The sequence below is a fragment of the Bacillus rossius genome, chromosome 1, assembly GCF_032445375.1.
Source record: "Bacillus rossius redtenbacheri isolate Brsri chromosome 1, Brsri_v3, whole genome shotgun sequence".
In the NCBI taxonomy this organism is placed as follows: Eukaryota; Metazoa; Arthropoda; class Insecta; order Phasmatodea; family Bacillidae; genus Bacillus; species Bacillus rossius.
In genome coordinates, this window is record NC_086330.1 from 261619223 (window position 1) to 261691311 (window position 72089).

Genomic DNA, 72089 nt, shown 5'->3' on the forward strand with positions numbered 1-72089 from the left:
GCGTTTGTATCAGTACCGTACAATATAAACCAGCAGTGCATGTCCAAAAACGTTATAAATTCAAACTCTCAAGTTGTGCATTTGCGGCGCCTTTCTTAACACCTTTCATTCATAACATTGTCTATAGTTAAGATGGTGATTGTGGATTAGTGTGCTGGCCTGTCTTTAACATTGCCGTAATAAAACTGAGATAATATATTTCAATAATCAGCAAAGTTTAATTCTGAATGGATCATTAATTATTTGCTTGGCGCTAGTTTTTGTTCTTCTGCTATCAGCTCACTGAGTCGCGCAGTTTGCCTCACAATGGGGTGTTAATGTCTTGTGAAATGATGAGGGGAAAACAGCGCAAACGCAGTTACGATACAAAGTTCTGCCCCACTGAAGGCAAGATAAATGATTTTATTGCAGTTGGCAATGACATATACGTGGCCTGCTTGTTTGTGTAACAGTCGGTGAGGCAGGCACTTTGAAGAATACACGCTGGTTCTGTCTTCGATTGTTGGACTTACACCTCCAGTACTTAGGTACGTTGTTGAGCGAACCATAGTAAAAAAATATGGAAGAAATTAGTGTATTTATTTTCTTAATAAGTAGTTGATATTTTCAAGGAAAATTTAAAAGCGTATGTATACAATTGTAAATTGTGATGATATTTTTGAAGAATGTTTTTGTTACTATTTTATAGTTACATTTAAAGATACTTAATTTTAGTTAGGAACTGTGTAACTTATAAATTCCTATTAAAATATTGTATTTAAATGCTGCATTAAAAGAATTTACTAACTTCTCAAAGAATATTCTTACCAGAAAAACAAAACAAAAAAATCATTTAATTTTAATAAATAACACGTAATTTTGCTGGGCATTAATTTAATTTGTTGCCTCCTTACAATGTTTAAATAATCAGAGTAGCGAAAGTGACTAAAAATACCATGTTTAGAGCGTGTTTGTGGAGTTCTCGCAAGTCAGTGACAAATATATTCAATGGCAAAAACAGTTTTCATCTTCAGCTTTCATCTTGTAGAATGATATTTTAGTCAAGCTATTCTTTGCGAGTAATCACACGAGGCATGAGTGAATGTGTGGAATCGTATTGGCCCGCCGCCGGGAAAGGTCGGAGGGGGAGGGGTGAACCGACGACACATACTAGTGAAAGGGTGGAGCAGACAGGTAGGACATCACTAGAAGGGCAGGGGAATGCGTCACAGAGGTAGGTGTTTGGAAACTAGGCTATGATGAAGAGGGAGGATGGGAAGGATATTTTAGAAGTAGAGCTTTTGTTAATTTCTTTACAGTTGTGGTTTGTGACGTATGCATCCAAATGTGGAGATACTGAAGTTTGGTTTAGAGGGACCGACGTTTGGTTTTTAATTGGAGTACATTTTACACTACGCACGCAAATAAATGTACCAACAAACTAGAGAGATGTTGCTATAAATAAACATTTGACTCTCATTCGAGAATACCTGGGTTCACAACCTCCTCCAGGTATCCAGTTTTCTGGTTTCCATAGTTTTCCTAAATACCTTCACGCTAATGCTGGGATGATATATTTTTAGGCGGTAGCACTTTCGAGCTTCAACTTACCTGTGTTGTGTTCCCAACTGACAACCTCGTTGCTACTGACTCGTTCAGCTAATAAATAAATACATATCTTTAATTAGTTATATTCTTGCGCACATGTAACACAGCACCCACAAGTTAATATCATGTCTGAAGTAAGTAAACACTTATGACACTTAAAAACCGATCTGTAGTAAATTTGTATAGAATAATTTCCCTATACAAGAATTTTTCTATAGCTAATAGTTTAGCCAATTTAAGAAGATTTCAAAGAAGACTACTCGTTACTATGGTGTGACTTCCGGAAAATGTTTATACAGTTTTTCATTTCATTGTTCATAGACCCCAAAAATATCGTGAGTAGTGTGTAATAGTATGTCCTGAAACTGGCATCTGGCGGTGGAGCCGGGAACCGAGCCACATCTTGGATTGTGACGTCACGGCAGCCATCTTGGATGAGCGTAACAGGACACAGTGTAACGGGACAAGTAGATCACGGCGGCCATATTGAAGGACCGTGACCTTGACCTTTGACCTTGACCCCGGCGGCCATTTTGGATCCGCCATTTTGGATGACGTCATTTTGTTTTCTCGTACATTCCGGAATTTTGTTTTCCGCCATTTTGAATTATGATGTCGCCGTTGCAATTTCGTTACGCCTGCCATCTTTAACTTTTTTTATATATTATCCGATTTTAATGAAAAAATATTAAAAAATTAAAAAATTCAATTAATAAAATTTTATAAAAAAATTAAAAAAAAACCAAATATTTATGTCACGTAGCTCGGAACCTTGGTTCGAACCCGGTGAATAAAAAAAATTAAAAAATACAACAGATCCTTCCTCCACAGAAGCCACCTACAGACTGACCCCCGCCACTTGTTTCATAGCATTTATATCATCACCTAGTATGACGTCATGTCCACCGTCTTGAAATTTAGTGGCCATCTTGGAAATCTTTATTTATTATCCGATTTTAATGAAAAAAATTACAAAATTCAACAAAAAATTAACTTATTAGAATTATGATTGATTAGATCGATTTCCATCCTTGGTTCGAAACCGCTAAGAGCAAAAAAAAAAAAAAACCCATCATATCCTTCCTCCACAGAAGCCACCTACAGACTGACCTACCACCAATACCAAAGTATATATCGTCAGATGGTATGACATCATGTCCGCCATCTTGTCTTCGTACGCTGGAGACCGTCATCTTGTTTTCGTCTGCTAGAGTGTGCTGGCGACATGTTAGTATAATTTTCTGTTCACCATACCATTAACCTCGTCTGTTGGCATTGAACTTTGTCATTGACCTTGAACTTGAAATTGGGCCTTGACCTTGAAAATTGACCTTGACCTTGACTTTGAAATTTGACATTTGAATTTGGCCTTAAAATTTGACCTTGACCTTGTAGTTTTCCTTGAACTTGAAATTTGACCTTGAACTTGATCTTTGACTTTGACCTTGACGACCATCATGGATCCGACATTTTATGTTCAGTACATGCTACCAGGAGCTACAGCCTGATAGTGGTCATTGCCAATATCTTGTTTTCGTCTGCTGGAGGGCACCATAATGTATGTACTCGTCTTACCATCATGCTAGTTTTATTCTAACCTCCTACAGTGCAGTAATCATTTATTATTACTGAGGTGCCCGACATAATGAATGATTGGGCATCATCTGGTTATCATGCAATTATTTAGCTAGAAATGCGGGAAAAATTACAAAAGTCTCCGAAAAAATTCAGTTATTAACATACAAATTGAATCAATGGATTCCTGTCCACGGTTCGATTCTTGACCAGTGACAGTTGTAACTCAATTTTAAACATTTTTAATATTTTGTTTTCCATTACCTTTTTAGGAATTTATTAATCATTCACTCTACGAAAAACAACTCAAGTCAATATACCTGACCATCTAAATAAATACAGTGCCGCTATGCATTACATGAAAGTCTAGTTATTTGATACTTAGATTAACCTTTAAAATGTTCATGTACAAAATCATCCATACACCAAGCGTCTTTGGACCGCAAGACCGGGTCATGAAAAATGTCAGACATATAGACCATGAACATAATACACGGAATTTACACACAGGAAAACGGAATGTACACACAGGAAAACGGAATGTACACACAGGAAAAAACGGAATGTAAACACAGGAAATGGAACGTACACACAGAAAATGGAATGATCACGCATACAGTAGCGGAAACACGTGCTTAGTTGGAAATCAGAATACAAGAAATAAAGTATACTTTTTTTTAAATATAAATAATTCATTTATTATTCAATAGTACACACATGAAAGTTAAACAAATGATTATTGTATGTAGCCAGCTTTCCGCAGTTCTTTAAGTATGGACGATACTTCCACGATATGCGAGTAGTTTCCTCTACGAACAGATGCCACCGACAGTCTTAGCCGGTCAACCAATATGTTTGGATCTTTCCATGATGTGTAATAAATCTCTTCTGCCACCATCTTCCTTGCACGTTTATAATAAATATTATGATCTCTAGTGTCTTCCGTTTTAACACCAACCTCAGGGTAACTTTCATCATCGAGCCAGTGATCATCACAAGCTTGATCAGATTTATTTATTATAACACGTCTTTTCCATCGTTTCGGTCTCAGTACACCATCACAGTCTTCGATCTTGCCTGCTTTAGGTGCTTCAGCACAGTCTTCGATCACGTCACCAGCTTCAGAGTCACTGTAGCAATCACCGTAGAAGGCATCGTCTTCACCCAGATTACCGTAAGAACTCGATATCGTTGATGTCGAAGTGTCTTCATCGACTTCATGCTTACTTTTTAGGAGTCCATCATTTTTACAAAGTATGGAGGATCTACTGAATATAGGCTTGAATGTATTCTCACTTTTTATGGTGTTGATACTTCCATTAGTTTCAGTCTTCCCGAAGCCATCAGCATCCTTCAATTTATATTCTTCGTCACGATCGGGTGAGCTAATACCATCACGCTCAGGACAAGGAAAATTATTGTCGTAATGCAGATCACTCTTATTTAGTCTAGTAGTTCCATCGATGTCTTCTTTGCCGTAAGTGGGCTTGGCTTTACATGTTCTACCATTTTTTTTAAGCTGTCAATTCGTGTTAACAACCTGCTACACCGATTACAGCTGAACATTTTGCGTAGTGGGTTTTTAGCACAATCATTCTTCTCATGATGTCTAGCATTCCTTCTCATGACAAAATCCTAGCCACAAAATTTACAACGGCTTCCTTCCGATTCAGCTGCAGATAACAATCCATGATCCATGGTAGCTTTTGTGACTAATGTTAGATACAAACTGACAGTTTTCCAATTGGATCCATTACTTAAATAGATTTTTTTTTATAAATATTTCATCAGCAAAGAGTTAAGTTATCTAATGCAAAACAAATTGATGCAAGTAGTTCTGCTTGTCAACAACAGATGTCGACACATTTTGCTTGCAGGTAAATATTATTTATTTTATGTGGGATGCGGGTTGCTCACTAACGATCGCAAAAGAAGGAAGGCTTCGCTAGACATCAAGGAGAAGGAAGTTAGTCCTTCATGATAGTGTTTCTCATCCGTCTTATCAGATATTTTTGGACTGAGTAATTTTTTTAAATCCACCTTATAAAAATATTGTCAGTTCTGATTTAGTACCAGAAATTAACAATTTAATTGCATCACAGGATAAAATGACATACCTCATTAGGTAAAAAGTCCTTCATGCGGAGATCAATTTCTCATCTGTAACCAGAAGCACTCAGAGAAAACCATACATAAATTTAAAATAAATAAAATTTGAATAGTAAAAAAATTTAAATTTAAAAAATTACAAAATATTTCTGACAACTTCTGCTAGAATGCTGTTATTGCTTCTCGAAAGAGAAGTTCACCAGATGCATAATAATTTTTTTATCCCCAATTAATTTTATTATTTATAATTCTTCATAATTTTTAAATTTAAATTTATATGTTATAATTTTTTCAGAACTCTTGTGGATTTTTCAGAGTGCTACTCGTTATTCCTTGAAATTTGTACACTATAGTTTTCTGTTGATTGTATCCCATCATGTCTTTACAATCATATCCTATCGTATCCAGCCAAGCATATCCTATCGTATCCATCCAATCATATTATATCGTATCCAGCTGATCGAATCATGCCAGTGGTATATTATCGTATGCTGCCCATCGTATTCTATCGAATCCTGCTGATCATATCCTATCATATCGTGCCATTTATGTTCTATCGTATCCTACCTATCCTGACAAATGTATTCTATCATATCCCGCCACACGTATCCTTATGCCCGTACTGAAGACACAGTTGGTCGAAGACTCTTGTCAGATATGCTTGCAACAGGTCTTTCGTAAGTGTAAAGTATGTTAAGTATCTCATCACAGTGGGGCCTTCGGCTTCTGAGACACGCGATTTAATGGCCAGTAACTGAAATTATTTTACTTGGGCATATTTATAAAAAAAATACCTAGTTGTTCGGATACACATTGTATAAATGTACTGAATATGTTTCTAAAATACCTCTAAGAATTTATATGCCAGTAAACTTGAAGTGTCATTTTAGTACACGTAATGCATACGTATCATTTCTGTATAGTATGTGTGAAATATTTCCAGTATTGCACTGGCTGGTAAGTACCAAAATTAATTAATACCATCCAATCGTTTTATAGTCTCTTACATAGTATAAAAAGTATGTTCTGGAAAGGCATGACAAGGCATGCAAGAAGGGTTTTACATTTGTGGGAGATAAAAGAAATCAAGAAGTGGTAAATGAAATTAATAATTTACTTGCGTGTGTGTACTTGCAGTATAGAGGTGTTTTTTTAGGATAAATATAGTTTGTAATACTATTAGTGTTATATTTATTTTAATATTGCTTCGAATTTATCATAGAGTATTGAGTTATTATGGTATGATAACATTATTATAAAGTGAGATGATAATTATTTAAAACCCCACAGAATAATATTTGAATATAGAACCCGATGATACTACAACAAGCTATGAATAGCGAAAAGTGTATCATTTTTCCATTAAAGCAATTGCTATGACACCTTGACTTTAATTAAATTATTGTGATAATTTGTTGTTTTGATAAATTTTAAATTGTAAAATAAATCCAAGGCAGAAATTTGATTTCTATTATTTACAATTTAAAGGTATACGGTTGGTTATGTCTTGCGACCAGCATGATTAATAAAAAATACGATTTTCTTGCTTTGATTACATGTTGTTTTTTGCATTATTGCGTTCTTGTATAGTTTATAATCCTGTCCTAAAGTGTTTTGCCACACCCACAGTGAACCATGTATGACTGTGTTTCAGGAACAGCGATTTTCACGATGCCTATTTTAACAGCGTTGACTCTTGGTGCAGTTCTTTTCTTTAATGGGTGGGCAGTAACTAATTTTTTTCATGATGAAGGAAAAATGAAAGTGAAAACGTGTTCAGGTAATTATTCTTATGCTGCCTGTCCCTCTTAACACCAACCATGCTCGTATAAACGTATACGTACTTTGTTTAAAAGTTTAAGATTGAATGTGTAACACATTTCAAAGAAGGGACATAAAAAGTATCGAAGATTCGATAGGTTACATGGGAAATTTATTAAAAGTAATATTTAATGATTTTATAACCCTCAAAGTTATTTTTAATTTTTATATTATTAACATAAATATGGATCTTTTTGGAAGTTACATTTGTAATCAGTCACTTATGTGATTGATTAAATCCACTATTGCGACAGTTAAATTGGCAGATCATAAAGCCAATGGTGATCCTATGTGCAGAATATATGTATATATATATGTATATATATGTATATATATATGTATATATATATGTATATATATGTATATATATATGTATGTATATATATGTATATATATATGTATATATATATATGTATGTATATATATATATGTGCAGCCTGTGTCAGTCGGGAGATCATGTTCGCTCTAAGTTAGCAAATGATACGGAAATTAGGTTAATAAATCACTATCACCTCCCCCTCCTCCCCTTCACCCATACACAACATTTTTTCTATTGTTTCATTTCTCCCCTCCCCATTTCGCCAGATGACACGCCACTCCCTCCCTTTTGCAGCTAGGAGTCATCCCTCTTTATCATTATTATTTTATTTTTTGTTATGTTTCATTATGTTAAGACTGATTGGTGTATCTCTAATGTTGACTCCACCCATTCCCCTCTCACCCCTTTCTAACCAAACTCCTTTTCCTCCTCTACCCCTTTCTCAAAAATAACTTTTTTTTTTTTAATTTCTTCATCCATTTCAAACATAGATCACAAATTGAGAGTTAGTTGTTAGTACTGTGTTGCCAGCCATCCGGTATGCCACCATATTATATAACATCACAGATGGATGAGACGTTGGGAGGTAGGTGAACATTTTCGGCCATCTTGAATGACATCAAAGGTAGTTCATAGTATCGCTACGAGGTAGCACCAGTATCTGAGCACGGTGACTACCATGATCACAGGAGTGACCTCGATGCTAGGAAGCGAGTACATTGTCCATTCGGCCACGAGCTCAATTGAAGAGCAGGGAAGTAAATAAGTTATTAAAAAAAGTACTGGAGGGGGAGGAATGAAGATGATCAAATTATAATGACTGAAATTAATAATTAATTAATTGGGAGTGTAACGCCCCTCGTGCCCTTGATTTTTTTGGTATTATCACACCTCTTAAAAGTCCTAGGAAACAGCTGAGCAACAAGCTACAAAATTGACATAAAATTCGAACATCACCAGAGGTCGCACGAGGCGGGGAACAAAACAATTTAGAAACTCCCTACACACAATCCATTTGGAAGTTAGTGGAGCGGTAGATATATAGGTACTCAATTAAATAAAAAAACAACAAAATAAGTTATTTGATCTAAAGGCTTCCTGGTTTATTTATATTAATATTCTTTTATATAGTGCATAACCTTTCTTTAAATAGATTTTAACAGAAAATATCAAGACAGATTAACCATCGATGATCAAATTAGCATTTTAACATCTTAGCAATCATTAATGAAGAAAATATGAACAGAATTTATAGTGCTAGCGAGTCCGAACCGCGAATCTAGCGAAAATTTAACAAGGTTCTTGCCATAGTGAAATGTTTACAAAAATAGTTAGAATATATTGCCTTGGTTTTGAATCTTATGGAAAAAAATTACACTATCACCATGTCCGATAAGGGTTGATTCTTCTTGAGTCACAATTTCTGAAGATATAACGTTACATCGTTAACAATAACTTCTCCTATGTCCACTGGCAAACCAAAATTTATGAAATTTTGTCGTTCAGAGCTCACGACCAGGTAAAATTCGAATAAATTTTGTTGACTTTCAATCAAGACCATTTGTGGAGGGGTGACTCTCGGACGACGGGGGTGTTTCTTCAATCGGTGGGTAACTCTTGCACCCTGCCTGCAACAAGGTCCAATATCGACAGAGATTAGACCAGGTCGCAGACAGACCATCAATCGGGCAAAAGCCCGCTAAAAAGGAGCGAATTGGAGGGAAATATTGAAAGCAAAAGACTCACCGAAGCAGGGTGATGACAGATGATTACAATCATATTGCGCGATCGCCAGTTAGGACATGCGACGCGGTGTCGCGGAAGTACAAAGAAAAGAATTAAAAAAAATAACTATTATGTAGCTATTCAGGTTGGCTGACTAACTAACAGAAGATAAAGAAAAGTTTAGGGAAAAATTCCTTCGCCCGAGACGATTACATCCTATAGCGCAGTAGAAGGCAGGTCTACACGCGATTTATTAGTCGAGGAGCAACTCGACAGAGACGCCGATGTAGTCAGCCCAACAGCCCGCGAATTAATTCCAACATGGCGGCTAGATCGTCTAAAAAAGGATGCTGGGACCCGGAAGGCCGAAGGGGAGATGATATGGCTCAGAGCCGAACGGAGCCGAAGACGTCCGAGGCAAGGTAAAACAAAGGTCTGTTGCTTGGTAAAAACCTCTATAGCCGTCGAGCGCCGCGCGCTCTATGGAGGGGCAGTCGAACTAAGTTTAATTCTACTCGCAAATATCGCGCTAGGTTACTTACAACCAGCATGAGGGAAAGGGGGGGGGGGGACAAGAGTGCGCTCTGGCGGCCAAAAAAGAGAGAGGGAGAGACTTAAGGACACGACCACTAGAGTGCGCCGAAAACCAGGGAAAGAGAACTAGGATGAAAAAGGTTTGATAATACAGAAGTCTGACAAAAATTAAATAAGAATAAAAATTTAAAAATTTTAAAAATTAAAAATAAACTTAAAATTTAAAATCTGTACACCAATAAACGGCACAGGAGAAGTGGGGGAATGTGAGGGTGGTCATTGAAAACTTGAAAGAGGACAAAGTGTGAGGAAGGGGAGGTGAAACTAAAATGAATGAAGATAATGATAAGGGTATCCATAATAATAAGGGGTGAAGGGGATATAGTTGGAGGGGAAGTCTATCATGTGATGTTCAAAGTTTCTACCAGTAGTACTATGATCTTTGATGCAAGAAATGGCAGCCGGAGTGTGCCACATGAAATTTTGAAAGTGTCAGCTGGGAGAGCTAGTGGCATCCCTCTTTGACGTCAGACTTATTTAATAGAGTGCACCACAGTCGTACACACCAAAGTGTTACAATTCATACACATGATGTATGAGTAAAGAACTTCTAAATTTTACATGTACATGTCCCTCCTGCTCCCTCACTCACCCTCTCACACACTCCTCTCCTCTCTTTGTCCCTTTTCCTTTTAATCTTCTCTCGACCTCTCCTGTCTTTCTCTTTCTTACACACACTCTTACTTCTTCTTTTCCCCCATTTCCTAACCTTTAAATATCGTACCCCCTATCCTCACTCCACCAAACCTATTTTCCTCACACACACTTACATACTCTTCCACCTCTTTCATGTTCTCTCCCCTCTTGCATTTTCTCTTCCTCGTATACCTCTCCCTTCTCCGTCCCTTATTCACTCTCCTTCACACAAAACTCACTCACTCTCACTACCAATTCTCTCTGCCGCACACAAAAACATATATACAGACAATCGTTCCCTTTCTCTTTCTCTATCTCCTAGAATCACAAATCACAACCTTAAGGTAAATAATTTTTTAAAAATGTATACTATTTTTAGCTGGATATGTTTTTTGTCTTTTTTGATCTTTTTTAGTTATGCCACACTCAGGTATGCAGATTTCCTTTCATTTACATAAAATATTTTCTTAACATTTAAAAAAATATCCCTTCACTGACGCAGGTGCTAAATGAGAAGCTTAAAGCAGTATGTACATATGTACATGTAATTTTCATTTACAAATATTTAAAATTAAATCAATTTCTGTACAAGGAACAAAAGTTATTTTTCTAACACCTTCTCGAGAGTATATCAATTTAAACACGAGTATTAAAAAAAAACACAATTAGGCATAACCATAAATAAAATTACGTAAGAGTCCTTAACTCAGAACAAATTTTAAATGCACTCTCACGATGCAAATCGCCTGGAACTTCCACAGCTAGGCAACTCGCAATACAGTTTTATTTAGGTATTTCTACGCACTTCGTTTAGCAGACTCAGTGCATGTTTATAATAAGCCAGAGTAACGAACCATTGCATTTATTGCATGCCTAGTAATTTTCCAACTATATGAATATATGTACTATCAATTTAATCACACATAGGAGTATATATTGGAAAGAAAAAAATATGTAAGACCATAAACAAAATTATATAATATTAATATCTGGAAAAATTATAATATGACTTCACGATGCAAGTAAACCTAATTTCCACGACAATTCAAAAACATTTTGTGTATAGCTAGGTTCATCACTTGCACAGAAGTTAGCCTTCCGAAAACATGCTACGCAAAAAATCATTGCCTCATAAAATTTACACCACTCCACAATGACACCTGCACAAATTAATGAAGGAAAATCATCAACAGTAGAAACACGCATACTTCCTTAAATATTTTACGTTAAATAACACACGAATAAAATGGATGAGGCAAAATGATAAAACATTCAAAAACAATCTGCTATACACCTAAAAGTCCACAAAAACTTCGGCACTCGCATATCATAAAACAAATTAACAGAGTGAGAAACCAATACAAGAATGACCTGTTTACGCTATTATATCATTCAGGGAACATTCTCAAGGATCATCGCTACTAGATACTAGATTTCGTATAAAAAATAGCATAATAGACAATTTCCTTAAGGAGGCATCTTGGTTACTAGTATTTTTCTAGGTTTCAAAGTGTAGTAATACAATTACTACTATTTGGTGATTTTGCCATTGAAATTGGTATATTTTTACTGTGTTGTGTTAAATTTACATTTGCGATATATGTGTAATTTTACACAAATGCCAGATGTTTACTACAATATTAAGTATATTCACACAGGCTATGAATATGTAAAATTGTACACATTTCACTATTTTTTTATTACATCTATAGCTTAATCCTGCTAATGAAAGTTGTGTATTTTATACAGTTTTTAATTCTATCACATTTTAATGACCATAAAATAACTAACAAAATTTCAGAAAATATTCTTTGCTTAGTATCAATAATGTATAATAATCAAATTAAAATAAGTTGTATATGATGAATCCTACTAATATTGTAAACACGAAAGTTTGTAAGTATGGATATATGGATGTTTGTTACTCTTTCACGTAAAAACTACTGAATGGATTTGAATGAAATTTGGCCTACAGCTAGCTTATAACCTGGATTAACACATAGACACCCATATTAATATTAAATTCCATCCCTAAGGAGTGAAAAAGTGATAATTTCGTTTTATAACAGAAATAAAATCATACATAGTAGGTCATATACATACAAATAGTGAGTGAGTGTCATTTCTCTATGTCTGACACACGATCATACACATAGTAAGGTCTGGCAAATTAATATTTTTCTCCTTGGTGAGACCAGTTCCCTTAGTGGGGCTCGCAGCGGCTAGCAAAATAAAGGCGCTAATAACAGTTTTGTTCTTAACTTCTTCAATAGATAGAGTTGCCTTGAATTTTAAAGCACCATCGTTTGATGCGTTTGTCACGTCTTAATTTTCGTTTGTTTGTGCCGTATGCGTTCCTATACCATTCATCCGATTGCGATGAAATTTTGGTGATTTGTTATGCGCATGCCCATGAAAGTTACTGAGAAGGTAAAACTATTTTTCAATAGTTGGAGCACGAATCGTGTCAAAAAATGTGTTTATTTAATTTTATATAGCGGCACTTCGTCTGTTTTTGTTGTATAAGTGCGCACGCATGGCACAATTTATTTAAATACTAGCTGCAATACCCGGCGTTGCCCAGGCTGAACACAGGGTGAAGGGGAAATTTTTCGAAATCAGATGTAGTTAGTAATTTTCTTCTTTATTTGAATGTCAAGTGTGAACATTAATTTATATCACTTTCAGATCCCAACAGACGTTGTTCTGCCAGTTTATAGTTATTTACCTGGTCTGTATGTAATTTAGACTTTATAAAGCAATATACAAAAAAGCTGAAAAATAAGAGATTACTAATATTGAAAAGATTCCATTATCTAGCTAATGCTCGGCCAGCATTGCAATACCTCATTCAGTTTTGTTTTGTAATATGTTTGAAGTAGTTCCACATGTACAAATCATGCATCCATCTCTCTCTATATATATATTTATCTCTATCTACATCTATATACATCTATGTATCTCTCTATCTCTATTTATCTCTTTATATTTACATATATACTTCCCACTATCTCTATATCTTCTATATATAAGTCTCTATATAGCTCTATACATATATAGGTATATCTCTTTATCTAACCCATTTCTATCTCTATACCTCGCTCTATCTCAACTTATCTCTCCGTCTCTACCTCACTCTCTACATATATCACTCTATATCTGTCTCTCTTTTATATTTAAATAAATTGTGTCATGCGTGCTTACTTATACAACAAAAACAGACGAAGTGCTGCTATATAAAATGAAATAAACACATTTTTTGACACGATTCGTGCTCCAACTATTGAAAAATAGTTACACCATCTCAGTAACCTTCATGGGCATGCGCATAACAAATCACCAAAATTTCATCGCAATCGGATGAATGGTATAGGAACGCATACGGCACAAACAAACGAAAATTAAAGACATGACAAACGCATCAAACGATAGTGCATTTAAAATTCAAGGCAACTCTATCTTTTGACGAAGTTAAGACTAAAACTGTTATTAGCGCCTTTATTTTGCTAGCCGCTGCGAGCTCCACTAAGCGGACTGGTCTCACCAAGGAGAAAAATATTAATTTGCCAAACCTTAATATGTGTATGATCGTGTGTCAGACATCGAGAAATGATACTCACTCACTATTTGTATGTCTATGATTTTTTCTGTTTTAAAGTGAAATTATCACTTTTTCACTCCCTTAGGGATGGAATTTCATATATATATGGGGTCTATGTGTTAATCCAGGTTATAAACTAGCTGTAGGCCAAATTTCATTCAAATCCATTCAGTAGTTTTTACGTGAAAGAGTAACAGACATCCATACATTAATACTTACAAACTTTCGTGTTTATAATATTAATAGGATAAAAGAGAGACAGAGATAGAGTGATACACGCACACACACACACACACACACACACACACACACACATATATATATATATATATAGAGTGAGACAGATACGGAGAGATATGTTGAGATATAGCGAAGATAGAAAATGAAATGGGTTAGATAAAGAGATATACCTATATATGTTGATACACCCCTCGTGCCTCAAAATTGAAATCTTTAAATTAATTAAAAAGAGCCTTGGAAACTTGCGGGATAAAAAAAAATGTTAAATAAATTGATTTACCAGAGGCGGCATGAGGTGGGGAACAAACAAAATTTAGGAACTTCCTGTAACAAGCAAGGAGGAAGTTGGTGGATCGTTAAAATCAATAAATAAAAACTACACGATTAACTTGATCTATAGTTTCCCTGTTTTATTTGCCCTGATGAATTATCTTGTTTCCATTACTTTACATACAAAAGGTTTTAACAAGTTTCAAAGATTTAAAAAAAAAAAAAAAGAAAAACGAAAAGGGGCCGGCCCGCGATTATTTAAAACAAAGTACATTGTATTGATACATTATTACAACTTGCAATGTTCTACTACATTAAATTTGTCGCTGATTAGTTTACCATATCAGTGGATTAAGTGGATAGTCACTTATCGCTGGTTTGTCTTTAAAAAAGGGAGGGAATAGAAATAGAAACCATATCACCCGAGTCTTCCAGGTGTGGAGTTAAAAATGCCGAACTGTAGAATGGAAGAAAGCTGCTTCTTCTAATGGATGGATCTCGGACTGCCGAAAAACATACTGGTGGACAATTCGTCCACCAGTAGTTGCTGGATCTCGAATCTAGCTGAATATGTGCATCGCTGGGAGGTCGAACCCCTGACTGTAACAAGCCAAATCAAGACTGATTAGGACTTGAATACAGACAGTACATGGGGCAAGAAATGCCCGGAAAAATCTAAGGGGAGGTAGGGGAGGTCGCGAATTATCACTCACCAAAACAGGGGAGTAGCCTTCAAGCTGCCATCGCGGAGTCAGCCATGGTCCGTAGCTCGCGATTTGCGCGGCTGGGCGCGGATGATTTCTTCATAGTTAAAAAAATTAAAAGGGAAAATTTCAAAACAAAAAAATTACTAACACTATGCAGACAGACTAATCTACTTGAATTTAGTTGAGGGATAGCATCCCTTATTTAGGACGATTACATAGTCGCTAGCGGTCGGATGAAGTCTTCCAGAGTCTTCTGAGCTCGCCGGAGATCTGTCTGCAAACGTGACGCGTGCTGATCTGTGTCGCGGCAAACCGCGTCTCGTAATTAAAAGTGGGCGCCGGCTCTTACAGGTGGAGGGGGGTCTGGGCCGCCGAAAGATTCCGAACTTGCCCGAATGCGGGCGGAAAAAAAACTCAGGCAGGGGTTTTGACGTTGGCATCACTGGGCGACAGTAGAGAACTCTGTCGGAGGGGTCTGAGTTGAAAACAATCGACTCGCCCACGGCGTCCATATAACACAAGGGAAAGCAGGTGCTGCTCTCTGGAGCCCTAGAGGGTAGGCTAGCGGAGAAGTTCGCGACTTGGTCGCTAGGTAGCGCTTGCGACCAGTTTTGGCGCACTCGTTTTTTGCGAGGAGACCTTGAGGACGGTCACGGTTGCCCAGGGGGTTACGACCGGTCATTGGTCTTACTTGGAACTGTGAAGGGGGGGGGGGGGTGAGGGTAAAATGCAACGCTGCTGGGAATCTACGTCCCGTCGTGCCTGCAGAGGAGCGAACTTAACACTAATACGTGATGAAAAAGGCCAATCTCAGCTCGTCTCTGAGAACTGGTCGCCTGCAAGCTACAGGCTTGTCTATGCAGTTTGGGTCTCGAAGAGAAATGATATTACAGGCTTGAGACGTGACTGAAGGCGGGGGAAATGGTAAGCTGTCTGCCAGTCAGGGATTAGGCCAGCAAAATATCCGATACGCCAATGGGAAAGGGGCTTCAGAGCACTGAGACAAAGTTTAACTCAGAGGAGTACACCAGACTAACAAAGTAAAATCTTACTATAGTAGAGCAAATAAAATTTCCACACAAAAAAAATTTAAAATCATAATAAAAATTTAAAATATATATCGTGTCGAAATTACTAATTAACGGCACATACTTCCCCCCTGAAAGACGGAGTCAGGGTGGCCCACTTGAGCCACCAAAAACCTGGGTTCCAGAAACTTACCCTGTACCAGGATCTACTGTAGTAAACTACTTACAATGGCTAACAATTCTTACGTGTTTAAATAAAGTCTAAAACTTACAGATAACTTATTGAATTAGGGGCGCCCCTTTAAACTAGACAACTTAGTGTAACACTTCTTAACTTAAATTTCTTATAAACTAGTACCATGGATTTTTTTATTTTACTTATGATTATGACCTAGGTTTTTTTTTTTATATCAACACGTTGGTTGAGTATGGCATGCCGTAGTAGGAACGCTGTTCCTTGTATAAAGAAACACAGTGAAGAGTGCCCTCATTTTAGGTTGGGGTGTACTGTCTTCAACTGAGAAATGTGTGCGCGCGCGCGATATTCGCCGGAGCTGGGGTCGGCTAACGCGACCGTGACTGGCGTGAGGTATCGCTGGATCTGCCAGGGGCCATTCCAACGATATGAAAGCTTGGCTGACCTCTTGTCGATCGCCTTGCTGAGTGTGTGTGCTCTGCATAACACTAAATCTCCTACTCTGTAGGGATTGGGATAGCGTTTTTTGTTATATTTTTGCCTGCTTGCCTCGTGGGCCAAGTTCAGGTTTTTACGAGCTCTACTCCAGACTTCCTTAATGTTCCTGGGGTCGTCTGGCAGTAACTCTTTTAACGTCCATTGATTAGAGAGTGGGGTGTTGGGCTGGTATGTAAACATGAGTTCAAACGGTGTTGTTTTGTGACTTTCATGTCTGGCGGAATTGAAAGCCATTTGCAACCACACGAGATTGGAATCCCACCTATCCTGCGAGTTCGCATGGAATGCTATTAAGGCAGACCGGAGGTTTCGATTGAAACGCTCCGCATGTGAAGGCTGGGGGTAGTAGGGAGTCGTGGTCACATGCTGAATCCCGTGTGAAAAACACATGTTTTTGAACTGAGTCGATTTAAAGTTTGTGGCATTATCGGAAACAATAATGGAAGGTACCCCGGATATTTTGAAAATATAATTTTGGAGGGCTCGAATGGTGATTTCGGCCGTGGCTCTTCTAACAGGGATTAGCCACACAAATTTTGAGAATGCATCTACGCATACTAGAAGCATCGAATTTCCGTCTTTTGACCTTGGGAAGGGTCCCACAAAATCAATGAAAAGTTTTTGCATGGGCCTTTCGGCCACATCGGAACTCAAAAATCCGAATTGTGTTTTCTGGGCAGGTTTGCTCAAATTGCACAACTTGCATAATTTGACCCTCTGGGTTATGTCTTTATGCATTCCGTCCCAGATGAAATGCTTGCGGATGTTTTCAATAGTTTTGAAAATGCCTAAATGTGCGCCTAAAGGTGATGAGTGATAATAATGAAAATTCATGTCCCTGAGATTTTGAGGTAAGGCTATTTTAAAATTCTTACATTGCTGAGTTCTTCGATAAAGAATTCCCTTAGATAGTTTGTGGTATTTTGGGGGTGAACCTGAGTTTATTTGCGCAATTATGTCAGACAGTTGCGGGTCCGAATTTTGGTGGGATCGTAAATCCGAAAAGGCTAGCGGAAAATCTGTGAGCAATGCGTGGCAGGCCATAGGATTGTTTTCCTGAATCTTGGAGTTGGAAGGATTCTCGAACATTCGAGAAAGAGTATCTGCACGATGTTCTGTGAACCACGAATATGTTGGATGCTGAATTTGAGAGAAGCAATTTTTACAATCCACCGACCTAATTTACCTAGTTGCTTCGGATGGGCTAGAAGCCAAGCAAGGGCCTGGTTGTCGGTTTCTAGTAGGAATTCTTTGTGTTCCAAATAGGGCCGGAACTTATCTATGCCGAAAACTACGGCAAGGCACTCAAGTTCGTATACCGAGGAGGCTTTCCTCTCCTGGTGTGTTAGGGTGCGGGAGGCGAAAGCTATAGGTTGCCTGCAGCCATCGAATTCTTGTGACAACACGGCCCCAATGGCCACACTGGATGCATCGGTTTGCAAAATAAAAGGTTTACTGAAATCAGCCATTCTAAGTACTGGAGGGCTAGCTATTGCATGTTTTAGAAAATCAAAAGCTTTGTCCTGTTCTGGACCCCAATTGAAAACGGAATTTTTCTTACGTAGAGCATTCAGTGGTGCTGCATGCTCAGCAAAATTAGGTATGAATTTGGCGTAAAAATTTGCCATGCCAATAAACCTGGAAATGCCCTTAGCATCTTTAGGGGGTTGGAAATCCTTTATCGCTTGTGTGCGATTAGGGTCAATGGTTACTCCTCGACTTGAAATCAGGTGTCCGAGGAAAGAAATTTCCTGCACTGCAAATTTCACCTTCTTTGTATTAACAGTGAGGCCGGATTTACGTAGTCACTTAAGGACTTCTTGCAAATGAGCCATATGCTCTTCAAAGGATTCTGAATAAACAACGACATCATCAAGATAATTAAAAACAAATTTGAATTTCAGGTCGCCGAAAATTTGGTCTAGAAGGCGTGTTAACACTTGGGCGCCTGTGGCTAGGCCAAAGGGTACTACCTTGTATTGATACAGATTCCACGGAACGCAGAAACTTGTGACGTGTTTTGACTCTGGTGTTAGTGGTATTTGATGATAGGCCGAATTTAGGTCAAACACACTGAAAAATTTGGCTTTACTAAACCAGTGACATGCCGAATTTAGGTCTGGTAATGGCGTCATCTCTACTTCAATTTGCCGATTTACGCGGCGGAAATCGACCACCATGCGGTGACCTTGGCCTTGGTCCTTGGGTACTAAAAATGCCGGGGAGGCGAAACTGGAAGTGGAAGGTTCGATAACATCTTTGTCCAATAAATTTTGTATGTGATCCCGCATTATCTGCATTTTAGGTCCTAATAATTGGTAAGGGTGACACCTAACTGGGGTTTTGTCCAAAAGCTTAATTTCATATTGGGTGAGATGGGTGCGCCCTAACTTTTCACTCAAAACGTCGGGAAAGTTACTGCATAACTTCTCTATTTCTTGTTTCTGTTCAAAGTTAAGATGGGTTAGTGAAATGTTATTATCACCTTTAGCCTCTGTGTGAATGGCATTTACTTTGCTCTGACATTTTGCGTCAGGTGACACAAAAGAAACAAAAACTTGGTTGTTAAATTTAAAGTGAACTCTTCGTGCTTTCAAATCAATTATCATGCCTGTTTTTGCAATAAAATCGGAACCAAAAATTAAATCTGTGGCCAAATCATCTGCTACTAAGAATGGGAAAGACCAAGAAAACAAATCGATTTTTACTTTAACAAAAACAATACGATTTACCTTCAAAGGCTGTTCAGCAGCTGTAAAACACTTTATTTTTATTGGCTCTACCTTTTGAGTCAAACGGTCTTGTTGTAATTTCCTGAATAGCTGGCCTGACACGAATGATCGCACGTATCCAGTATCTATTAGGCCTGGAACTACTTGTTTTCCAATTATTGTGTTGGCGTAGGGCAAAACTGTGGGTATATTAGCTAGAATATTATGACATGTTCTTTTGTCCGTGGTTCGCGGACAATTACATTGTCTGCACATAGGCCTAGACGTGTTACAGTTTTTCGTTTGCTTGTCTTGGCGGGCTTTGTTTTTCTTAGCTCGCCTTTGTTTCTGTTTTCTTCTTTTGTTTTTTCCTCTGTGTGGGGAAGCGGTGTTTTGTTGAAGTTTTTGTTTGTAATTTTTATTGGGGCCTTGGTGAAGGGAAAAATTCCTAATGGTTGTTTGGGTGACTGGCTCAGAAAAAATTCTTTCTGGCCAGCAGCTTACATGTTTTTTGGATTCTGAGAATAGTTAGAATTTGGCCGATAGTTTCTTGCACGACACTGCTCAATGTAGTGCCCAGACTTTTTGCAGTACCTACAAACCGGTATGCTCTCATCTTTGTACTGGGGCCTAGCGACGTGTTCTGATTTGTGCTTTTGTTGCGAAAAATGTTTATTGGGAAATTGTTGTTTGTTTTCTGTTTCCGCCCGTGCGTTGTTGTGGGTGTAGGAATTTGATTCTCGATTTCGCTGGTGGTCAGCGTATTCCACGTTCGTGTTCGAGATACACAGGCGGTCTAGCTCGGCAAAGTTTTGCGGTCGAGACTGGAAAACTGCCCTCGATCGTTCCTGCGTATTAATTCCATCAAGGATGTTTGAGACTATCTCACTCTCAGGTACTCGCAACCGAAGAATTTGCGCAGCTAGTTTGATGTCTGCTACGAAGTTAGGTAGGGCCTCATTCCTTTGCTGTAGCCTATTGTACCACTCCAGTCTGATGTTGGTCATCAAACGGGCTGGAATAAAATAATTTAGAACTTCCTCATGAAATTGGTCAAAAGAATAATTTTGCTCAATGGCGAGCGTCACTCGCTCGCTCAAGGGTGGTTGTGTAAAGGGGAAAATAACTTCTAGGAGTTCCCTGTCTGGAAGGTTTGCCTTTTGTTTGATTTTGAACAAATTCTTTAGGAAGTCGATTAGGCTCCTGGGCTCCAACCCTGTGGTTTCCTTCAAATTAGCCAGCAGTCTTTCAACGGGATTTGGTATCTTAGCGTAAAAACTACCTCCAGTTGTCTGATTGAAGGTAGGAACCACAGGTACTGGGTTCGGTGCTAGATTAGAGGCTTGAGGTGTGACTGGTCGAGGTTGAGTTTGGTTTTGAAGTTGGTATACCTGCGGGCCCAATGGCAGGTATGTGGTGGCGGGGCTGGGGTAAGGAAGTTGTGATTCTATCCTGCCACCAGGGTGCACAGGGGCTGGTTGTGGTAGCGTAGCTGCCAGGGTGGAAGGAAAGGCTATCAGTGGCGAAACTGACCTTCCACTGGCCGAGGAGGTGGGAAGGGCTTCCGGAGAGGTATGGAGGGATGAGAAGGCTGACCGGAATTCATGATAGGGGTTGAAAATGGCGGGTGAGGTGGAGGGTAGGTATATGGGTTGGGGCATGTAAACAGGATGAGCTGAGAGCGAATGCATAGGATAGGCGAAGGTGACATTGGTGCTCGGGTGAGTACCAGTCGCCATGACAGTCGCAGATGGAAAATGAGATGGTGTGAATGTCGAAGTCAATGCCCGGCGACGTGATGTACGGGGGGTGAGGGCGGTGGGGAGGGTAAAAGAGGTGGGGTAGGGACTGGGCTGCCTCCAGTGTGCATTTGTTTTGGGGTTTCCTGTACTTGACTGTCAGTTACTCCTCCTGCCACTGCCTCTACGGGTTCAAGTATTCTTTGGTCGATTGCGGCTAGTTTGCTCCGCAATTGGAAATTTAGACCAGGAATCGGTTGCCTACATTTCTCGATCTCCTTTTGGTAGATCCCATTTAATTTTTTGGTGGCTACTATTGTGAGGTTGGTAAATCTCGTGCCAATATGACTCAAGCGAGTTAGCGCACGTAAGATGTTGTTTATATTTGTCTCGTCTCGTACAGAATTAGTGTAACTGTGGAGTTCCTGAAATTTACTACAAACACAGTTAAATTCCTCCAAAGAGTCCAAGTCAGCGAGATTAGTGACTTGTGGTTGAATTTCTTCGGCACACGCAGCTCGGAATCTTCTCCGGAGCATGGCCATGTTACCGAGGCTTGACAAACCTCGAAATCGGAGTTCGTACTCCAGCTCGTCACGGAGGAGATACTCCGGCGTGAGCATTGTGTCCCTTTCGTAGGTGGACCTTGGTCCAGTCTTACGAGGACAGCAAAACATATACAAAAATTTACGTTAATTGGTCAAAAGAAAATTACCAACAAAGACTTAAAACTATGGTTGAAACAGTACCTTAAATTCTACACACGACTCTCTTAATTTAACTTAGCTTAATAATATCGTAGTTGCTCCGACGGGTCGGAAGTATGTGCCCAGAATACAAAAGTTTTTTTTTTTTTTTTTTTAAATATTTAACTTCTTAACACACGATTAGCTAATAAAAAAGACTAACTATTACTGCCGGCAGACGAATGAGTTGGTACGTCTGTTGGCGTCTCTCTCAGAGGTAAGCGACCTCCGGGACTTGCGGGAACAAGGTGTGTGTGTGTGTGTGTGTCCGCGCGAGCCTCAGACACGAACGAGATATGATAACACCGCCGGTCGCCCGTGGTGCAGGGGAGGAGGGGATATCTACAGCCTTGTCAAAAGCACGTCCGGGGACGCGCGGTGGAGAGAGGACAGCTGGCTGGCTGAAGGACGTCTCGCGCGCTACGCGCTAGCCTAAGTCCATACGGAAATTTAACTCAAGATAAATTTTAAAATTTTAACTCAATATAACTACAGGGTGTACCAGCGATGAGTTTACAATATTATTACAAAATTTCTATCATCAAAAAAAATTAATTTAACATTTTTTTTTTGCTTATATTATTCAGGTATGCATATAAAACCGGAAACCATGCTCCGCTACCAAGTTGATACACCCCTCGTGCCTCAAAATTTAATTCTTTGAATTAATTAAAAAGAGCCTTGGAAACTTGCGGGATAAAAATATAAGTTAAATAAATTGATTTACCAGAGGCGGCACGAGGTGGGGAACAAACAAAATTTAGGAACTTCCTGTAACAAGCAAGGAGGAAGTTGGTGGATCATTAAAATCAATAAATAAAAACTACACGATTAACTTGATCTATAGTTTTCCTGTTTTATTTGCCCTGATGAATTATCTTGTTTCCATTACTTTACATACAAAAGGTTTTAACAAGTTTCAAAGATTTAAAAAAAAAAAAAAAAAAAACGAAAAGGGGCCGGCCCTCGATTATTTAAAAAAAAGTACATTGTATTGATACATACTTACAACTTGCAATGTTCTACTACATTAAATTTGTCGCTGATTAGTTTACCATATCAGTGGATTAAGTGGATAGTCACTTATCGCTGGTTTGTCTTTAAAAAAGGGAGGGAATAGAAATAGAAACCATATCACCCGAGTCTTCCAGGTGTGGAGTTAAAAATGCCGAACTGTAGAATGGAAGAAAGCTGCTTCTTCTAATGGATGGATCTCGGACTGCCGAAAAACATACTGGTGGACAATTCGTCCACCAGTAGTTGCTGGATCTCGAATCTAGCTGAATATGTGCATCGCTGGGAGGTCGAACCCCTGACTGTAACAAGCCAAATCAAGACTGATTAGGACTTGAATACAGACAGTACATGGGGCAAGAAATGCCCGGAAAAATCTAAGGGGAGGTAGGGGAGGTCGCGAATTATCACTCACCAAAACAGGGGAGTAGCCTTCAAGCTGCCATCGCGGAGTCAGCCATGGTCCGTAGCTCGCGATTTGCGCGGCTGGGCGCGGATGATTTCTTCATAGTTAAAAAAATTAAAAGGGAAAATTTCAAAACAAAAAAATTACTAACACTATGCAGACAGACTAATCTACTTGAATTTAGTTGAGGGATAGCATCCCTTATTTAGGACGATTACATAGTCGCTAGCGGTCGGATGAAGTCTTCCAGAGTCTTCTGAGCTCGCCGGAGATCTGTCTGCAAACGTGACGCGCGCTGATCTGTGTCGCGGCAAACCGCGTCTCGTAATTAAAAGTGGGCGCCGGCTCTTACAGGTGGAGGGGGGTCTGGGCCGCCGAAAGATTCCGAACTTGCCCGAATGCGGGCGGAAAAAAAACTCAGGCAGGGGTTTTGACGTTGGCATCACTGGGCGACAGTAGAGAACTCTGTCGGAGGGGTCTGAGTTGAAAACAATCGACTCGCCCACGGCGTCCATATAACACAAGGGAAAGCAGGTGCTGCTCTCTGGCGCCCTAGAGGGTAGGCTAGCGGAGAAGTTCGCGACTTGGTCGCTAGGTAGCGCTTGCGACCAGTTTTGGCGCACTCGTTTTTTGCGAGGAGACCTTGAGGTTGGTCACGGTTGCCCAGGGGGTTACGACCGGTCATTGGTCTTACTTGGAACTGAGAAGGGGGGGGGGGGGGGTGAGGGTACGATGCAACGCTGCTGGGAATCTACGTCCCGTCGTGCCTGCAGAGGAGCGAACTTAACACTAATACGTGATGAAAAAGGCCAATCTCAGCTCGTCTCTGAGAACTGGTCGCCTGCAAGCTACAGGCTTGTCTATGGAGTTTGGGTCTCGAAGAGAAATGATATTACAGGCTTGAGGCGTGACTGAAGGCGGGGGAAATGGTAAGCTGTCTGCCAGTCAGGGATTAGGCCAGCAAAATATCCGATACGCCGATGGGAAAGGGGCTTCAGAGCACTGAGACAAAATTTAACTCAGAGGAGTACACCAGACTAACAAAGTAAAATCACACTATAGTACAGCAAATACAATTTCCACACAAAAAAAATTTAAAATCATAATAAAAATTAAAAATATATCGTGTCGAAATTACTAATTAACGGCACAATGTATAGAGGCGATCTATATAGAGACTTATATATAGAAGATATAGAGATAGTGGGAAGTATATATGTATATATAAAGATATAAATAGAGATAGAGAGATACATAGATGTATATAGATGTAGATAGAGATATATATAGAGAGAGAGTGATGGATACATGATTTTTACATGTGGAACTACATCAATCATATTTAAAAAGAACTGAATGAGGCATTGCAATGCAGGCCGAGCATTAGCTAGATAATGGAATCTTTTCAATATTAGTAATCCCTTATTTTTCAGCTTTTTTCTATATTGCTTTATAAAGTCTAAATTACATACAGACCAGGTAAATATCTATAAACTGGCAGAACGTCTGTCGGGATCTGAAAGTGATATTAAATTAATTTTCACACTTGACATTCAAATTAAGAAGACAATTACTAACTACATCTGATTTCGAAAAAAGGTCCCCTTCATCCTGTGTTCAGCCCGGGCAACGCCGGGTATTGCAGCTAGTGGTAAATAATACATGAAAATGGCTCATATGTTTGTTACGATGCCATGAAGATACTCCTACGATCGGCGGGAGCAAGAACCACACGCGGCGTAGCGCAGATGGCGACCTGCCCCCGCCGCTGTTCGAGCCGCACGACCACCCCAACTGGCAGCTGTTCGAGCACGAGCAGTGCGGCGCCGTGGCGACGGACAGGACCGCCTATGGGGATGAGGTGGCCTTGGGGGACTTCAGATGGGTTGCCAGGATAGGCTACATAAGTGAGTACAACCACTACTAGCGAGGCGGTACAACTGTTATGTTTTACACTCACAGGTACGAGGGCCCGACTTATAACGCCGTTTTCATATTCCTGGAAAATGCTGGGATGGTTATTTCTTTTAGACCTTGGTCAATTCTTCCTTATTTTCCGTAAACAATGTTCGTTGGCATGATACGCAAACATTATTAAAATGAAAATATGAATAATAAAGTTATCTCTTAGAACCACAAACTAAAAGTTGAAATTAAAAAATTTGCAAATTAATTCCCAAGCAATTTCTACGAGAAATTTACACTTTGTTTTATAAATTTTATTTCTGCATTCAGGTACATAAGTGTAAATTTCTAAAAGCATTAGCTTTAGGATAATTTATAATGGAGATGAATAAAATGTCAATAACCTTGATTCATATGTTGTTGATATTAAAGTTAGAATGGCACGCAATTTTATACCCAGTGTGTTTCTGGCAATTTTTAGTATAATCAGAAGTTCACAATGGATTAATTGCATTTCAGTTGATAAAGTTAAAATAATTATTTTTATATTTTTTCTATTTCTACTATGCATAGATAGTACTGTAACTGCAAACTACATGATTTTGTGTTCTCAATCTGTCCCATCATATTCAAAATATTTACTTGTACACAAGAGACGTACCAACGGGTTTTTTATTTGCGTAGGTTGGCAATGTCAACAGTTGCCGAATGGAAAAGATGTTGGCCGCCAGAAAGTAAACTAACATAACCTGACTTTGTTACGTTCTTTGAATTGTTCTTGAAATGGGGAATATTAATTTAAATCATTATTTTGACTTCATCATGTAAAACTCCCGTCAAAGATGCACGCGCATTTCATTGCATTTCCATAATTTACTACAATTTAACCTTCAATTTGCTTATAGAAGTATAACTTCAAAAAGAATTCCCTACTGAAAACCATAAATTTCCATGATTTCAAATCAAGGGCGCTGTACCTCGGATGCAAAGCTATTGTTTGAAGCTGATTTTAAGGAAAAGAGCACAGCATAAAGGGCGCCACTGAATGCATCTACTTGCACTACAAAATGCCTTTGAAAATCCACCAGAGCCAGCACAGGAGAATTGGCAATAGTCTGTTTCTATTTTTAAAAAGCTACCTATTGGGCGTCCCCCCCCATTGAAAAGTAGTTTAATTTTTTCCTATGCTGATTCAGGGGTGCACACAAATTAGAGTATTTTTCTATGAAGCGACTAAAGTACCCCATAATACCTATAAATCTCATAATCTCACGTGACGGTGCTGTGGAAATTCTGGATTGCCTTTATTTTAATTTGATGTATCATCATTTTTCCCTTTCCTATTAAACGTTTTTAGGAATTTTATTTTTGTACGGACCTAAGAACCTACTCCGGGTTTACAGTGCCCCCCTGAGTGCCTCAAACACCTTTCCCACATACTCAAGATATTCTTTAAATGTTGCGAATAAATACACATGTCGTCAAGTAAACTAATAACAAAATTGAACTGAAAATCCTTTTAAATGTGACATAAGATGCGGGATAGACACTGTGACCTAAAGTTTATCCCAAAGGTTTCCACTGGTAATGCACCTAGCGAGTAACAAAACCAGTGCATTTTCTACTGGAGGGGTCTAACACACACTCATAAAAGGCAGCGTTGAGATTAAGTACGGTGAAATACTGGGCATGTCCCATGTGTTGCAGAACAGTTTCAATCTTCGGCAAAAGAATACTGCCTAGTTTAATGAGGTCATTAAAAATTCTATAACCCAGAAAGATCCGAAATTTTCATGGGTTTTCCTATGAACCAGAAACGTGGGAAAGGCATATGCTGAATCGGCGGCTTCGATAATGTCTTCAATTTTTAGGTCTTTAATAATCTGCTAGAAAATCTGCATTTTAGGTGGTGAACATTTTTTAAAAACACAACGGTCATCCAGCAACTCAATTTAATACGGCATTATCCACATTTTCCCACCCATTCCATGATAACGTCTAGAAAATCCCGTGATAGCTGTTGAATTTTCTCCTTTTTGTTTATTGAGAGATGCTCTTTCAAACATTCCAACCCCGCTAACCACTCTGGCCTTCATTTTAAGTTTACATAACTCCACTCATTTATCATTATCAAAAGCAAAACTAATGTGTTGGTTTGTGCAAAGTACAATGGCTTGTGTGTCTCTTAAAAAGTCCCAGCCCAGTATCATTTTTTCCATCAAATTTGGCATGACATAAAAACATCTTCTCCAAGAGTAATGAGCGATTAAAATAAACATTACATTAGGCATTTTTCTATGCGCTTTACCAGTGGCTAAATGCACTTTCAAGCTTTATTTAGTACTCAGTAGCAGATATATGCTGATCATACAACTTAACCCATTCACTTATAATTGTGGCACTTTTTATCACTGCTAAGAGCTGTTTATTTCTAAAGCGCCAGATATTTAACTCATTTTTAAAAAGACATCTGCCCGCTCAGTGAACACTTTTCCCAGAAAACCACACTGAAATATCCCACCCCTGTTATTACCTCACTTTTTGAGATAACTGGCCACCCAGGGGTTATTTTCTACAGAAATAACAACCTACTTTCCACCTTTATATTTTTCCCTTAGAAACATCTCCACTAATGTTTTTCTTGAACCACACGCTACCTTTTGCATTAATTTCCTGCTACGCAAGAACTTTGTCCAAACCATCAAATTTGTTCCCCCATGTATCTCCGTTCTCACTGAAATTTTGATTACATTGCTTTATTTAACTCCTAATCATTTCCGCACGATTTTGTCTCTAACTACTAAATGACTGCAACTGTTTAAGATCCCCTGTATCCTTGACTCTTTTGGATGCCCCAATTCTTGACCTCTTACACTCCTTTCATTACATGACAGAGCAATAAAACAAATATTGTCCACGCATGCAGCCCATTCACTAATGTCATATATATTCCTACATTCGAAAATGACTTCAAGCTTCAAATTTTCTATCAAAATATTAATGTACTCATTCTCGCTCATGTCTACTTTTAACACATACGTATGATTTAATAAATAGTGCACAAAACACAAACTTTCCTCCCCCTTCTCATGAAAATCATAAATGTGCGCTCTGATTAAATCCCCTCTCTTTTTGCAAGAGCATAAAATTATTCACAGTTCCTCTTTTCATTTGGTCCAAACCTATACTTGCGCTATACTTCCTAGACAGATCTCACGTCATGGTCCTGAGCAAAACGAAAATAAAACCGTAATTAATTAGCCCTCATTGCAAAAAATAATTTGCCTGAGCCGAACTGTCTGCGACCAGGCAACAACGTAAGAGCTGTTTCGCACATGTGCTGCTAAGATGGAAATTTTATACCAAAACCTTCAATGCCACTTTATTTTTTAAGTAGCGTATCTATACTGACCTGACCTCTACAAAAAAGTCACTCACTTCAAGGCCCACTTTACTGACCTTATTCAACGCTCCATAATCAGTCAAATGTTCTGACAGATCTTACTTTCTTACTATTTCTACTCCACCATAGGCTATAATTGTGATGAGCAAAAACGTTATCTTAAAAGTGCTCAAACAGTATTTAAGATGAAACGGGACAACCCGACTGCGACTCTTACTAGCAGAGTGGCGCAGACTTGAGGCTTCTATGCGGGTGGAGGACACAAAATTTAGTCTGAGGCAGACTCGATTTACCTTGAATAAAGTATCTAATCTTCTTACTCTGACTTGAGAACAAATAAAACAAAAAGCTTAAAATGTTGTTCACTGTTCTCTTTACTATACAAAAACGTAAATTCAATGATATTAGAATATCTAAAATGATAAACATGGCCTGGGTGAACACACAATGATAATCTATACTTGCTACCGGGGCGCACCTCCGAATTACCCAAATAAGATAAAACATTAAAACCAAAATACAATAATACTGATTACAATAAATAAAATATTATGGTGATTTGATTTACAATTCATTACCGTGCATATATTCGCTAATCCATGCAACAAGCTCATGGCTATTTCAACCATGACGTAAACATTAACGTAAATACTGATACACAACGTAAATCTCATGCTAAATACAACAAGAGAGACAATGTTGTTTTATAAAATTTTAACAAAAGTTGGAGAAAATTTGGCCGAAACTACACGAGATGTCAAACTGTCTTATGTCTCGTGACGGTAAATTATTATACAAAATCTCATTTAATAAACATAAAAAGTAGTATGTTTTGGGGGCTCCTGAAACAGGGTTCAGGGTGTGGTGACTGTGGTGTCACCGCCATCTTGGATCGTGACGTCACGGCGGCCATCTGGGATGGTTGTGACCTTGACCTTTAACCTTGACCTTGACCTTCAGCCCTAAAAATTGCCAAAAGTTGCCAAAATTGGGCAAAAATTGCCCAAAATTCCTCAAAATTCGCCAAAATTTCCATTTATATGGAAAAAAAATCCGCCAAAAAATCTCAAAAAATTAACACAATTCAAAAATTAGGATTCCGAAAATCCTAAAAAGTCGTTTTGCCCAAGAAAGAACTCAAATTCCTAAAAACGGCTTAAGCATCCATGTCTAAAGCCTCCGGTATGCCATTTATAGGAATAAGGATACCATGACCACCATTTTGAATTATGATGTCACCTTTGCAATTTCGTTGCTGCCGCCATCTTTAAAATCTTTATTTATTATCCGATTTTATTAAAAATAAATTTAATATTTATAAAAAAATCAATTAACAAAATTTTTGATAAATATATTAAAAGAAATTACTTTTATGACACGGAGCTTGGAGTCCTCGGTTCGAAACCGACGATTGCAAAAAAATCAAAATGACGACCGATCCTTCCCCCGTGGTAGGTACACGCAGACTGGCCCCCACCACTTTGTTAATAGCATATATACCGTCAGGTAACATGACATCACGTCCGCCATCTTGAAAATCCGTAATTTTTATGTTAGAAAATCGGAAAAAAAATTAAAAACCATTAAAAAATTAATCAACCGAATTAAATAATTAAAATCCTTAAAACCACCGTTGCACTTTTCGTGACGGCCACCATCTTGAAATCATCCACTGGAGACCACCATCTTGTTTCCGTCAGCTAGAGTGTGCTGATACCATGTAAGTATTATTTTCTGGTCATCATACCTATGTACTCAACTGCTGGCATTGAACTTTGACCTTGACCTTGAACTTTGACCTTGACCTTGAAATTAGACATTGACCTTGATCTACGACTTTGACCTTGACGACTATCATGGATCTGACATTTTGCATTCAGTACATGCTACCAGGAGCTACCACATGCTAGTGGTCATTACCACCATCTTGTTTTCGTCTGCTGGAGGACACCATCTTGTGTGTGTACATGTCTTACCATCATGCTAGTTTTATTCTAACCTGATAGATTGCAGTAATTATTTATTACCGAGGTGCCCCCGCCATCTTGAAATTTGGACTTCATCTTGAAATCATGTAATTATTTAGCTAGAAATACGGAAAAATTACAAAATTAATTAAAAAATGGCAATCATCTACAGATTTATTCGATCCGCTCCTGTTCTTGGTTCGATACTCGATCGATGTAATAACGTTTAATTTTATGTTAAAAAAATAATAATTTCAATAAACCATCTTCAAAATTCTTAAAGAGACTTTAAATCATATACTACCATTATCCTATAAGCCATCAATACCAGCATCTTGGAAAATTCGTAATAATTAACCTAGAAATTCAGGAAAGTTCAAAATTCATTAAATAAATTTGCAAACAATATACTGATTAATTAGGTCGACTAATGTCCTTGGCACGATCCTGGACGAAGCTAAAAGAAATTTAATTTAAATACCAGAAAAGTGTAGGGTTCGAGAAATAAAACACCACAATTCTTTTACAAACATAATATTTACTACAAAATTTCTATCCTACTACAGGATCACTTGGGAAAGCCAGCAATTTTATAAACATTTAGCCCTGCATAGACGTGCAACTACTACTTCTTATAAACATTTAGCCCTACATAGACGTGCAAGGACTACTTCTTAGCTCCAAATGCTCCAAATGCTCCAAATGCTCCAAATGCTCCAAATGCTCTAATTCTCAAAATTCTCCAACAGCTCCGAATGCTCCAAAGGCTCCAAATGCTCCAACAGCTCCAAATGCTCCAACTGCCTTTTCTTTTAACAGCTCCGATGATATTGGGCTACAATGCTATAAGTCTAAGAGACTACGAGGCTACAAGGCTACGAGTCTAAAAAGATCTAGCTGGTTACGAGTTATACATGGCTGCGAGACTGCATGACTAAAAGACCGCATGGCTAAGAAACTACATGTCTATGAAGCTACAAGGATACAAGTCTACTAGGCTACAAAAGCTCCAACAACTCCAACAAGCAATGTACGCACGCGCAATACATATAATTTACGCGCAATAAATGTAATGATTACATAGTACACACAGGAAACGAAATGAAGAAATAGAACAAACACAGGAAAAAATGGAATGTACACACAGTACACACAGGAAACGGAACGTACACATAGTACACACAGGAAACGGAACGTACACACAGTACACACAGGAAACGGAACGTACACACAGTTCACACAGGAAAATGAACGTTTAAACAGTACACACAGGAAACGGAACGTACACACAGTACACACAGGAAACGGAACGAACACACAGGAAACGGAATGATCACATATTTATTACTCAACATTACACAAATACAAGTAAAATAAGCCATTATTGTATGTAGCCAGCTTTCCTCAGTTCTTTGAGTATGAAGGATATTTCTTTGATGCACGAATAGTTTCCTGCACAAATTGAGCCATGTAAAAGTCTTAGCCGGTCAACCAATATGTTTGGATCTTTCCATGATGTGTAATCAATCTCTTCTAGCACCATCTTACTTGCTTGTTTATTATACATACTTTTAATATCACAATCGTCCCAGTGATCATAAGAAGAATTATCAGATTTATTTATTATAACACGTCGTTTCCTTCGTTTCGGGCTCAGGACACCGCCACATTCTTCGATCTTGTCAGCTTTAGGTGCTTCATCACAGTCTATGCCTTTGTCAACAGCCTCAGAGTCACTGTAACAATCACTGTAGAAGACACACTCTTCACCCAGATTACCGTATGAATTCGATATCGATGATGTCGAAGTGTCTTTATCGTCTTCTTGCTTCATTTTTAGGAGTCCATCATTTTTACAAAGAATGGAGGATCTACTGAATATAGGCTTGAATTTATTCTCACTTTTCACGGTGTTGATACTTCCATTAGTTTCAGTCTTCCCGAAGCCATCATCATCCTTCAATTTATTTTCTTCGTCACGATCGGGTGAGCTAATACCATCACGCTCGGGACAAGGAAAATTATTATCGTAATGCAGATCACTCTTCTTTAGTCTAGTGGATCCATCGATGTCCTCTATGCCGTGAGTAGGCTTGGCTTTACATGTTCTATCATGTCTGTTTAAGCTGTCAATTTGTGTTAACAACCTGCTACACCGATTACAGCTTAACATTTTGCGTAGTGGGATTTAGCACAATCATTCCTCTCATGACGTCTAGCATTCCTTCTCGTGACAAAATCCTTGCCACAGTATCTACAGCGGATATCTTCCGATTCAGCTGCAGATAACAAACCATGATCCATGGTAGCTTCTGTGACTAATGTTAGATACAAACTGACAGTTGTCCTATTGGAAACATTTTTAAATAGAATTTTTTAAATATTTCATCAGCGAGAGTTAAGTTATCTGATGCAAAGCAAATTGATACAAGTAGTTCTGCTTGTCAACAACAGATGTCGACACATTTTTGCTTGCAGGTAAATATCATTTATTTTATGTGTTATGCGGGATGCTCACTATTAATCGCAAAAGAAGGAATGCTTCGCTAGACATCAAGGAGAAGGAAGTTCGTCCTTCATGATATTGTTTCTCTTCCGTCTTATCAGATATTTTTGGACTGAGTAATGTTTTTTTTAATCCACCTTATAAAAAATGTTGTCAGTTCTGATTAAGTACCAGAAATTAACAATTTATTTGCATCACAGGACTAGAACTCTAACTTTGCACAACAATGAGAAGTTCACAAGCTAGCAGAATCCTTTGCATTTTTTTTTTATTTTTTTATTATTTTTTTCTGTAATTTCATGTCATTAAAGAAAACTTGAGGCGATTTTCTCCGTATGCTTCCGATTATTCTTGTCGATGTTATTGTGGTTTTCACCGTGTGCTACTGATTATTCTTGTCAATATTATGGTGGTTTTCTCCGTGTGCTACTGATTTTTCTTGTCAATATTATGGTTTTTTCTCCGTGTGCTCCTGATTATTATTGACAATATTTTGGTTGTTCTCTTTTAGTGCTTCTCATTATTCCTGAGTAGACATCTGATGGTTTTCTCCGAGTACTTCTGGTTACAGATGAGAAATTGATCTCCGCATGAAGGACTTTTTACTTAATGAGTCATTTTATCCTGTGATGCAAATAAATTGTTAATTTCTGGTACTAAATCAGAACTGACAACATTTTTTTATAAGGTGGATAAAAAAAACATTACTTAGTCCAAAAATATCTAATAAGACGGAAGAGGAACAATATCACGAAGGACAAACTTCCTTCTCCTTGATGTCTAGCGAAGCCTTCCTTCTTTTGCGATCATTAGTGAGCATCCCGCATACCACATAAAATAAATGATATTTACCTGCAAGCAAAAATGTGTCTACATCTGTTGTTGACAAGCAGAACTTCTTGCATCAATTTGCTTTGCGTTAGATAACTTAACTCGCGCTGATGAAATATTTTAAAAATTATATTTAAAAAATGGTTCCAATTGGAAAACTGTCAGTTTGTATATAACATTAGTCACAGAAGCTACCATGGATCATTGTTTGTTATCTGCAGCTGAATCGGAAGGAATCCGATGTAGATACTGTGGCAAGGATTTTGTCATGAGAAGGAATGCTAGACGTCATGAGAGGAATGATTTTGCTAAAAACCCACTACGCAAAATGTATAGCTGTAATCGGTGTAGCAGGTTGTTAACACGAATTGACAGCTTAAGAAGACTTGATAGAACATGTAAAACCAAGCCTATTTACGCCATAGAGGACATCGATGGATCCACTAGACTAAAGAAGAGTGATTTGCATTACGACAATAATTTTCCTTGTTCTGAGCGTGATGGTATTAGCTCACCCGATCGTGACGAAGAACATAAATTGAAGAATGCTGATGGCTTTAAGAATACTGAAACTAATGGAAGTATAACACCGTGAAAAGTGTGAATACATTCAAGCCTATATTCAGTAGATCCTCCATTCTTTGTAAAAATGATTGACTCCTAAAAAGGAAGCATGAAGACGATTAACACACTTCGACATCATCGATATCGAATTCATACGGTAATCTGGGTGACGAGGATGTCTTCTACAGTGATTGTTACAGTGACTCTGAGGCTATTGGCAAAGGCACAGACTGTGATGAAGCACCTAAAGCTGACAAGATCGAAGAATGTGGCGGTGTCCTGAGCCCGAAACGTTGGAAACGACGTGTTATAATAAATAAATCTGATAATTCTTCTTATGATCACTGGGACGATTGTGATATTAAAAGTATGTATAATAAACAAGCAAGTAAGATGATGGTAGAAGAGATTGATTACACATCATGGAAAGATCCAAACATATTGATTGACCGGCTAAGACTTCTACATGGCTCGTTTTGTGCAGGAAAATATTCGTGGATTAAAGAAATATCCTTCATACTCAAAGAACTGAGGAAAGCTGGCTACATACAATAATGGCTTCTTTTACTTGTATTTGTGTAATGTTGAGAAATAAATTAAATATTGAAAGTAAAATTTTAATGTTTTTATTTCTTGTATTCTGCTTTCCAACTAAGCCTGTGTTTCTGCTACTGTATGTGTGTTCATTCCGTTTCCTGTGTGTTCGTTCCATTTCCTGAGTGTTCGTTCCTTTTTCTGTGTGTACTGTGTGTACGTTCCGTTTTCTGTTTGTACGTTCCGTTTCCTGTGTGTACTGTTTAAACGTTCAGTTTCCTGTGTGTACTGTTTAAACGTTCAGTTTCCTGTGTGTACTGTGTGTACGTTCCGTTTCATGTGTGTACTGAGTGTACATTCTGTTTCCTGTGTGTACTGTGTGTACGTTCCGTTTCCTGTGTGTACTGTGTGTACTTTCCGTTTCCTGTTAGTACTGTGTGTACGTTCCGTTTCCTGTGTGTACTGTGTGTACGTTCTGTTTCCTGTGTGTACTGTGTGTATATTCCGTTTTTTCCTTTGTGTGTACTATTTATTCATTTCGTTTCCTGTGTGTACTGTGTAATCATTACATTTATTGCGCGTAAATTACATGTATTGCGCGTACATTGCGTACATTGCTTGTTGGAGCTGTTGGAGCTTTTGGAGCCGAGTAGACTTGTATCCTTGTAGCTTCATAGACATGTATTTTCTTAGCCATGCGGTCTTTTAGTCATGCAGTCTCGCTGCCATGTATAACTCGTAACCAGCTAGATCCTTTTAGACTCGTAGCCTTGTAGCGTCGTAGTCTTTTAGACTCATAGCATTGTAGCCCAGTATCATTGGAGCTGCTGAAAGAAAAGGCAGTTGGAGCATTTGGAGCTGTTGGAGCAGTTGGAGCCTTTGGAGCATTTGGAGCTGTTGGAGAATTTGGAGAATTAGAGCATTTGGAGCATTTGGAGCATTTGGAGCATTTGGAGCATGGGGTGCATTTGGAGCATTTGGAGCTGTTGGAGCTGTTGGAGCATTTGGAGCTGTTGGAGCTAAGAAGTATTCGTGGCATGTCTATGTAGGGCTAAATGTTTATAAGAAGTAGTCGTTGCACGTCTATGCAGGGTTAAATGTTTATAAGATTGCTGGCTTTCGCAAGTGATCCTGTAGTAGGATAGAACTTTTGTAGTAAATATTATGTTTGTAAAAGAACTTGTGGTGTTTTATTTCTCGAACCTTACACTTTTCTGGTATTTAAATTAAATTTCTTTTAGCTTCGTCCAGGATCGTGCCAAGGACTTTAGTCGACCTTATTAATCAGTATATTGTTTGCAAATTTATTGAATGAATTTTGAACTTTTTCCTGAATTTTAGGTTAATTATTACGAATTTTTTCAAGATGCTGGTATTGATGGCTTATAGGATAATGGTAGTATATGATTTAAAGTCTCTTTAAGAATTTTGAAGATGGTTTATTGAAATTATTATTTTTTTAACATAAAATTAAACGTTATTACATCGATCGAGTATCGAACCAAGGACAGGAGCGGTTCGAATTAATCTGTAGATGATTTCCATTTTTTAAATTAATTTTGAAATTTTTCCCGCATTTCTAGCTAAATAAATACATGATTTCAAAATGGCGTCCAAATTTCAAGATGGTGGGGGCACCTTGTTATTAAATGATTACTGCACTCTAGCGGATTAGAATAAATCTAGCATGATGGTAAGACATGTACACACACACAATATGGTGTCCTCCAGCAGACGAATACAAGATGGTACAATGACCACTAGCATGTGGTTGTTCCTGGTAGCATGTACCGAAAGCCAAATGTCGGATCCATGATAGTCGTCAAGGTCAAAGTCGTAGATCAAGGTTAATGTCAAATTTCAAGGTCAAGGTCAAATTTCAAGGTCAAGGTCAAAGTTCAGTGCCAGCAGTTGAGGACAAAAGTATGGTGACCAGAAAATTATACTAACATGGTATCAGCACACTCTAACTGACGGAAACAAGATGGTGGTCTCCAGCAGATGATTTCAAGATGGTGGCCGTCACGAAAAGTGCAACGGTGGTTTTAAGGATTTTTTATATTTAATTCGGTTAATTACTTTTTTAATGATTTTTAAATTTTTTTCCCGATTTTTAACATAAAAATTACGGATTTTCAAGATGGCTGACGTGATGTCATGTTACCTGACGATATATATGCTATTAAAAAGTGGTGGGGGCCAGTCTGCCTGTACCCACCACGGGTGAAGGTTCGGTCGCCATTTTTATTTTTTTGCACTCGTCGGTTTAGAACCGAGGACTACAAGCTCCGTGTCATAAAAGTAATTTCTTTTAATATTTTTATCAATAATTTTATTAATTGATTTTTTTTATAAATTTAAAACATTTTTTTTCTCATTAAAATCGGAAAATAAATAAAGATTTTAAAGATGGCGGCCGTAACGGAAATTGCAACAGTGACATCATAATTAAAGATGGTGGTCATGGTATCCTTATTCCTATAAATGGCTTACCGGAGGCTTTAGACATGGTTGCTTAGGCCGTTTTTAGGAATTTGTGTTCTTCCTAGGGCAAAACGACTTTTGAGGATTTTCGAAATCCTAATTTTTGAATTGCGGAATTTTTTCAGATTTTTTGGCGGAACTTTTTTCAATATAAATGGTAATTTTGGCGAATTTTGAGGAACTTTGAGCAATTTTTGCCGAATTTTGGCAACTTTTGGCAAGTTTTGAGGGTCGAAGGTCAAGGTCACGGTTAAAGGTCAAGGTCACAACCATCCCAGATGGCCACCGTGACGTCACAATCCAAGATGGCGGTCGACACCACAGACACCACACACTGAACCCTTTTTCAGGAGCCCCCAAAACATTACTATTTAAGTCTTTTGTTCGCACCAACCTGGCGTTCTCAACAGGCCTGCGCGGAAACCTCGAGCACATAGCCTGCTCGCACTTGCTCGCGTCGCAAGCTACTTCTAATAGCCTGACCCAAACATAAGGGCAGCGCCCACTTTTTTTTTTAACTGCATTAATCGTCTGGACATGCAAATACACTCCCAGAAATGCAGGAGACGTTAAGACGGCATTGGTTTATCAATCAGCATGGCGTTCGTGCATTCTACCGCAATTGTTTCACTGAAAAAATTAACAGCTTCATCAGTCGTGGCAGGTTGAGCTATAGCTGCTAGTTTAGTTTGTCACCGCTTCTACTTAGTAGACGCTTAAACATGCCAAACGCTGCTCTCTCGATACCAGAAAAATTTCCACAATAGCTTTACTGCAATTAATTTCGTAAAACAAACCAATTATGACGAAGAGTAGATACAAAAAGCAAATAATGCCCTTAATGACTTAACTAATTAAAAGTACGTGTAAGAAAATATACTTGATATGCAGGTCGTCTCACGTTTACAAACCTTAAAATGGACTCAGTAACGATGTGTTAATAGTAACTGTATGGCTTAAAATGGACGAAAGATATTTTCCATCTAGTGAAGCCGCCCGACAAGTACACTTCCTGCTGGCTGCTCTTGCAATCCTTTGCCTAGAGCGAACCATCACAGAGGTTGCCTACACGTCGCGCTGATGTGCTGATGAGATGACGATGTAAAATTGATGGAACTAGTGTGTTGGGGCTAATATCTATACACTGAAGAAAAAATGTTGTACTTTTAAAAAGATAGTCCTTGAAAACTCTTTTGCCAATGATATCACTCGTAAAAATTCATTGCAGAGCTTTGTACCATTTGCAATTTTAAAAATCTCTGCCTTGCAGATTTTCAAGTGATACTGCTTGAAAATGGGTTTCAAAGGAATTTCCTTGTAAAAGTACAAATATATTTTACAGTCTAGAAAACACATCAGCTCACTGCGACATCCAACATGTTTGAGACTTGTGAATAATCCGGTTGCGACCTTTGCCAGGAACTGAACTCAGATCACTTTAGTTGGAGGTGAGTGGTTCTATCCGATCTTAAGGTTAATGCGAAGGGAAACTTGTTTCAGGTGACGAGGAGAACATTCCCAAGTTCGGATGTGGAGCAGTTCTTGTGAGCAAGTACTATCTTGTCACGGCAGCACATTGCGTCATCAACCTCCCCAACAAGCTGAAAATGCAAGTAGAGCTGGATGTTAGCAACCCAGCGTGTTTACTTAATGTCGGAAGAAATGCAAAAATGTCTGTAGAGTAGCCTAGTGTTAAAATATAAGGGCTATACACTATTAGGTATATGACTACCTATTGTAGCTCTAACAGTTTACATATATATGTGTGTGTATATAAATATGTATAATGTTTTTATGGACTCAATAACTGCTGTAATTTTGCACATATCACTTACGACCCGTAAAATAAATTATAATAATGTAATATTTCGATTCATATCGTTTATTGGCATAATCCTACCCAAGGAGTAGCAATGGGGAACTTTTTTTTTATAAAAACAGAAAAAGTTCTATAGCTTCCATAATATGAAATATATAACATCGGTTTAAAGTGTTCTAACTCGTCGGAGTAATACCGAAACCTTTTTATCTAAATAAATTATTGATACGACCACCGGTTCCCGCGGAAGGGGGGGGGGGGGGGAAACGAGACAATTAGAACAAAAATCTAGAAGTCCCTAAGTAGAAACATCATTGAATCCGTTCAGATTGTTTGTAAATCATATAAATGTTATATGAAACTTTTGTCTGAACTAATTTTTGATAAGATGAACTATTACTGCAAGTGGTTTAAAAAAATAAGGTGTTATAATTATTAGAAACAGTTCGATTGCATAATCTGTTGCTATAGTTAATACAGTCATATTTTTAATATATTTTAATTGATATACAAATACTGATGCTAGAAGTGGTCCTAATAAACCAATTTGTAGTTTCTTCGACATGATTGTTAATTACAAATCTCCGCTACATATTTCATCTCTAGAATGCCTCATAATTACGATTTATTTCAAATTTTTGAAATCAACCATTTTAAAGTTGTTGCTCTTTACTACTGCCAATTTTCAACATGTCAAATTATAAATATTATTCATTAAAATATTGTTCTGCTTGATTATGTACGGTTTATATTTGGGACAGTTAACGCTTTTAAGTGATCGATGATGACATATAAATAATGGATTAAGAACAGAGAGAGTACGGTCTTGTACAAGACGACACTCTCTCACTGTACGCTCGTTGCACACTCTTGCCCACTTTTAGAGGTCCATGTTTTATTTCGAAGCATAAGCAAACATTTAACTTACTGTCCAAACGCAATGTTTGTCGATAGTTACGGGTGAGGACATGGGTGGCAGGGAATGCCAAATAACATAATTTAGGTTAAGGAACATGTGACCGGAAACGAAAATCTGCAGTGTTAAAGGCACTAAATATTAGCGGACGAATTTGAATCTGGCGGGCTTCAGGGGAACTCTCCATTGGCTGAGAGGACGCGATTGCAGCGCGGTGGCGTTCAATAGCTCCACGGGAAGCAGGAGAAGAGCCGGCGCAGACGTTTAGAGTTAGTCATACGCTTCATATGGCTTCATATGAGACTCCCAGTTCCAGACAGTTGCTGGTTAGGGCGTGCAAAGTTCTTTCCTATTCAGTACACGTATGTTGTGAAAGTGCCTTTTGTAAACTCGCTCTGCTCCTACTGCACAGTTTACATGTCGGCCTCCTCTGCGAATGTAAAGTCTGACGTGCTATTGCTGTTTGTCACTGTGCTCAATAACAGTCAACAATTCGCTAATTGACAAGCATGTAAATGTACTATAAAAAACAATACAACGTGTTTTTACACTCTATTGCTGGTTGACGGTGTACTTCAAATAACTCTTAAACACCTGCGTTTGCTTGGTTTGACATTCCCCGCCCCACCCTTCAAATTGAATTCCCACAATTTTCGATGATAAGGTAATAATCAAAATTAATTGTATTTTGAATAAATCGATTTCTATTTTGACTTGAAATATGTCACTGACGATGTAAAATGGCATTGTTTTTTATAAAATGAATTATTTTTAGTAGTGCGATATTTTATCAGAACAAGACCACATATTTAAACATATATTTAAAAGAACTGAAATAAATTTTAACATTGGCCACTTAGTGCACGATGACACGATGACAGCACGTGTAGTGTGCAGAGGGCAGATCCCAGTTCGCTCGAGGGTGACCGGCAGTGTGCCTGTGGGCCGGATGAGCCGACTGCAGTGATGGTCCGTGTGGCTGCCGCAGAGGCGTGGTGCGGCTGGGCGAGCACGACTCCAGCACGGACCCCGACTGCCAGGGAGGCTTCTGCAGCGACCCGGTGATGGACTACCGGGTCGCCGAGGTCATGGCGCACCCCGCGTACGGCCGCTACAAGAACGACATAGCGCTCATCCGCACTGACCGCGAGGTCGAGTTCACAAGTCAGTGCCTTCCACAGTTTGTTTTCTCACTTGCTTTGCGTCTTTATATGTCTTTTAGTTACACTGGTGCAAATATTCCGTGGGTTCTTACTGTATCTCAGAAAGTTCAAATCCATTAAAAATCGCATGAAATGTTACTCTTAATAAAATTAGGACTTTTCTTTTAAACTATAATGAAGTAACAAACGTATTGCCTTTTTAAAGTTAATATGGTATTTGAGTAACGAAAACTAAATAAATGAAATAATAGACTTGAAACACCAGTAAACATACATCCATGAGAAACAGACATTATGACCGTAGTCTCTATCACATAACCAAATACCTATTCATACTTACTTATGGATCAGATAAAAGTAGATGCAATTTGGGAGTTTAACATCAAGTGCAGGATCTAGGATCCAAATTGACTTGAACACATTCTCCTTAGTGACCTTGACCTTTCACCTTGACCTCAAAGAAATTTAAGTCGGTGATGTGGATTATTGACTTTGAGCACGACGACCTTAAACTCTGTGACCTTGACCACGACCAATTCAAACTTTGTGACCTTGATCTACCAAAGCTTTTATGTTCCTTATAGAAATATTAAATTTAATTTATATACAAAATACATTGGAAGCGCTGTGATTCGAACCGTCGCAGCTCAGACTTCTAGGTTGGAAAACATATGACTTTAACCGCACGGCCATCGAGATATTTACCAGACTGAGAATTTAATCAGGTATATAGAAAATAACCTACATATTCGGACTTGTAATTTTTTCTTTATTTGAAGGAATAATATCATTATCTGTTAGAGACAGAAACGCCATCTTGTTTTAAGTACTTGCTACCAGGAGTGATAGTTAACAAACATGACGTATGATAGAGAGTGCTGTCACAATTTTATTTCAGTCCAAGACATTTGGAGCCAAGTAGTCTCGTAGCCATGTAGACTTGTGTCCTGGAAGCTTCGTAGTCCTGTAGTCTCGCAATCATGTAACCATGTGTTCTGGAAGCTTCGTAGTCCTGTAGCCTCGCAGTCTCGTTACCTTGTAGACTCGTAGTTGCGTAATCTCATAACCTTGTAGACTCGTAGTCGCGCAGTCCCATAAAATTGTAGACTCGTAGTCGCGTAGTAATGATGCCTTGGAGCCTCGTAGACTTGTAGCTACGTAACCACGTAGCCTTGTTATCTTTTAACATAATGATGCTGGAGCTGTTGGAGCCGAAGAGATAATTTAGCCGAAGACATATGCAGCAATTGGAGCCTTGTAAACTTGTATCTTCGTAATCAAGTACCTTTGTAGTCACGTAGTCATGTAGTCTCGTATCTTCGTAGCCTTCTAGTCTTGTAGTTAAATAGCGGCAAGACCTATGACTAATTGGAGTCAAATACTTTTACGTCATTGATTGTTGGAGCCAAAACACTGTTGGAGTCAAATAACAGTTGGAGGCATTATATCCTAACTTAACAATGACAAGCGCATTAAACTGAGTTGAATGCAGAAAGTGAAAATGCACTTCTTTTTCGTTAAACGCGCTTCTATTTTGTAGAATTTCCGACCAATTGTGCTTTCTTTTCTTTAAATGCTTGACCTGCGTGAACATTGCGTGTATTGCGTGTAAATTTCATGTATTGCGTGTACATTACAAGTCAATTGCGTGTCTTGCGTGTCTTTTGAGTGTATTGCTTGTCATTTGCGTGTATTGCTTGAACATTGCGTTTATTGCGTGACAGTTGCGTGTATTGCGTGTCAATTGCGTGTATTGCGTGTACATTGCGAGAACATTACGTGCACACTGCATGAACATTGCGTGAACATTGCGTGTATTGCGTGTATTGTGTGTTTACCGCGTGTATTACGTGGTCATAATATTTGTCGAATAGGTTTCCAAATGTGTTACGTTACTTTAGTGTGTTAATTTTTTAAAAATATGTTTTGAAACACACCTTATAGTAAATGGTTCTTGATTTGACTAGCATACTATTCCGACGGTTGCATGTATATAAGCGAGTCCTCAGACGTTGGGATTTTCAGTTTGTTACTGTCGACGGTGTAAGGATCACATAGTTTGTCTCATCTGGTGCATAAGTCGCGTAATTACCTCTTCTCGCGAACTCAATGGCATCTTTACCGTTTAACGCCGAACTCGATGGAGGCTGTACTATCGACTAAGGGAACCCTGGCGTCAGCGACGACAATGAAGGAGCAGATCCCGTTGGCAACTACGACGTCAAAACTAGAGGAGACTTCAAAAGTCGTGGTACCGTCATCAGAAGAGATCTTATTGACTTTTGTGCTGGCTGCACTGGAAACCACGATGAACGACGTTTCACCCTCGATGGAGACTTCAATGGCTGTTAATTCACCAACTAACGAGCATAGATGCCGTTACTACGTAAGGGTTTTCTCAAACAACAGCAATGCTTGACGACACAAGAAGAGATAATGTGCTAAGAATCCTCATCGCAATATGTTTGGATTTGAGAAATGTCATAAGCAAATTTCCAGAAAAGATAATATGAAAACGCACATGAAGACATGCAAATGCCGTGCTGTACGGCGGAAGGTACGGGTTTCGCTGCAACAACGATGCATTTATGTTCATAAGAGTATGCCGGGAATTGGTACAACTGTAGCAACATCAGTATCTGGATCGGGTCTGAAAGGCTCGTCTTCATCACCGCGGTATCCTTGCAGCTACTGCGATGTCTTTCGCTTTTTCCCATGTAGCACGATGAAATGAACGGAGTAAATGTGTAAAGAATCATTCTCGTACGATGTTTCACTGCCATGAGTTTCATGTTTGGTTTACTCGTATTGACAGTTTGCAACAACATGCGAACAAATGTAAAGGTGAAGTCCGTGTGCCTACTGTCGAACTAAGTGCAGAAATTTTGGGTCTTCAGTTTAAATTGGAGACTCGTGAGCGTACAAGCAAAATAACAGATGTGCAGCAACCGATTTCTATGACGTCTGGACATGACACTAAATCCAAGACTGTGTTCGGTGCATTACATGTGAATGATATTGGGTTCTACTTGGCACAGTCTGCATTTCGTGGAACATTGAAAGACTACTAATATCTAAATACGTTCAGTGAATTGAAGGACATTTGTACTTTTCTTGACGATATCAGACAGAACATAATCGAACAGCTTACTGATGACGTAGCAACAAACGGACCTTTAAAATATAACTTGTGGCTGGACTATGTATATGGAAAACCATATCCGTTCGATGACAAAGTGAAGACGTGCGCATTCAAGACATCGGCTGCAGTAATTAACAGTTCTGACAATGTTTAGCAAACTGTTAAACACAGTGTCCAGAAACTCTATCAAAAAGAGGAATACTATGTTGGTAAAGGATCTGGCTGGTCTCTGTCTAGTATAAACTGATTAGAGCTAAGAATTAGTCATTTCACGCCGATGCAGGACTAATTGTTTATCAGATTGCTAACTTCGCAAGTGTTCATGTAGTAGAATAGAAATTATGTAATAAATATTATGTTTGTAAAAGACCTTGTGATGTTTTATTTCTCTTACCAGTCACTTTTGTGGTATTTTTAATTAAAGTTATATTTTTCTTCGCCCAGGGTTCTAACCAAGGACCTTAATCGATCTAATTTATCAGTTAATTAATGAGTGATTTTTTTGATGAATTTTGAACTTTTTCACGAATTTATTGGTTAATTATTACGATTTTTCAAAATGGCGGACATAAAGACTTATATGATGTTGTTTGGCTAGGAATCTAACCTTATTTTAGGACTTTGAACATGATTTATTAAATTGTTATTTTTACAAAAATTTTTTTTTGCATTGCCTACGGATCGAACCGAGGATAGGAACTGATCTAATCAATCAGTATAATGATTGCAAAATTATTTAATGAATTTTGGAAAATTTTCCCGAATTTATAGCTAAATAATTACTCATTTCCAAGATTGCTACGAAATGTCAAGATGGCGGGTGCCACAGTAATAATATATGATTACTACACACTATCGGGTAAAACTTAAACTAATATGATGGTATAACCCCCAATAGACGAAAACAAGATGGTGGCCTCCAGCAGACATAAACATGATAATGTATATGACATCATACAAGATGATAATATATACCTTGGCATTAGTGGTGGGAGATCAATCTGTCGGCGGCTTTCGCGGAGGAAGGATCTATGAATATTTTTATTATTTTTGTCCTTTCCGGGGTCGAACCGAGGACTCCATGATGTAAGTACATTTTTAAAAAGCAATTTTATTACATTTTGATTAATTAGTTTCTTTTTAATTTAGCCCGGTTTTCTAGCATAAAAATGTACAGTTTTTCAAGATGGCAGCCGTAACGAAAAGTGCACAGTTATAGAATACGATATGGTGGCCGTTAAGTAAAGTGTAAAGATGACGTTATACTCGTCCAAGATGGCGGGCATAAAAAATCATGCAATGTTTCTAGAATCCAACGAAAATTGCAACATTAGAGAGTGAGCATTCGATTCCCTTTTTCAATTCTTATTTTTATATGTTTAAAGTAAACATATAGGTGTATATATATTTTTGAATTCTGTCTATAATCAAAATATATTTCAAAATCTGTGCTATTTTTATTGCGGTAATGTTAAGGTTATAGCAGTTGGGTGTGTTGTAAGAAATATATTGATTACATATAAATATTTTATTTATTTCAGACTTTTCTAGTTAATATGCAAAACTATATAAAGTTTAATAAATTTAATATTTATATAGGCTACAGAATAACATTCATCATTACTTCTCAAAAAATTAGTAGGGTTGTGTATTTTTTTTCGTTTTAGATATTTTTAATGTATATGAGTATCAATTTAATTAATACAAAAATGATACAAGAATATGTAAATCACTTTTTATTTGGTCTCAACATAAATTTGATTTCCTTGTCATAATTTTTGACCTGTGTAAAAGAATAATTTATAAAAAAAGGACTTAATATAATTTAATATTTCGAGGTAATGATATAAAATTTTATTACATTGAGAGTTTTATCTGTACATTACACTGTTTATGATGGATACTATGTAGTTTCAGGATACTTTTTATGTTGTTCTAGCTAGATTTTTTAGATCTTATATAATATAATTAATAATTTGTTACATGTTTGTGCGTCATGCAGAATGGATTAAACCGATATGCGTAATCGCTGGACCGCTGATGAACAAGAGCTTTATCGGAGACCATCCTGACGTAGCGGGATGGGGAGTGTACGGCCTTGGTAAGAAACTGTTATCTAAGATATGCTGTTTTTTTTAGAACAATTAATAACCTTCTTTTCATTTAGTAGGAAAAAAAATATATTCCAGTCTTAGAGACAGTTTACATCTAAATGACATCCCCTCAGATGTGCTCACCCATATAATAGCGATAAATGAATATAACATTTCTGGAAAAAATATTGGATAATACTTTCGTTTGTTTTACTTAATGGGAATTATATAGATTTTATTTAAAATAAATTCTTTAAAAAACAAAAATAACAATTCAAGTGTGAGTACATTTTTGGGTGTTTCTGTTCATATATTTTTAAATAAGTGGAACAGCAATCCACGCCCGACAGTTAGAAGTGGGATTCCGTGACAACTATACACTAAGGTTTATAGATGTGTGCAAAAATATATATTCGTTTTTTTTTTAAATTGATGAATTCCAAATATTTTTAAAAATCATGATAAAAACAGCACATATAGCTGTAAATGTTCGTGTTTCTGCTAATTATGGGCAGTCTAACAATGAAAGGGATACTGTTTTTTTTTTAAATATGTGTACAAGTAACCATTACTAAAATTCAGTACAGCCAGAATAGATATCTCAATTAAGAACCTTCACAAAATAGTTAATAATAGGTATATGTAAATTATCCAAAAAAAGCAATTAGCTTTGTTTTTTTTTATAAAAATCATAGATAATGTACAAACAGAATAAATAATTATTTGACTTAATATCTCTGTATTTTTTGCTAAATTACACCATATTCAAAATTGTTATGTGTTAGATTTTTTAAGTCCTTACAACATTAAGAGTAGCGTTGAATAAAGCCATGTAGGCTTGCAGGAAAAAATAAACCTTACCGTGAAAGGTTGAACACCGATTCTGGTGAGAAACGTAAGAAAGCTACAGCTGTGATTTCTTTTATAGTCGATTAAAATAAAAGTCTGAGAAATCACATGCACGGATGTGAAAATATTATGTAACTTGCTCATCAGTTGTTTTGAAACAGTAGCATTATTTTAATCTGGCACGTTCGCGGACTTGTGTATTCCAGTTTAGCAATTTCGCTAATTAACAAAAAATCTAACATTCAAATATTATTATGCCCTACAATATTATTTTAAACAAAAGTGTTGGTCTTCTTCAATAAGTTATCACTGAAATGTGACAATGGAACGTAAAATGTTAGCCACTATAAAACAAGAAACAATGTTCTGGAATGAAAAATGACGACTGCGGCGATAAACGTTGAAAGAATTAAAAAAAAAAAAAAAAAAAAAAGCCGCAGGTCAGGTTCGCACCGTAGATTTATCGTGGAAATGTTAGGCTGAAATCATAAATGTTTCGTATTTAATCACTGTATTCTGTTTGGACTAACGCTGGCCACTGTATGCCCCATAGCTCAGCTAAGTAATCACAAACGCAGTTTTTTTTAAATTTCCTTTTCGACACTTCCGTAGCTCTCACATTCTCTCGGCACTGGACTTTTTGGATTCGTTTTGACACGAGCTTTCCTCTGACTAACGTTTTCTGTAATTTCAAATATATTTACAAGTCCTATGAGTAAAAAAAAAAGCTCCTCACAGTGACCCCGCACCAATGTCTTCAGCTACACGCGTTTACGCGCTGCACCAGTTTATAACTTTACACAGAGATGATTCGTGACAGACACGCGCATGCGCCTACACTGGTGCGATGACGCCACAGGCAAAAAAAAACAATTTTCCCCACAAACACGTACGGTACAGACATGATCTATCTATTGCGTTTCAAATCTGACGGTTATTTTGTCACACCAGAAATCCGACTGTCACTGTACGAGCGAATACACGTTTTCACGTCAAAACACCGGTGAAGCAGGAATGCGGCCAGGGGCGACATTAACAGCCGGGATCCACAAGCGAAAACCTGAACGCGACTGGTTCGATAGCTGCCGGACTTCATAACAGCGAAAATTAATAGTGCCAGATTGAATACCTTTTACTGCAGCCACCTAGATTAAAAACACATACATATGAAGTATTTGATTGTTAAAAATATTATGAATATTAAATGAATTATAGCCTATCAATGGCTGTTAATATAGAAGGTATTTTCAAGAATGGTTAGAACATTGGCTTCTCCGCTTCATGTCTCGATATAAATCAACCTGTAGAAAACACCTTGATGGATTGATAGTGTGGAAAATTTAAAAATAAAAAACCCTTAACTATATGTCAATGATTTATTGAAGCTGGTGGCATGTATTGACAAAATGCGAGTATAGGTACTAGGATAAAATAATGTGTGTTTAAATCAGTATTGTAGCACGAATTAACTGTAGTCGATTTCCAAAGTATTCCACTAATGGAAACCTTTTAATACCGATTAAAATGTTTCATTCGTTTGTAAGCAATTAGTTGGTAGCGAATGTTTCCTACCTGACTGCAATCCACGCTTTTTCTGTTTAGTCCCTGAGTGTAACCTTTGCTAGGCAGGACCGTCCAGAGAGACTGAGGGCCTGGGGGGAAATTATTTTCTAGGGCATCTCCCTATTACTTAAAGTGCAAAATTTTAAATCTAAACTTAAAAAAATACTAAACATTACCAACACCATAACTGTATAGGTGAAATACACGTATCTCATAAATTATAAGATTTATAATGAATTTCGTTAGCAAAAGACATGTAATTTTCGTCTTATCAGTTTAAACACATAAAGTAGGGTTGGGCAAAGAGGAAAAACTTAGTAGTGCTGATTTTTAAACTGACTTGTAATTGACGAATTTACGTTAAGACTTCAAAATTGGTGGTTACTCTACTTCAACTATATTAGTACATAACAGAATTTTACAATCACTTTAGAAATAAGTTAAGTTGGACTATAGATATGGATAGAAACAAGGATGTATAGCACGGATTTAGTCCCCACGCCACCCCTACACATGGTCTCGACGGCCACGTGCATGTGAATGCAGCTTGGGTGCACATGTTGGCAGACAAACCGGAGCGGAGCGTGCGCATGCAGAAGGCACGGCTGCAGGTGGTGGAGAGCGGGCAGTGCGAGCCCACGTACCGGCGGCTCGTCCGACTCGACGACACGCAGATGTGCGCGGGCGGCACCGTCTGCGTGGGCGACTCCGGGGGACCGCTCATGCTGCTCGACGGCAGCCGCTACTTCCTCGTGGGCGTGCAGTCACTGAGCTCCAGTCGCTGCGGCTCCTCCGGCAAGCCCGGCGTCTACACGCGCGCCTCGGCCTTCATGCAGTGGATCATGGAGCACATGCATCCGTGACACCTCCTCCAGCTTGCAGCATGGCCATGCCATTTGTTGGGGTCCTCTCCTTCATCGAATGCAAACTTTCAATAATAAAGAATAACACATTCTTCACAATCTCTAAATTATGTATTCAATATAATGTATTTACATTATTATAGTCACTTATAATTGTTTTTATAAACCTTGCAATTTTTAGCACTTGAATGTTCGCAAACTAACCATTCTTTCGAGAAGTATTTGATTAAAATGCTTTCAAGAGGTGTGTTAATGTTTATTGAAATGAATTTACATTTTTGTTTTCCACAAGTCTAATAAATTTTAATTCTGAAAATTTTTAAAATACTCTTTCGTGGTTTATTAAATTTTTTTATTCGTATGTGCAGCACAGGAGGTAAGAAATAATAAGGTGTCATTTAAACAAAGTAAAACAAACAAATACCACGATCCCATGGATGGTAATACTTTGTTATAATGGTTTTTATGGCTCGTAGAATGACTTTCAAGCCAATTTTACATTGAAACTTGTAAAATAAGAGCCACAACTTCTTGACTGGGAAAATTAAACGAAACCGATATTTCCAAAAACTATACAGCTATATATTTATTTCTGTATATCTCAATGAATTGTAAAGAGATTAGGTAAGGCTGGTATTCCAAGACAAAAAAATAAGGGTTTTGGCGTTGAATATGCTTTCCTAACTATATTTCTAGTGCACGATAAGACATGGCCAGTGCCATATTTTTAGGCAAAAATTTTAAATCCCTACTCGTTTCCATCATGTTGATCTATTTACGCGCATGCGGTAGAGCTCACTTTTTCGTTGATTTCTCCCAGATGGCTGAACCGCATCTGGTGCCATTAACTCGTATATAGTTTTTTTCTAATAATAATAATGGGACATACCAAACGTATTGGTGTTACGAATGAAACTTTATGACAGTGATACATCCTGGAATACATTTTGTACACTTTAATGGTCATAAAAACAAATAATCTTAACTTTAACTTAAACCATTGAAATCACACCATTTTATTCGCGCAATAATGTTGCTATCTGTATAATATTTTGCATAGAAAAATTATCGATGGTTGCCAAATGTCCCTTAGAATGCACTGAAATCAGTTTCTAGCCTCGGGCAAAGCGCAGTTTATTTAAACGGTTTGCTTTTTCGTTACCTACCAATGATTGTGTTTGGTCACGTTCTGGAATATGGTCTGCGTGTTAGGTTACGGTTGTATTTCACCAAAAAAGTGCTCATGCTCTGTCCCTTACCCGAATGTCTGGGTGTACCGCCCTAAGAGAGTATTTGGAACTCACATAAAAATATATTTCTCTTGGAACACATAATTTTCTTTTTTTCCTTCAAAATGGCTTCTTATGATATAAAAGATGTAATACTTGTATTTAAATTATTTTTGAACTTTAAAAATTAATAAAATTGTATATTAAAAATTGTCTACGGAGAGATGTTAATAAATTAAGCGAAAGGAAATTAAATTAAATTTTGTTTCAAATATATATAAAAACTAGCTGCCCGACCCGGCTTCACACGGCTATACTAATGGAAAAAGATTAAGCCACATCTCTTATTTACACAAATAGTAAATAAAAAAATTCAGTGAAAATTTATTACAATGTTGTATAATGTACCGGAGACAAAATGAATAGCACCGATGGTTTCCCGACTCGTGCACGCAACGTACAACTGATGTACCCGTACTTCGCTACGGCAGTCTACAGGCAGATCACTCTTGCGCCGCTCATTATACATGCCCCTCCTTGTGGGTACGCCACTGCCGCGCGATGCCTGTTGCCATGAAGACGCAGAAGGCATGAACAATGCAAAATCCTGTTCTCATGCAGACAAAGTACCCACTGTTGCCTGATTTTAACCACCCATGGGATCTAATTTTCGGAAAATGTCATCCTGCGTAACATAAGGAACATTACTGTGAAGTTTCAAGTCTGTAAAATATATATACTTGAAAAAAAAAGGCAACAAAAAAACAAATTAAACACAGTGAGAGGGAAAAAAAAAACAATAGTTTATGTTTGCGATTTAACGTGATAAAAAGTATTTAATTATTAATTGAACTCTTATGAGGGTACTGATTGCTTCGTTGTTAATATCACACGGGTGTTTTTTACTTGTATGGGGAAATTAAGAATGATAAGGCATCTAGTGCGTGGCAACAATGTTAATAGGCAATAGGAAATAAACTTCTAGCGCCTGCGGTATTGTCAACACACACTTCATATGTGTACTGCATGTTGTATCTAACCCCCTCCAACGTATTTGATTCTAAATTTGACTGTTAGTATGGATCCCTAATGTTATTGATAATATAATATAGTCTATAGCCTTCCTCGTTAATGTACTATCCAACACTGAAATAATTTTTCAAATCGGACCAGTGATTTCTAAGATTAGCGCGTTCAAACAAACAAACAAACTCTTCAGCTTTATAATATTAGTACAGATAACTCGAAGATTCCAGTCAGCTCTAACTTGGGGCTTTTGGGTATATCTCTCCGCAGTTATCATCAAACAATTGAAAGCATAGGGTGAAATGTGAACTTAGTAGTATTTAATACACCTTCTGCAAAGAATAACAGCTGCTGTGGAAGGTAAAAGCAGTACTGACTGGCTCCGAAGTTTCAGACATACACAGGTTGATTCCTGGTTGAATTTTAATAGCACTATACCCATGGACTGAATTGAATAACAAATGACAACATTAGTGAAAAAATACACATTTATTATAAAAAAATCCAAATTGTACACCAGATTTTGCGAATTGTAATTTAAAGGTGAGAAGAGTTGTGGGAAAGCGTTCAGCTGCAGGAAGACAGGGTTGCAGTGCTCTGTAGTCTGCGGCCACTGCAGCGGGGCTCATGCGACAATGTGCGAGACATCGCACTTGAGCTGTATTCCCACTCCCGAGTCAGCGACGATCTGCCAGATATCGAGATGCTGGAGGACGTCCTATGGCCAGTTCTCACAGAAGACATCGACCACCCTGCTGCAGCGTTTCCAGTGGAGAAACCGACGAATGTTCATACGGGCCCTTCAGAGAGAGAAAAATGTACTTTGAATTCCAGAAATTAAACTTATTGATCATTATTTCATTTACTTTAATAAATTATTTCCAATAATTAATATTGAAAAAATTATTTTATAATCAATGCTTTAAATCTTCTTTGGTTTACTTTTTTTTGAAAATTTTAATTTTTTATATGAACTTCTTATGTTTAGAAGCTATAAGAAGATTTTTATAAATATTGTTTTAATACTGTTAATTTGTTATTATACTATGTAAAATAAATCAGACAATATTCTTCTGCGACGATTTTGGGCAGATAGGTTTTTGTAAATCTGGCCTTGATCGAATTTAAACAAATTGTACGATAGTTTTGATTACATTTTTTTTAAATTGGAATTAAAATAATAATCATAATTATAATATTTTTAATAGTTCTCTAAATAATGTGTCAAAGGAACAAAACAATATTACCTGATATATATATATTATTTTTAGAATAAATTAAAGTGTTTCGAAGGGAAGAGGTTTATTATCGTGAAACTTTAAGACAAGGTTTTGTTAATGTAACACAAAGATCATTGCTAGTAATGAGAGATATGACAAATGTAGAGATTTATCATCTGTAGGTCTCCTCAATCCTCTTCAGAATCCACTTAAATAGGGGAAGTGAAAAAGGGAGTGGGGGGTGTTTCCTGAAGAAAATAAGCCTACAAATTCGAAATTATCACAGGAAAACCAAATATTGCTAAAAAAAAATACCGAGTTCAAAAATTGATAAATATTGAAAAGCTGTACTTTGGAAACTATTGTGTTTACATAAACTCTACTGGGCTCAAATTGTAGCAAATTTAGTAGTCTCTTAAAACTTTTTGCATATTTATAATCAGAAACTATTCATTCAGTGCTAAAATCGTCTAAAACAGAAAGGTAAAAAGATTTTTTTTTGACTTTTTTTTAGATTATTGACAATTTGCATTCTGTTTTCAAGGTCAAAAATTCGGATTATTTAATTGGCCCACTTTATAAACACTTCAGCAAAATATCATAACTACCGGATCTGACGCAAGAACCCTCCTCCCTTTTGCATGCGTCAAGGTTACTGGACTATTCCAGGGCTCGCTCGACTTATACATTACTAAGTCGGTTTCAGACTGTGTCCCAGCGCTTCAATCGGACGCGCTACCGGTCAAATGCAACTTTAGCTGATCGATTTCTGTTTCCCCCGCTTCCTTGCACGAACTAGCGTGTTATTTACCGCGACTAAAGTTTATCAGAATTGACACCCTCTCGAGGCTACAGCAAACCTCAGCACACCTAATCGGCGGGTTTCCGCAACTTTGGAGAGGTGCGCAGCTCCTGTTTCTGTGCTGCAGAGCACCAATAATGTAGCGTGTCTAACTGCGCTTGAACAGCGCTCGCATGTTTCCGCGCACCCCGCACCCACACTGTTTCTCGCGGTCTCTCTGAGACCACCTTCTCTTCAACTTTCTCCCCTATCCAAGGAGGCACCTCAAACACATGCTTGCGCCCAGTGCCCCACCCGCATGCGTAATCCCTCGGTCACCTTTAATACTAAGTACTTATTATCTCCTGTGCTTCCCGCCAGAGAGCGAACCCTCACTAACTCCTTGCTCTAGACTCCATATACTAACACCGCCGCTCGGCACGCAATCGAATGGCTCTCACGAATCTATTGGCTGGTACAGCTCGTTCCCCTACCACGAAGGACCACTGACCACTCAGGAATCTTTTGCTCCACCCAACTTCCATGTAGCTCTGTTCTCTTTATTTTATCTCGCCTCCCTCCTTTTGAGGCCTCCAAAAGGGACTTCAACTAAGCTACTCATCGGCCCCACGCGCGATTTTGCCGGGCAACCTGTGTCTTGGTAGTGTGTTAGACCGCCGCATACACTTGAGCGCGCTACTGCGTCTCTTGCGAGCCGGACAACAGACTGCATCGTGAGATGTAGTCAATCAGCTGAGGGATGTTTCCCTCTTATTAACTAAGTTATACAGTATGTACTAGTTTGTGATAGTGTGCTCTGGTTAGTAGGAGAAACGAAGGGATTTTTGGACACTGTAAACATTGATTATGCAATGATGGCAGCCCCCAGAAGTCGTCGTCTGCTGGAGGCCGCCATCTTGTCCGTCTGAGACAGTGTGTTAACATTGATTACGTAACATTGAAACCCAATATCGTTTTCTTGGGGTTGCCATCTTGTTTTCGTCCACCATCTTAGTTCTACCTTTCACTGCCAGAGCGCTCCACCGTCGCTCCGAAGAAAGCAGTAAAGCTGGGCGGCTGGGATTTGATCCGGGGACGTGACAACGTCGAGATTAGAAAGCAGATACCTTACTAACCAGACCACAAGACCTGTTGAGGAGTCAAAAAAAATATAAGGAATATCAGCTTAAATTCTCAAAAAAAAAAAAGACACCTACATACTGCTATGTCTAAATACAGCTCCCAGGGAGCACTACATACTCCCGCCGCCATCTTTAATGCCAACAACCACCACCAGAGCGCCCCTCAGAGGAGAGCACCATCCAGGTGTCTTTTGCTGAGACTCCACGCACACAGTGCGCAATAATAATTCCCCGCATCATAATTTATATAATACCAATACAAAAAATAGCATAACCATGTCTTTAATTAGCTAAGTAATAATATAATTAAAAATAGTAATTGTTATGTTAAAAAACTATTAAATTTTCTTCCACTACGTCAAGTTAAATAAGCATATATGCAGTAAACATCATTTTAAATAAGCGTTATACAACCGCTGTGTAGGAAAGTCTTTGAGCTGGAAGCCTGCTCGCGCGCCGCGGCTGCAGGCTTGTTGACGTCAGCCTGCTGCGAGACCGGGTCAGTGGGTGGCAGGGAAGTGTTAACCGACGCTAGTGCAAGGCCGGGCGTCGCCCGAGGGATAGGAGGAGAGATCTGTTATTGTCACCGGCTACCACACGGTCGTCAGCAAGGCAGAAGAGACGCCACACGAGTGTTGGAATTAGTGTTGAATATCACCGGAATTAATCCACGTCTTTACCGACACAGTGTGCCATTAATTAGTAATTTCGACACGATATATTTTAAATTTTTATTATGATTTTAAATTTTTTTTGTGTGGAAATTTTATTTGCTCTACTATAGTGTGATTTTACTTTGTTAGTCTGGTGTACTCCTCTGAGTTAAACTTTGTCTCAGTGCTCTGAAGTCCCTTTCCCATAGGCGTATCGGATATTTTGCTGGCCTAATCCCTGACTGGCAGACAGCTTACCATTTCCCCCACTTCAGTCACGCCTCAAGCCTGTAATATCATTTCTCTTCGTGACCCTAACTGCATAGACAAGCCTGTAGCTTGCAAGCGACCAGTTCTCAGAGACGAGTTGAGATTGGCCTCTTTCATCACGTATTAGTGTTATGTTCGCCCCTCTGCAGCCACGACGGGGCGTAGATTCCCAGCAGCGTTGCATTTTACCCTCCCCCCCCCCTTCTCAGTTCCAAGTAAGACCAATGACCGGTCGTAACCCCCTGGGCAACAGTGACCCTCCTCAAGGTCTACTCGCAAAAACGAGTGCGCTAAAACTGATCACAAGCGCTACCTAGCGACCAAGTCGCGAACTTCTCCGCTAGCCTACCCTCTAGGGCGCCAGAGAGCAGCACCTGCTTTCCCTTGAGTTATATGGACGCCAGGCGCGAGTCGATTGTTTTCAACTCAGACCCCTCCGACAGAGTTCTCTACTGTCGCCCAGTGATGCCAACTTCAAATCTCCTGCCAGAGTTTTTTTTTTCCGCCCGCTTTCGGGCAAGTTCGGAATCTTTCGGCGGCCCAGACCTCCCTCCACCTGTAAGAGCCGGCGGGCACTTTTAATTACGAGACACGGTTTGCCGCGACACAGATCTACTCGCGTCGCGTCTGCAGACAGATCTCCAGCGAGTATCGGCGAATCGGCAGACTCTGCAAGACTTCATCCGACCGCTAACGACTATGTAGTCGCTTGGTATAAGGGATGCTATCCCTCAAGTCAATCCTAGTAGATTAGTCTGTCTGCATAGTTTAATTATTTGCCTTCGAAATTTTTTCTCTTTAAATGTTATCATGAAGAAATCATCCGCGTCCTGCCGCGCAATTCGCGAGCTCCAGACCCTGGCTGACTCCACGACTGCAGCGTGCTGGGCAACTCCCCTGTTTTGACAGGGTCGATGATAGGGAGAGACTGATTGCTCCCATCTCGTGGCCCCCCCCCCTCCTGTTCCGTGGGTCACATTAGAAGAAACGTTTCTACTACCCGACGTGATCGTTTGAAGACCCCGGGTGGTAATGTAAATTCAACATTTCCCCCTTACCTAGCTACGAACTATCTTAAGCGGATGACCAACCCACCAGCGACCAGTGTCTTCCTCAAGAAAATGTAGAACGAATAGAACTAATTATCAATGTAATCATCCGATCCATCCAATTTTGGGTGTGAAACTCATAATGCAAATGTTTATATTTCAAACTAAGAATGTAAATTGTTTTAAATAATCGCGGGCCGGCCCATTTTCGTTTTTCTTTTTGTTAATCTTTGAAACTTGTTAAAATCTTTTGTATGTAAAGTAATGGAAACAAAATAATTCATCAGGGCAAATAAAACAGGGAAACTATAGATCAAGTTAATCGTGTAGTTCTTATTTATTGATTTTAACGATCCACACCAACTTCCTCCTTGCTTGTTACAGGAAGTTCCTAAATTTTGTTTGTTCCCCACCTCGTGCCGCCTCTGGTAAATTTATTTATTTAACTTATTTTTTGTATCCAGCAAGTTTCCAAGGCTCTTTTTAATTAATTCAAAACAATTCAATTTTGAGGCACGAGGGGTGTTACAACTTGGTAGCAGAGCGTGGTTTCCTTGGTCTATAGGCATACCTGAATAATATAAGCATATCTAAACTAAAAAGAAAAGTACAAAAAAATTTTTTTAAATTAATTTTTGATAATAGCAATTTTGTAATAATATTGTAAACTGATCGCTGGTACACCCCGTAGTTATGTTGAGTTATAATTTTAAAATTTATCTTGAGTTAAATTCCCGTGTGGACTTAGGCTAGCGCGTAGTGCGCGAGACGTCCTTCAGCCAGCCAGCTGTCCCTCCCCCACCGCACGTTCCCGAACGTGCTGTTGACAAGGCCGTAGACATCCCCCCCTCCCCTGCACTCCGGGCGACCGGCAGTGTTATCATATCTCGTTCGTGTCTGAGGCTCGCGCGGACACACACACACACACACACACCTTGTTCCCGCAAGTCCCGGAGGTCGCTTACCTCTGAGAGAGACGCCAACAGACGTACCAACTTATTCGTCTGCCGGCAGCAATAGTTAACTTTTTGTATTCTGGGCACATACTTCCGACCCGTCGGAGCAACTACGATATTATTAAGCTAAGTTAAATTAAGAGTGTCTTGTGTAGAATTTAAGGTACTGTTTCAACCATAGTTTTAAGCCTTTGTTGATTGACCAATCAACGTAAATTTTTGTATATGTTTTGCTGTCCTCGTAAGACTGGACCAAGCTCCAGCTACGAAAGGGACACAATTTTCACGCCGGAGAATCTCCTCCGTGACGAGCTGGAGTACGAACTCCGATTTCGAGGTTTGTCAATCCTCGGTAACATGGGCATGCTCCGGAGAAGATTCCGAGCTGCGTGTGCCGAAGAAATTCAACCACAAGTCACTAATCTCGCTGACTTGGACTCTTTGGAGGAATTTAACTGTGTTTGTAGTAAATTTCAGGAACTCCACAGTTACACTAATTCTGTACGAGACGAGACAAATAGAAACAACATCTTACGTGCGCTATCTTGCTTGAGTCATATTGACACGAGATTTACCAACCTCACAATAGTAGCCACCAAAAAATTAAATGGGATCTACCAAAAGGAGATCGAAAAATGTAGGCAACAGATTCCTGGTCTAAATTTCCAATTGCGGAGCAAACTAGCCGCAATCGACCAAAGAATACTTGAACCCGTAGAGGCAGTGGCAGGAGGAGTAACTGACAGTCAAGTACAGGAACCCCCAAAACAAATGCACCCTGGAGACAGCCCAGTCCCTACCCCACCTCCTTTACCCTCCCCACCACCCTCACCCCCAGTGACATCACGTCGCCGGGCATTGACTTCGACATTCACACCATCTCATTTTCCATCTGCGACTGTCATGGCGACTGGTACTCACCCGAGCACCATTGTCACCTTCGCCTATCCTATGCATTCGCTCTCAGCTCATCCTGTTTACATGCCCCAACCCATGTACCTACCCTCCACCTCACCCGCCATTTTCAACCCCTATCATGATTTCCGGTCAGCCTTCTCATCCCTCCATACCTCTCCGGAAGCCCTTCCCACCTCCTCGGCCAGTGGAAGGTCAGTTTCGCCACTGATAGCCATTCCTTCCACCCTGGCAGCTACGCTACCACAACCAGCCCCTGTGCACCCTGGTGGCAGAATAGAATCACAACTTCCTTACCCCAGCCCCGCCACCACATACCTGCCATTGGGCCCGCAGGTATACCAACTTCAAAACCAAACTCAACCCCCACCAGTCACACCTCACACCTCTAATCTAGCACCGAACCCAGTACCTGTGGTTCCTACCTTCAATCAGACAACTGGAGGTAGTTTTTACGCTAAGATACCAAAACCCGTTGAAAGACTGCTGGCTAATTTTAAGGAAACCACAGGGTTGGAGCCCAGGAGCCTAATCGACTTCCTAAAGAATTTGTTCAAAATCAAATAAAAGGCAAACCTTCCAGACAGGGAACTCCTAGAAGTTATTTTCCCCTTTACACAACCACCCTTGAGCGAGCGAGTGACGCTCGCCATTGAGCAAAATTATTCTTTTGACCAATTTCACGAAGATATTCTAAATTATTTTATTCCAGCCCGTTTGATGACCAACATCAGGTTGGAATGGTACAACAGGCTACAACAAAGAAATGAAGCCTTACCTAATTACATAGCAGACATCAAACTAGCCGCTCAAATTCTTCGGTTGCGAGTGTCTGAGAGTGAGATAGTCTCTAACATACTTGATGGAATTAACCCTCAAGAAAGATCGCGGGCAGTTTTTCAGGCCCGACCACAAAATTTTGCCGAGCTTGATCGCTTGTGCATCTCCAACACAAATGTAGAATACGCAGACCACCAGCGAAATCGAGAAGCTAATGTCTACGCCCACAACAATACCAGAATAACAGAAAATAAGCAGCAGTATTATAACAAAAATTCGCAACACAAAAACAGCAATGAACAAGTCGCTAAGCCTCAAAATAAAGATGAACGGATACCTGTCTGCAGGTACTGCAAAAAACCCGGGCACTACATTGAACAGTGTCGCGCAAAAAACTATCGCCCAAACTATCAAAATTCGCGTGATTCAAAAAACGTGTAAATCGCTGGCCAGAAAAAATTCTTTCTGAGCCAGCCGCCCAAACAACAGTTAGAAATTTTTCCCTTCATACCGGCCCTAATGCCAAATTCGACCAAAAACTACAACAAAACACAGCTTCCCCACACAGAAAAAAAAAAAAACTAAGAATACAAAAACAAAGGCGAGCTAAGAAAGACAAAGCTCGTCAAGACAAGCCAACGGAAAACTGTAACACATTTAGGCCTATGTGCAGACAATGTAATTATCCGCGAACCACGGACAAAAGAACATGTCATAATATTCTAGCTAATATACCCACAGTTTTGCCCTACGCCAACACAATAATTGGAAAACAAGAAGTTCCAGGCCTAATAGATACTGGATCCGTGCGATCATTCGTGTCAGGCCAGCTATTCAGGAAATTACAACAAGACCGTTTGACTCAAAAGGTAGAGCCAATAAAAATAAAGTGTTTTACAGCTGCTGAACAGCCTTTGAAGGTAAATCGTATTGTTTTTGTTAAAGTAAAAATTGATTTGTTTTCTTGGTCTTTCCCATTCTTAGTAGCAGATGATTTGGCCACAGATTTAATTTTTGGTTCCGATTTTATTGCAAAAACAGGCATGATAATTGATTTGAAAGCACGAAGAATTCACTTTAAATTTAACAACCAAGTTTTTGTTTCTTTTGTGTCACCTGACGCAAAATGTCAGAGCAAAGTAAATGCCATTCACACAGAGGCTAAAGGTGATAATAACATTTCACTAACCCATCTTAACTTTGAACAGAAACGAGAAATAGAGAAGTTATGCAGTAACTTTCCCGACGTTTTGAGTGAAAAATTAGGGCGCACCCATCTCACCCAATATGAAATTAAGCTTTTGGACAAAACCCTAGTTAGGTGTCACCCTTAAAAATTATTAGGACCTAAAATGCAGATAATGCGGGATCACATACAAAATTTATTGGACAAAGATGTTATCGAACCTTCCACTTCCAGTTTCGCCTCCCCGGCATTTTTAGTACCCAAGGACCAAGGCCAAGGTCACCGCATGGTGGTCGATTTCCGCCGCGTGAATCGGCAAATTGAAGTAGAGATGACGCCATTACCAGACCTAAATTCGGCATGTCACTGGTTTAGTAAAGCCAAATTTTTCAGTGTGTTTGACCTAAATTCGGCCTATCATCAAATACCACTAACACCAGAGTCAAAACACGTCACAAGTTTCTGCGTTCCGTGGAATCTGTATCAATACAAAGTAGTACCCTTTGGCCTAGCCACAGGCGCCCAAGTGTTAACACGCCTTCTAGACCAAATTTTCAGCGACCTGAAATTCAAATTTGTTTTTAATTATCTTGATGATGTCGTTGTTTATTCAGAATCTTTTGAAGAGCATATGGCTCATTTGCAAGAAGTCCTTAAGCGACTACGTAAATCCGGCCTCACTGTTAATACAAAGAAGGTGAAATTTGCAGTGCAGAAAATTTCTTTCCTCGGACACCTGATTTCAAGTCGAGGAGTGACCATTGACCCTAATCGTACACAAGCGATAAAGGATTTCCAACCCCCTAAAGATGCTAAGGGCATTTCCAGGTTTATTGGCATGGCACATTTTTACGCCAAATTCATACCTAACTTTGCTGAGCATGCAGCACCACTGAATGCTCTACGTAAAAAAAATTCCGTTTTCAATTGGGGTCCAGAACAGGACAAAGCTTTTGATTTTCTAAAACATGCAATAGCTAGCCCTCCAGTACTTAGAATGGCTGATTTCAGTAAACCTTTTATTTCGCAAACCGATGCATCCAGTGTGGCCATTGGGGCCGTGTTGTCACAAGAATTCGATGGCTGCAGGCAACCTATAGCTTTCGCCTCCCGCACCCTAACACACCAGGAGAGGAAAGCCTCCTCGGTATACGAACTTGAGTGCCTTGCCGTAGTTTTCGGCATAGATAAGTTCCGGCCCTATTTGGAACACAAAGAATTCCTACTAGAAACCGACAACCAGGCCCTTGCTTGGCTTCTAGCCCATCCGAAGCAACTAGGTAAATTAGGTCGGTGGATTGTAAAAATTGCTTCTCTCAAATTCAGCATCCAACATATTCGTGGTTCACAGAACATCGTGGCAGATACTCTTTCTCGAATGTTCGAGAACCCTTCCAACTCCGAGATTCAGGAAAACAATCCTATGGCCTGCCACGCATTGCTCACAGATTCTCCGCTAGCCTTTTCGGATTTACGACCCGCAACTGTCTGACATAATTGCGCAAATAAACTCAGGTTCACCCCCAAAATACCACAAACTATCTAAGGGAATTCTTTATCGAAGAACTCAGCAATGTAAGAATTTTAAAATAGCCTTACCTCAAAATCTCAGGGACATGATTTTTCAATATTATCACTCATCACCTTTAGGCGCACATTTAGGCATTTTCAAAACTATTGAAAACATCCGCAAGCATTTCATCTGGGACGGAATGCATAAAGACATAACCCAGAGGGTCAAATTATGCAAGTTGTGCAATTTGAGCAAACCTGCCCAGAAAAAACAATTCGGATTTTTGAGTTCTGATGTGGCCGAAAGGCCCATGCAAAAACTTTTCATTGATTTTGTGGGACCCTTCCCAAGGTCAAAAGACGGAAATTCGATGCTTCTAGTATGCGTAGATGCATTCTCAAAATTTGTGTGGCTAATCCCTGTTAGAAGAGCCACGGCCGAAATCACCATTCGAGCCCTCCAAAATTATATTTTCAAAATATCCGGGGTACCTTCCATTATTGTTTCCGATAATGCCACAAACTTTAAATCGACTCAGTTCAAAAACATGTGTTTTTCACACGGGATTCAGCATGTGACCACGACTCCCTACTACCCCCAGCCTTCACATGCGGAGCGTTTCAACCGAAACCTCCGGTCTGCCTTAATAGCATTCCATGCGAACTCGCAGGATAGGTGGGATTCCAATCTCGTGTGGTTGCAAATGGCTTTCAATTCCGCCAGACATGAAAGTCACAAAACAACACCGTTTGAACTCATGTTTACATACCAGCCCAACACCCCACTCTCTAATCAATGGACGTTAAAAGAGTTACTGCCATACGACCCCAGGAACATTAAGGAAGTCTGGAGTAGAGCTCGTAAAAACCTGAACTTGGCCCACGAGGCAAGCAGGCAAAAATATAACAAAAAACGCTATCCCAATCCCTACAGAGTAGGAGATTTAGTGTTATGCAGAGCACACACACTCAGCAAGGCGATCGACAAGAGGTCAGCCAAGCTTTCATATCATTGGAATGGCCCCTGGCAGATCCAGCGATACCTCACGCCAGTCACGGTCGCGTTAGCGGACCCCAGCTCCGGCGAATATCGCGCGTGCTCACACATTTCTCAGTTGAAGAAAGTACACCCCAACCTAAAATGAGGGCACTCTTCACTGTGTTTCTTTATACAAGGAACAGCGTTCCTACTACGGCATGCCATACTCAACCAACGTGTTGATATAAAAAAAAAAAAAACCTAGGTCATAATCATAAGTAAAATAAAAATCCATGATACTAGTTTATAAGAAATTTAGGTTAAGAAGTGTTTCACTAAGTTGTCTAGTTTAAAGGGGCGCCCCTAATTCAATAAGTTATCTGTAAGTTTTAGACTTTATTTAAACACGTAAGAATTGTTAGCCATTGTAAGTAGTTTACTACAGTAGATCCTGGTACAGGGTAAGTTTTTGGAACCCAGGTTTTTGGTGGCTCAAGTGGGCCACCCTGACTCCGTCTTTCAGGGGGGAAGTATGTGCCATTAATTAGTAATTTCGACACGATATATTTTAAATTTTTATTATGATTTTAATTTTTTTTTGTGTGGAAATTTTATTTGCTCTACTATAGTGTGATTTTACTTTGTTAGTCTGGTGTACTCCTCTGAGTTAAACTTTGTCTCAGTGCTCTGAAGCCCCTTTCCCATCGGCGTATCGGATATTTTGCTGGCCTAATCCCTGACTGGCAGACAGCTTACCATTTCCCCTGCTTCAGTCACGCCTCAAGCCTGTAATATCATTTCTCTTCGTGACCCTAACTGCATAGACAAGCCTGTAGCTTGCAAGCGACCAGTTCTCAGAGACGAGTTGAGATTGGCCTCTTTCATCACGTATTAGTGTTATGTTCGCCCCTCTGCAGCCACGACGGGGCGTAGATTCCCAGCAGCGTTGCATTTTACCCTCCCCCCCCTTCTCAGTTCCAAGTAAGACCAATGACCGGTCGTAACCCCCTGGGCAACAGTGACCCTCCTCAAGGTCTACTCGCAAAAACGAGTGCGCTAAAACTGATCACAAGCACTACCTAGCGACCAAGTCGCGAACTTCTCCGCTAGCCTACCCTCTAGGGCGCCAGAGAGCAGCACCTGCTTTCCCTTGAGTTATATGGACGCCAGGCGCGAGTCAATTGTTTTCAACTCAGACCCCTCCGACAGAGTTCTCTACTGTCGCCCAGTGATGCCAACTTCAAATCTCCTGCCAGAGTTTTTTTTTTCCGCCCACTTTCGGGCAAGTTCGGAATCTTTCGGCGGCCCAGACCTCCCTCCACCTGTAAGAGCCGGCGGGCACTTTTAATTACGAGACACGGTTTGCCGCGACACAGATATACTCGCGTCGCGTCTGCAGACAGATCTCCAGCGAGTATCGGCGAATCGGCAGACTCTGCAAGACTTCATCCGACCGCTAACGACTATGTAGTCGCTTGGTATAAGGGATGCTATCCCTCAAGTCAATCTTAGTAGATTAGTCTGTCTGCATAGTTTAATTATTTGCCTTCGAAATTTTTTCTCTTTAAATGTTATCATGAAAAAATCATCCGCGTCCTGCCGCGCAATTCGCGAGCTCCAGACCCTGGCTGACTCCACGACTGCAGCGTGCTGGGCAACTCCCCTGTTTTGACAGGGTCGATGACAGGGAGAGACTGATTGCTCCCATCTCGTGGCCCCCCCCCCCTCCTGTTCCGTGGGTCACATTAGAAGAAACGTTTCTACTACCCGACGTGATCGTTTGAAGACCCCGGGTGGTAATGTAAATTCAACATTTCCCCCTTACCTAGCTACGAACTATCTTAAGCGGATGACCAACCCACCAGTGACCAGTGTCTTCCTCAAGAAAATGTAGAACGAATAGAACTAATTATCAATGTAATCATCCGATCCATCCAATTTTGGGTGTGAAACTCATAATGCAAATGTTTATATTTCAAACTAAGAATGTAAATTGTTTTAAATAATCGCGGGCCGGCCCATTTTCGTTTTTCTTTTTGTTAATCTTTGAAACTTGTTAAAACCTTTTGTATGTAAAGTAATGGAAACAAAATAATTAATCAGGGCAAATAAAACAGGGAAACTATAGATCAAGTTAATCGTGTAGTTCTTATTTATTGATTTTAACGATCCACACCAACTTCCTCCTTGCTTGTTACAGGAAGTTCCTAAATTTTGTTTGTTCCCCACCTCGTGCCGCCTCTGGTAAATTTATTTATTTAACTTATTTTTTGTATCCAGCAAGTTTCCAAGGCTCTTTTTAATTAATTCAAAACAATTCAATTTTGAGGCACGAGGGGTGTTACAACAGGAAACCCCTTCCACGACACTAAGGGCGGCTTGCAGAGTCGTTCCGAGAATTCTCCGAGTGCGAGTGGAGTTTGAGTGGAGGAATTTTCATTGCACAGTCGAGAACGGAGTAAAAACGAAGTAATATCCGAATGAAACCGAGTAAAAACGAAGGATAGTTGGAGTATACGCGCCATCACACTCCGAGGGCACTCGGAGTGAAATATGGAAAAAAATTCAAGATGGCTGCATTATTAGAACCAATTGTTGTGGAATTTCTTGATTTAATTGATGAAGTATTTCTAGAAAATGAAGAAAGAAACGTTGCCAGGGACCCACGTCGGTATTTGAGGGATTTTAAAAATCCACTGGAGTGGTTTAGTGACGTGCTGTTCAGACGACGATATCGTTTTACCAAGGATCTTGTTCGGCATCACATTCTGCCTTTGCTAGTGTTTGAAGAACCACGGAGTCGTCGAGGATTACCGCTACCGCCTGTCCTGCAGCTGCTAATTGCCTTGCGATTTTACGCAACAGGCACTTTCCAGGTAAGCAGTCAGAAATCATAGTTACTAACCAATACCTTTTGTTTACAATAATACCATCTCTCACTCTTTGCCTAGGTTAGCCGATTGTGCACTTCAGTATGTGGTGTTTAATTTGTGGTTTGCATAGGCACATATCGGTGCAATGTGAAATACTATTTACAGATGGTGGCAGGCGAGTTAACAGGCGTTAGCGAGTCCACAGTTTCCCGAATTATCAGACGTATCTCTGTCGGTTTAGCGCAACATACTCTACATCTGATACGGTTTCCCACTGGCGATGAATTTCGATTGAACAAGCTACGATTTTAACACTTTCCCGGTGTTACAGGAGTGACTGCACCCACATAAAAATCAAAAGCCCCGGTGGTGCTCGGGGGGAAGTATACAGGTAGGTAGGTAAACATTGTTAAGGCATGTTGAAACATGTTTCGTGACAGACCTTAATATGAAATGTGAACTGTGAGATAAATTGAAATAATTTGTCTAGTTTGTATTTATTTCAATATTTAATACAATATTCATGTTAGCACATAGTTCTTTCATGTAGGTAGCTTGATTGTAAAGTATTTCAATTTGTCAAGAGCATTTTCTTGAATCTGGTAATTCTAAAAGCCACCCTTTATTATGTAAAATTAAAATCCTCAAATTATTGTGTCAATTTCCTGACATATTTTATTATCAAATTAAATTGATACCTTACGTAGCTTTGAGTATTTTATAGCTTTTACAAGTTGTAAGGATGTGTGTATGATATTAAGAAAAAGGTCTGTTTTGCAAGGTTAGGTTCATGTAAATAACCTGGAAATAGTGTTATTGGTTAAGTCACCTACATGGTAATTATTCCATATCACCTTACCAAGTTCATTCCTTGGCTTTGAATTCATCATTTGGTACATAATGCTGTTTTAAATTACTATGTCAAAAGATCCTTGACATTAAATCTAGAATTTTGCTATACAAACAAATTATGTCTCTGGTCTTGTGGAAATGCCTTTTTTGTGTGTGTTGATACACACACACACATATATATATATTAGATCATAATTAATTGTTACATGACAAGTGTTTTTTTTTGTCCATTACCTAGTGACATAGTAATTAAAAACAGCAAACTTCAATTATCTAAGGATCAATGTATACAGGATCCTGCCATCAGGATCAAAGTAAAAACTTGGATATGTGATACAGAACTTAAACCTCATACTATCCATTCTTTCTAATGTATAGCATTGTTAACATAGCTAACCAACTGTTCACTTGTATTCATGATTTGTTGACATGGCCAATGTAACCAACTGATCTCACCATTTACACTAATATTTGTGTAGGTACATAAGGTGTAATAGTATGTTCTAAAAGTATGATTTTAAGAAAATGTAAATGTGAGGAAATATTTAAAAAAAAAAAGTGGAATTGTAAGTTTTTTTTACTGAAAACAGACTGTTCTTCAGAATAACATCAAATTGTTGGTGGACAGGTGTGACATTCGCTCCAATCTTTGCTCAGGGAAGCATAATGTGCCTTACCCAAATTATTCCAGTAGTGGGAGTGGCACTTTCTGGTATATGTTTAGACTTTATACACATATATAAATAGCTGTCACAATTGTATGTACTACTAGTAACTAGAAAAACATGGTTAGTTTGAAACAATTTGTGTTTATGATATTCTTGAAATGTTCTCTAGCTTATTCGAAGATGGGCGTGTGCAGGGACTGCTGCTGGGAGACAGTGGTTACCCACAGTTGCCATACCTGTTCACGTACAGATGCAGAGCAGAGGTATGACATATTTCATAACAACACTAACAGCATTTTTATAGCTGCAAGTGTGATTAAATTAAATAATGTGAAATACATATAATATATTGTTTTCAATTGAGTCATAACTGGACTAATCTCCATATACTAACTCTTAAAGCTCGCAACAAAATTTGTTGCTCCAACACCTTAGCTTTACTCATTTCTAAACTTCAACGTAATTGTTTTGGCAAAGTAAAATATGGTGCAAATAGACTCCAGCAAAGTTTTGTAGTGCAAACATCTATTATTTTAAAACCACCAAGCAAGGGAGAAACATTTTCTTCTACAGCCAGATCGTTATTGTTATGAACATATTTTCAATTATTGTTAATTTAATGTTACATTTTGGAAATTATATTAGATAGTTAATCTATACATACAAATATATGTTTACACACACACACACATATAAATATATATAAATATATATATATATATATATATATATATATATATATATATTGTATTAATACATTCTTTGAAAGTTATTTGCACTAGGGAAGATTAATTTAAAACTTTTGTGACATTCGCCATTGCTGGTTTCAACTGTGATATTAAGGTTGTCTCTATTGATTACAGTGTGAACCAGCATGTTTTACATGTGTATAATGTACATATTATGTGTAGTAATGATACACATTAAGGTAATCACACAGGTACTCATGGCTCATGTTCGGACGAGGAATCTGGTGGAAAGGATGCTCAGTGTTTGGAAGCAGCGCTTTCCCTGCTTGCAGCTTGTTTTACGAAACAAGCTGCAGACAACAGCAGCTATCATTGTTGCCTGTGCCATTTGTCACAACATTGGTATCAGGCACAATGATTATGTGGAAGAAGCTGAGCTGCAAGTGAGAAGTGTTTTGTTATATATTATTAATTAGTATTGGCGACACCTGGGATTTCTTCCCTGTAACTTAGTGTATTATTTGCAAATGAAGTGCATAAAACAAATACTTGTTCAGTTTGTGAATTGCAATGATGTTTATTACATATTACTTCCTCTTTGGAAATACAAATGCTTTTGTACCTATAATGTGATATATAAACAGCTATAAAATAGGAACACTGCACAAATATTTAAACAGGCAATGGCAATAAACATTGAAGCCAACTAGACATCTTGGCAGCCAAGGTCTACTGGCGAAATCCACCTGAAGAAATCTGCAAATGAGGGGCTCGACTGGTGCTACATTACAGAAGGCAAACCATAGCATGCCAGATGAAAAGCTTTTTGCTGTATTTTTCTGATGGTGTCTTCTGTTGTTTGTACACAACTTGCGTGTGTATATGTGTGTGAGAGAGTGCGTGCGTGTAAAAGAAGTATGTTTTATAATGGAAATAAAGCTAAGGTAGAGACCATTTACACTATAGTAATGATAATGTACCTATACACAATTATTGCCTGCATTGTAATATATTGATTGGTTTGTTACAGGCCAACAATGATGTGCCAATCCCACCAGTTCCTCTTCGACCTGGGCGCGCCATGGCCATCAGGAACGAGTTCATCATCCGGCATTTCAATTAGCTGTATTGAAATGATTTTTACACACATTGTTTTACGTGGGTTTTTTAATTCAGTGACCATGATCGTACCGTTTAATATTAGGTTTGTTTGGCTGGAATGAATATTTTATGATTTTTGCACTCATTGTTATGGCTACTTATGAATAATTCAATGATATATCTTCATTTTTTGCTAAGCCATTCCATTGCATTTCCTTTAATCCTTCACATACCTACAGGCCCTGGCATTTTGTTTCCAACTTGTAAACAAATTTCAATTAAATTAAGAAATTTTACATGAACTTTCTAATAATGCAGCCTTTTACAAATGTCTGAGTAAAGAAGTACATTTGTTTATATTTTTGCTTTTTGATTCTTTTGTATTTTAACTTGATGAAATAGGTAATGTTTTGTTAAAAGTATTATTGTGCAAACATATTTATGTTGTCTCAAGTTTCATTTTGTTCACTTACCTATGATATAGGATTGTATTGCAGGATCTTATTTCATTTTACTTTTGTTTAGTCAAAATGGTTTATATCTTAAGAAAGAAAAGTAATATCAAATATATTTGTTTAAAAACATGTAGATATACAGGTGTGGTGAAAATAGGTAGGAAACTGTGAATTCAACTATGTATTATGCAAAAACATTGGGAATCAGTGGGTAAAAACTGGTTTCATGATTGAAATACTCTCAATGTGTTGGGTAAGAATGTTTCCAAATAAAACATTGAAAATTAGTTGATTGTTTTGCAGTTCCTGTTGCTGCCGCCAGTCGTGGCTCCACTCAAGTGCTCGGTGCTGCGAGTTCCAGCCCCTCGTGTGCCAGCTGTGTGTGCAGAGCAGTCAGTGGGCTAGCATCCTCGGTGGGCATGACCAGGAACATTCATACATTCAGGAATTACATCATATTGAAGATAATTTATTATTTAATGATTTTGCATGTTATTTAGACAAACACATTTCAGGGAAATTGTGAGCAAACTTTGCCTAGGCTTGTATTAAGCACTCATGTGGTTTACCACTGAACTACCCTTGTTTGTTTAAAAAAAATAACAATATTCTTCTACAATGTTTTTTATTTTTGACAAGAAGGGTAAAGTTATGAACTTATAAATGCATTGCCAAAAGCAAAGATTTTACATTTTAAAATTTTCCTTGTTACAGTTGTTTTAATTGTTTAATAATCATGCATTAATACATAACAAGATAATATCAAGAAATATTGTTATGGAACCTATTGAACTATAACATTTTAATGTATATATATAATTGATTGTGTAGTGTATGTTATTTCTTGTGGCAACAATTTTTAAGTTGTTAATTTTATTCACGATCTTAGTATTTCAATACTATTAACACAAATCAAAACATAGTACACAGTGTTAAAAGCCCTTCATAATTCTTGTACATTTCTGTCTGATGTTTCTCTGGAGACCTTTAGCCATATCTGTTTAAGATCTGATATTGACTGCTACTATGTATGTATTTCATGTATTTATAATATGGTTACAAAATACAAAATACTTTATGGTCACCTTTGCATGTTATTATTTATTTAAATTGTTACTTTTATTTAAATGCTCTGCCACACACATTAATTTATATTGCATGCCGTATGTAATTTCCATCAGCTAAAACATTTCATGTACATTACATACATATTTCACATACCGCTACTTTATGTTTATTACTTTCAGGATGCATCTGAAAATGTTCAATTTCTGTGAGTTGGTGTTTTTGGATTTTGAATTACGGGATGTGGTATTAATGTGTGTTTCTTGACATGACTTTGGAAGAAACCTCGTCATGTGCTTTGTACCCCTTTGAGTAAACCTGTAATGTTATTGTAACTCATTCTGGCTCATACGTTTTGTGATTCAGCACACCCTGTTTTATTTTTTTAAATATATATATATATATATATATATATATATATATATATATATATGTGTGTGTGTGTGTGTGTGTGTGTACATAAATAGTAAATACTTTTGTCTCTTATTAAGGGCCACTTCAAAGTCCTTTGATTTTCATAAGTGCTGTGGTCCAAGTGAAAAACTTTTATGTATAACATAACTG

At 38.6% G+C, this 72089-nt stretch overlaps 1 protein-coding gene and 1 long non-coding RNA gene across 4 annotated transcripts; both read left to right on the top strand.

Moving 5' to 3' along the window:
* Nucleotides 1-362: 362 nt before the first annotated feature.
* On the top strand, nucleotides 363-50449 carry LOC134527533 (CLIP domain-containing serine protease B4-like). Of its 2 annotated transcripts, XM_063360289.1 has the most exons (7): nucleotides 363-527; nucleotides 6926-7051; nucleotides 25223-25429; nucleotides 39217-39325; nucleotides 41440-41615; nucleotides 46759-46857; nucleotides 49829-50449. In XM_063360289.1, exons 2-7 carry the CDS (start codon nucleotides 6943-6945, stop codon nucleotides 50122-50124), a joined length of 996 nt encoding a protein of 331 aa, XP_063216359.1. In that variant the 5' UTR covers nucleotides 363-527; nucleotides 6926-6942; the 3' UTR covers nucleotides 50125-50449. The 2 variants fall into 2 exon arrangements, with proteins under 2 accessions (XP_063216359.1, XP_063216358.1); XM_063360288.1 differs by lacking the exon at nucleotides 363-527 and having other exon boundaries at nucleotides 6813-7051.
* Nucleotides 50450-67063: 16614 nt separating this feature from the next.
* Nucleotides 67064-70175, top strand: LOC134530051 (uncharacterized). Of its 2 annotated transcripts, none has more exons than XR_010074767.1 (3): nucleotides 67064-67086; nucleotides 68385-68478; nucleotides 69935-70174. It is a non-coding gene; the product is annotated as an uncharacterized LOC134530051 (long non-coding RNA). The 2 variants fall into 2 exon arrangements; XR_010074768.1 differs by lacking the exon at nucleotides 67064-67086 and adding an exon at nucleotides 67110-67297 and having other exon boundaries at nucleotides 69935-70175.
* Nucleotides 70176-72089: the final 1914 nt, after the last annotated feature.

Bases quoted from the DNA above. Each gene is read 5' to 3' on its own strand.
- LOC134527533 (XM_063360288.1), top strand. From the start codon at position 6,907: ATGTATGACTGTGTTTCAGGAACAGCGATTTTCACGATGCCTATTTTA. The intron at 7,052-25,222 runs GTAATTATTCTT...GATGCCATGAAG, and splicing joins GAAAGTGAAAACGTGTTCAG to ATACTCCTACGATCGGCGGG. The intron at 25,430-39,216 runs GTGAGTACAACC...AACTTGTTTCAG, and splicing joins TGCCAGGATAGGCTACATAA to GTGACGAGGAGAACATTCCC.